The sequence below is a fragment of the Hakea prostrata genome, chromosome 4, assembly GCF_041222555.1.
Source record: "Hakea prostrata isolate BN-2017 chromosome 4, UWA_Hpros_2, whole genome shotgun sequence".
NCBI classification, from domain to species: Eukaryota; Viridiplantae; Streptophyta; class Magnoliopsida; order Proteales; family Proteaceae; genus Hakea; species Hakea prostrata.
In genome coordinates this window covers 29,294,835-29,366,923 of record NC_142603.1, presented here as the reverse complement: position 1 = coordinate 29,366,923, position 72,089 = coordinate 29,294,835, and the positions used below count along the sequence as shown (strand labels likewise).

At 39.6% G+C, this 72,089-nt stretch overlaps 1 protein-coding gene and 1 pseudogene across 1 annotated transcript; both read right to left on the bottom strand.

Annotated features, from left to right (window-relative positions):
- Positions 1-32,603: 32,603 nt before the first annotated feature.
- On the bottom strand, positions 32,604-36,365 carry LOC149018655 (pentatricopeptide repeat-containing protein At1g50270-like; annotated as a pseudogene).
- Positions 36,366-38,353: 1,988 nt separating this feature from the next.
- LOC149018654 (FGGY family of carbohydrate kinase) lies at positions 38,354-69,707 on the bottom strand. The gene is made up of 15 exons (XM_089152812.1): positions 69,518-69,707; positions 68,881-68,960; positions 68,439-68,556; positions 68,151-68,329; positions 67,503-67,585; positions 67,194-67,381; positions 53,979-54,040; positions 53,644-53,776; positions 53,443-53,556; positions 49,132-49,251; positions 48,908-49,028; positions 48,663-48,819; positions 47,946-48,018; positions 45,106-45,233; positions 38,354-38,925 (listed from the first exon to the last, which is right to left on the bottom strand). Exons 1-15 carry the CDS (start codon positions 69,588-69,590, stop codon positions 38,803-38,805), a joined length of 1,752 nt encoding a protein of 583 aa, XP_089008938.1. The 5' UTR covers positions 69,591-69,707; the 3' UTR covers positions 38,354-38,802.
- Between the last annotated feature and the right edge of the window lie 2,382 nt (positions 69,708-72,089).

Sequence of the window (72,089 nt, the reverse complement as noted above, 5' to 3'; positions counted from 1 at the left end):
CGATTAGCATTACCTCCGCCTCTTGCTGGTGTTCATAATGTGTTTCACATTTCGATGCTTCGGAAATACATAGAGAATCCGGAACACATTTTGCAACAAGCACCTGAAGGACTTAGTGCTGATTTGACCTACGATGAAGAACCGGCCGAAATCCTGGATAAGAAGGACAAGCAGCTGTGGAATCGCACCATCCCTTTGGTAAAGATTCGGTGGAAGAACCATACCCCTGAAGAAGCTTCTTGGGAGAAGGAAGAAGATATGAAGGAGAAGTTTCCTCACCTCTTTGGAAGCACAGGTACGCTTTCAATTCCGAGGACAAAATTTCTTTAAGGGGGGGAGAATGTGAAACCCAGCCCTAACCTTGACCCGGAAACTTTGTTATTTGTAGGTCCAGTGACCAGAAGTAAAGCAAGAAGTCAGCTTTGGGCCATCCCAGTGGAGGACTTGGTGTCTGGCTTTGAATCCATGAGTGTTGATGACAATGTGCTATTTATGGAAACTGAATCTTGATGAAGATCGGATTAGTTGATGGACTTGGAGTGTTCTCTATCATGGTTTGAAGGCATTTCTACCTATTAGGTAAGTCACTTGGTGTGTGTGCAAAACCCCTTTAGGTTTGGATTTGATCTGAGCCTTCAATTCCCTATGTTGAACTTGCTGAACTAATTGGTCAACTAATTGGTCGACTGGACCAGTCGACCAATCCACTTGACCAATGGGTTCTGTCTTTGGTAATTAGGTCTTGCTTGCTCTATTTAAGTCCAATCTCGAGTCTACTTCATATTTTCTGCCTCCAAACTCTTTGGAACGAACCAAAGACCTCTGCAAGTCATCTCCCTTGCGTCCTTGGTGTTTATCTTGATGGATCTTCGTCAAAACTCGTGTTCTTACACAAAAAGGTATGTTTACACTCTCTTCTTCTTCTTCATCCTTGTTTTCTTTCCTTTTTGAGTTGAGACAGTAGAGGAGATGCTGCATTCTCTGTTGCAAACATCTCTGAACTTATCTCTCATGATCTTCCTAAGGATTAAAGGCTAAAGCAATGTCCGTAATTGGTAATCAGGGAGATGAGGATCATGCTGTCCTCATTGGTCGATTGACTTGGTCTACTACCTCAGTCGACCAATGAGTCAACCAACAGAGGCAGTGGCCTTCAAAAATCAGAGATTTAGAATAAAGAACCGAATTTGGTGGTTCAAAAGGGTACAAAATAAGGGGGAGGATGAGGAGCAGGAGTCAGAGGATGGAGAGGAGGATATCGGTCCTGATAGTGATGATCAGGCCGGAGATGATACAGAGATGCACAAGGCTATGCCGGAGCATCACGAGTTTCCTTCCTCGCACTTTGAGACAGGTGGCCCTTCTCATGCAGTTCCAGAGACTACAGATCTCAGTGCACAGATGAGATCGATGACTTCCATGTTGGAGAGGATGGAGGTCAGGCAGGAGCAGATGTATGAGAGGATGGAGTCACGACAGGATAGGATCAAGCATCAGGTGACTCAGCTATCAGAGGACTTCAGAGCTTACAGAGATCAGAGGAGATCACCTAGATAGATTATACTTAGGATTTTCCTTTTATGCTTTTCAGATGTAATCGTTGTAAAACTCTAAATATTAATGAAGTTCACTTTGTTTCACTTTTATTATTGTGTATTATGCACTTTTCTTGTATTGCATTAAGTGACAATTGTTTAAGTATAATTATTGTGCATTATTTAGAAGTATTCAGTTATGCTTCATTATACAGTTTCTAGTCCAAGTGTTCTATTATTCACTTCTAAGAGTAGATGAGTCACTTCTGGATCTATGACTCAAGAATGTTCTCATTCTTGTTTTTCGTGGTTAGGATTTCCTCGAACTTTGGGCTTTGATACCATTCTGTCACATCCTCCCAGCCGGTACCCTAACTAGCATACCCGAGAGTGTGATCCATAGCCCCGAAGATCAAGTATTGAGGAAATCATCCTCCCACATATACAATAACATAATCATAAACAGGAAATAATCAAGGTTTAAAATATTATAAACAAAAGATTAAAGTCAAGAAATGAATAATCAATATAATCAGAGTGCAAAAATATGATACCAAATGTAATCACATCAAAAGAAGTAGAGTGAGGCGGAAACTCACTCCACAAAATACAGCGGAACGCAGAATGTAAGTCTAAAAGAAATAACAACTAAAACAAAGGAACTAAGAGAAATATCTAACATCAGGATTTTCTATTCTATAAATAACATCTTCAAAATAGTGGACTTCATCAATCCATTTGAGATGTTCCACCTCCACGTTGTCTTTAATCGTAGTACGCAGCTTGATCAACTGAGGGATCATCAGAGTAATCTTGATTGTTGCCAACACCTTGCGTGTAGTACGCTTCATCAGCTTGCGCTTCATCGTACTGTTCACCATAGTAATCAGTACCTGTAGAATAGTCTAACAAAAACAATGTACATAAGGAATGAGTTTCGAAGAAACTCAGTAAGGTAGTTAATCCATAACAACATAAAAACATGGAAGCAAACCATAACAAGATGCAATGCAATATGAAACAAGTAATGTATGTATGCATCTAAACTCTATGTATGCTGGTCTCTATGAAAGACATGCTTTAAGTCATAGCACCGTACTTCTTTGGGTAGGTCAATCACACAACGCCTTTTGGTAGTGGGTCCGGCATCCCTCAGGACAAACCATGGCAGGGGGTTAAGTCAACACACTCTCTCACAACCATTTGGCATAAGTACCGGCGCATGTCAGGGTAAAGCCTATCCCAATGCAAGCCATCTACTCAGTTACATCAACTCAGGTCCAGATACTTTCATTTCTCGCCCCTGGCGATCCTTTCCGGTATCCTTTCCACTAGAGTCCTAATAGTCCCTGACTACGGACTCATCAACCCTATAGGTCATCCACATATGGTAAACGGGAAGCTCTCACGTCCTCTCATGGGTTGGTTACCGGTCTTGAGTGCCCGTGAGCCCAAGTCTAACCATATGCAACCCTACCGATAAATTGCCTCTTTCGAGTATCCACAATGTGATCCATGTCCTCTCACGGATTGGTTACCGGTCTTGAGCGCCCACGAATCCCCATTGCTACCACGGGTCGTTCAGTCTCAATACCCTTCCGAATCGGGTCTGATATAACAGGGGTACAACCTAACCAAACACTGCTAGACAGCCCTAGGTATGACAACCAATGATTCGGGAAAGTGTCGATGGGCAACCCTGAAAACATCCCATACTATTTCCGATAATGTCCAAGGACAGAAGTGTCAAAAGGACACCTCCCAATCCCAAACCAAACTTAATCAAACACATTCTCAGATCAGTCATGACGTACACAACCAATAGTTCATCATATAAAAGAGAATGTAAAAGCAAAATCAGATTAAGCAGTAATAAGTAATTCGTATAACGTGAATAATGAAAAAGATGATATAAACAAGTGCTACTGTTCTCACAGTAGGAGATCAGAATTAAAGTACAACAACAGTAGGTAATCTCATAGTTTCACAAAGTAGAAACCAGAGAACAAGTAATCTATGTAGTTAAGGAAATAACTATCCTTACCTTCTAATTTGTAAAGGAACTTAGAGAATCAAGTAAGACCTTGACTAAACCTGAGAAAAGAGTCTTAAACAAGTGTATACTATGAGTTCGGAAAGATACATAGAAGGAAAGATCACAATTCAATCAAAACAGACCAAGAATGGGGTTGGTGTATCCATTGGTCGACTGATTGGTCTACTGCCCCAGTCGACCAATGAGTCGACCAACAGAGACAGTAGTAGCCTTCAAAAATCAGAATTTTTTTAGAATATGAATCCGAATTTGGTGGTTCAAAAGGGTACAAAATAAGGGGGAAACTTTAATGGAAACATCTAAGTCTATAGAGGACAACAAACCATTAATCAAATCAAGTTTCCAGGTCACAACTCAGGAACCAGAAAGTTAACCTAATTAGGTTAAACATAGATTATGAAGGAAAAATATAATATGATCAAGGGTAAGGAATTAAAATTAATAGGTTACAATTCTAGTAAAGAAAATAAAGTGAGAGTCTTCTAACATGATCAAAATAGGGGTTCTTGATTTTACCCAAGAAATTAGGGTTTCACCCTTTTTGGTTCCCATGAAAAGGTTGAGAGTTCCGGATGAAGGGAGGTAAATTGTTAATCAAAAATAACAAGGAGAATCATTCAATGATAAAGTTTAGGTTCATATAAATTTTACCCAAGAGGTTTCCCTCTCATGGGGAATTACTAAAGGTTCTCCAGATGACCACACAAGGTTAGGGTTTCAAGGGTTAGGGTTTCCAGGATTCAATTGGCAAGGGTTGAGATCATGATGATGATCATGGATCTCAAGGAACATGATGAGATCATGGAATAGATGGTTGCAAGAATGCAGCATCATCTTCCTGATCTCAATCAAGAATAGATTTAAGAAAAGAAAATCAGAGATAGAGAGGAAAGAGATCATACACATACCTTTTGTCACATCCCACCCCAAATCCACCCAGGGGGTACCCTATCTGGGTTACTCGGGAGTGATCCACAGCCCAATAGATCCAGTTTAGGAACGATCATATCCACTTATCACAATAATATAATCAAAAGCAAGAACAATTTATAGTATTCAAGTAATCTAATAATAAAAGTTAAGAAATGATCACAGAAGGATCACAAAGAACATCAGAGTGCGGAATAACAAGTACCAAATCAAAAGACAACTGTGCGGAAGGTAGATCGAAATAAGGTAAAGGTTACAACCAAATCTCCAAAGAAGGAAAATAAAAAGGTAAGCAACTAAGTTACAGTTTCTTCTAACTTATACAATGTCTCCTCAATAACATAATCATAAGAAACTAAGCCAGGCCGGATCTACTCCTGACAAATATGAGTCTTGAACTGATAGCCTTCACCGATGTAGTCACCGTAGCCAAAGTGGTATGAGTCACCAACTTAGTCCTCAAAGTGTTGACCGTCATAGTCAACAGTAGGAGTACCTGCAGAAAAGTCTAACAAAATATGTTGCAAAAAGGAGTGAGTTCAAAAGAACTTAGCAATGAAAGTTATTCCATAATACATAAGCCATATGATTTCAATCATGAAATGATGCAGATGATATGAGACATAAGATGTAAATATGATTCCAACTCTAAGTATGCTGGTCTCTATGGTAGACATGCTTTAAGTCAAAGCACCATACTTCTTTAGGTAGTCTCAGTCACTCATCACCGGGGGAAATTGGATCCTGCATCCCTCTCGGACAAATCCATGGTTGGGGGTTTCGGTCACCACTCTCTCTCGTCACCCTTTGGTCTAAGTATTGGCGCATGTCCAGGTAAAGCCTAGCCCAATGCAAGTCATCTACTTAGTCATATCATGTCAGTTCCAGATAAGTCCATTCCTCCCCTCTCGGGATCCTTTCCGGTATCCTTCACACTAGAGTCACGGATATTACTCACCGGACTCATCAACCCTATTGGTCATCCACAATAGTAGACGGGAAGCTCTCACGTCCCCTCACGGATCATTTCTCCTGTCTTGAGTGCCCGTGAGCCCAAGTCTAGCCATTTGCAACCCTACCAATAAATGGCCCCTTTCGAGTAACCACAATGCAATTCATGTCCTCTCACGGAGTGGTTGCCGGTCTTGAGCGCCCACAAATCCACACTACTATCACGGGTCGTTCGGTCTCAATGCCCTTCCGATTCGGGTCTGATATGATAGGGACATCCTAGCCATACATCTAGACAAGTCCTATGTATGTCATCCAATGATCCAGAAAAGCGTCGATGGGCATCTTCGGAGAACATCCCATACTATTCCCTCCGATGTCCAAGGACAGAAGTACCAATAGGGCACTCCCCAATCCCAAATCATACCTAAGCAATCACATGCTTATTTCCATCCATTACATATCAACAATACATTATCATATTGAAAACATGTCATAACATCTCATAATACAGTGTATAAATAAATGACAAGAATAAGTAAACATGATAAACCAAGTAATTAAGCATGGTGCTACTGTCATAAGGTAACTATAGTAGTCATATGATATCTAAAATCAACTAATAAGTTAAGTCTACTAAGTTACCAACAACAGTGTAAAAGTCATACAGTCTATGTTATATGGCAATAACCGTCCTTACCTCAAATTGTGAAAAAGATGATCTGAAGTCACAAGAGAATGGCCCAATTATAGTCTTAAAGCCCTAAACAAACATACATGAAGGATTAGAGAAGAAATCAAAACAATCGGAGATCAAACGGATCAAAACTAGGAAAAAGTTTCTGACAGCAACCTTGTTGGTCGATACATTGGGTCGATATTATCGACCAACAAGCATCGACCAATAGACTCTCGGACACCAAGCTGGCTTTTTGGGTTTTGGTTCAAAATTGGTCTTTCGGGTCTCGGATCGATACGAAACTTGGAGGGGATGCTAGGAACAGTAGCAAGAGGCTATGTAGCAAGAATTAACATGATCCAATGGTCAAATTGAAAACCCCCAAATTGAGGTCCTAGGTTTAAACTTGCAAGAATCATGTTCTTCAATGAAAACCATTACAATTGCAAGAGAACTTATGAATTGAATTAGGGAAATGATGGGCAGTAAATTAGAGTACATACTAACATATAATCAGCCCTATTTAAAGAAATCAGATTAGGCAAAGGATTCATGTTTTTATGAAGAAAATCATAGTAAGAAGGCAAGAACATTATGCATAATAATCATAGCATGAATATGATATGAAAGGGTTATTCAAAACAAAAGAGGCTGTAGAAGGGGTGGTTGCAACGTTGCAGCACCTTCTTCCTAACCTCAGCAGCAAAAGTAGGAGTAATTTAGAGTAGGTTAGAGAAGGGAGAATAGATTACCAATGACTGGAAGAGGAGCCGGGCCTGGTGGGAGTTTTCGCTCGGAGTTTCCCCTTGCATCAACACCAAGCTCTCCCCACCAGTTTCTTCCTTATCAGGATGAGGCACATAACATGATTCTGAAAGCATCTTTAAGGTTCTGTCACTTAGAACATTCAGGTCAAGTGAAACTGCAAAGGTTGGTTGCTGTTCTTGGGGGGGCTGAGTCATTAATAAGCAGCCTCAAAAGAGAAACATGAAGAAGGTGAACAATAGGATTCCTTTAAGCCTTAGACCCACCAATGAACTGGAGCCGCAACTCCTCCTTGGAGGTCTAATGATTTCAAAGAGAGGAATAAATAGAAATGTTGGACAGCAAGTTCAGGGTTGTGGCAAAGGCAGCTTGACCAGCAACAATAGCTCGACTCAGTTGGGCATTTTCACGAACATGATCAAGGAGTTGCTGAATCTTAAGGTGCTGCAAAGATTCACCAGCATCAAGTTTCTAGGTTGAGAAAGATCTGATGATGATAGAGCTTGTAAGGATTTTTCCAGCGTGGAGAAACAAAAAGCCATACCATAGAAACTTGATGGTGGTCCAGTGCTCGAACTGCATTCACAACTGTTCAACCAGCAAGTGCTTGGTCGTTGGTTTGGAGAAGTCCTTGGGCTGTGGCTGCTGAAGAATCAACTGTGGTGACCGAGCTTCATAGTCATCAGAGGGCCATAAATCTTTGCTAAATCAGTGAGTAACTTGCTGGGTTTGTGTTCTGATTCAAGATAGGGGTTGGAGAAGAAGACAAGGTAGAAGGCAAGAGTAGAGAAGGCCGTAAGAAGTAGAGAAAGCTGAGACAGAGAAGAAGGTTATAAGAAATAGGTTTTCTGATATCTCTCAGCTTAACATGTGTAGTAAGGTTGCAGCACCTTCTTCACGAACCTCAGAGATGAGAACAAGATGAGGTAGAAGTAGATTAGAGAGAGAGTGAGAGATTACATACCTTGGAGAAGAGATTAGAGAAGAGAGACAATGATTCTTGAAGAAGATCAACACCCAAGCCAAGGAGGAGGCTTAGAGGAGCTTTCCCACGTTCTCAGATGTTGAAATGAGTGAAATAATGATTTATGTAAAACCCAACCCTAACCTTGACCCGGGAACCTTGTTATTTGTAGGTCCAGTGACCCGAAGTAAAGTATGAAGTCAGCTTTGGGCCATCCCAGTGGAGGACTTGGTGTCTGGCTTTGAATCCATGAGAGTTGATGATGAAGTTCTATTTATGGAAACTGAATCTTGATGAAGATCGGATTAGTTGATGGACTTGGAGTGCTCTCTATCTTGGTTTGAAGGCATTTCTACCTATTAGGTAAGTCACTTGACATGTGTGCAAAACCCCTTTAGGATTGGATTTGATCTGGGTCTTCAATTCCCTGTTTTGGAATTGTTGTCAACATTGGTCGACTGATTGGTCGACTGGACCAGTCGACCAATCCACTCGACCAATGAGTGTTGTCTTTGGCAATTAGGTTTTTCTTGCTCTACTTAAGTCCAATCTCGAGTCTACTTTGTATTTGCTGCCTCCAAACTCCTTGGAACGAACCAAAGACCTCTGCAAGTCATCTCCCTTGCATTCTTGGTGATTTTCTTGACGGATCTTTGTCGAAACTCTTCCTTTTGCATCAAAAGGTATGTCTATACTCTCTTCTTCACCTCCATCTCTTATTTTCTTTCCTTTTTGAGTTGAGACAGTAGAGGAGATGCTGCATTCTCTGTTGCAAACATCTCTGGACTTGTCTCTCATGATCATCCTAAGGATTAATGGCTAGAAAAATGATCTTAACCATGATCATTGCAAGCTTTTGAAGGAATCATGATCAAACCATGATCTAGTCTTTGTTTAACTTCTGATTTGAATTCTGATCTCCTTGGATCTTCTATATTGATCATGTTAGTAGTCAATTGCTGTGTTTTCTTTTCATGATCCATGATCTATCAATCTCTAGTTGTTCTCTTCTACTATACTATGTGTTCTTCATGAATCATGATAGTTACATATATGGTAGGTTTTGTTTCCTTATTTAGATTTATGCTTTTAAGCCTATTTCCTTGAAGATCTAAGTATGCTTTTCATGATATCTTTACCTGAAGCAATGATCCATCCTCCTATTGTTCTTGTCTTTGATTTCTATCTTGAATTCTTCAAGATCCATGGTTGATCTAATTATGGTAACTTTTTGTTTCCTAATTTGGATCTTGATGGCTTGATTTGATTAGTGTTTTGAGACCCCCTATATGTTAGAATACTACTAATGTAGTTTACCCCTTGATTAGTACCCTTTTGAACCACCAAATTCGGATTTTATATCTTAAAACTCTGTTTTTTTTAGGCTACTGTCTGCATTGGTCGACTGATTGGTCGACTGGACCAATCGACCAATCCACTCGACCAATGAGTACAGCAACTCCAGAATTGGTCTGTTTTGGATGTTTTGGTATCTTTCCTGTTAGGGATCTTTCCTAATATGTTGTATGCACTTGTTTAGGACCTTCTTCTCAAGTTTGCCAAGATCTTACTTGATTTCTTAGGATTCCTTTGCGAGTTATAAAAGGTAAGGATGGTTACTTCTTTAACAACATAGATAGCATGAATCTAGTTTCTATATTTGAATATCATTGATTTGTTTCCTTAATTAGATTCTTACAATGATATATTACTGTTGCATAATCTTGATAACAGTAGCATTACTTATTCATATTGAATTGACTCATGTATGATTTACTTACCAATTATATACAAAGTGATTGTAATTATTGATTTCTTTCCATATATGAAGTTACCATATATGTGATGATATGAATTGATGCATGTGTATGCTTAAGTATGGTTTGGAAAGGAGAGGTGTCCTTTTGACACTTCTGTCCTTGGACTACTACGGGAATATTATGGGATGTTTCCGGAGATGCCCTCTGGACACCTTCCTAAACTGTTGGATGACATATCTAGGATTGTCTAGTAGTGTTTGGCTAAGATGTCCTGTTATGTCAGACCCTAATCGGAGGGGTATTGAGACCGAACGACCCGTGGTAGCAATGGGGATTCATGGGCGCTCAAGACCGGTAACCAACCCGTGAGAGGACAAGAATCAAATTGTGGGGGCCATTTATTGGTAGGGTTGCATATGGTTAGACTTGGGCTCATGGGCGCTTAAGACCGGTAACCAACCCGTGAGAGGACATGAGAGCTTCCCGTTTACCATATGTGGACGATCAATAGGGTTGATGAGTCCGTAGTCAGGGACTATGAGGACTCTAGTGTGAAGGATACCGGAAAGGATCGTTAGGGACGAGGAATGGACGTATCTGGATCTGACTTGATGTAACTAAGTAGAAGACTTGCATTTGGCTAGGCTTTACCCTGACATGCGCCGGTACTTAGACCAATGGTGATGTGAGAGAGTGGTGACTTAACCCCCAGCCATGGAATGTCCCGAGGGATGCCGGACCCATTACCAACTGATGATGAGTGATTGAGACCTTCCTAAAGAAGTACGGTGCTATGACTTAAAGCATGTCTGCCAATAGAGACCAGCATACATAGAGTTAGATTCATTCATTCATTGCTTGTCTCATATCATATTGCATTTATGATTGTTCTGAAATCCTGCCATTTATGTTATTATGGTTTTAACTGCCTTACTGAGTTTCTTTGAAACTCATTCCTTTATTGTACAATGTGTGTTAGACTATTCTGCAGGTACTGAATATTATGACGGTCCCTATGAAGAAGCGCAAGGCGAAGAGGCATATCTCCAGGAAGGTGATTGCGGTTACAACAATTACACTGAAGATCCCGCGAGTGGTTATGCCCCGTACGATGCTTAGTCCGGCCATTGAGTGGAAGCGTCCTTGTGCTGTTTATGAGATTTATACTTATAAGGATGTTGTCTATAAAGTGGAGAACAATTTAGTTACCCATTGTACTTGCTACTGGGATTAGATTTTGTCTAGTTTATTCTCTTTTAGAGCTACTTTTCCGCTGGTTGTGGAGTGGGATTTTGCCTCACTTTACATATCTGTTTTGACACTCTGATTATATCTAGTACTCTGATTTATATATGATTCATTCTTTCCTTATTGGATCTATGGTTTATCTTCCGCACTTTTATTATGATTGTTCATGATTATGTTATTGTTTATGTGGGAGGTTGATTACTCGATACCTGATCTTCGGGCTGTGGATCACACTCTCGGGTATGCCAGATAGGGTACCGGCTGGGAGGATGTGACATATTGGTATCATAGCCCAAGTTTCGAGGAAATCCTAACCACAAAAGACAATAACTGAACATTCCTGAGTCATTGATCTGAAATGACTCTTCTACTCTTAGAAGTGAATAATAGAACACTTGGATTAGAAACTTAACCTATGAAGCATAACAGAACATTTCTGAATAACATACCATAATTATACTTAAACAAATGTCACTAATGCAAAGAAAAGAAAGGTGCATAATATACAATAATTAAGTGAAACAAAATGAACTTCATTAATTTCAAAAGTTTTTACAACGATTACATCTGAAATGCATAAATGGAAATCCTAGGGTACAGTCTATCTAGGTGATCTTCTCTGATCTCTGTATGCTCTGAACTCCTCCGCTAGCTGAGTCACCCGATGTTCTATCCTATCCCGTCGTGACTCCATCCTCTCATACATCTACTCCTGTCCGACCTCCATCCTCTCTAGCATGGAAGTCATCGATCTCATCTCGTGCCCCAAGATCCGAAGTCTCCGGAACCGCATGTGAAGGGCCACCCGCCTCGAAGTGTGATGAAGGAAACTCGTGATGCACCGGCTCAGCCTCGTGCATATCTGCATCATCTCCGGCCTGATCATCACTATCAGGACCGATATCCTCTCCTCCATCCTCCGACCCCCGATCCTCATCCTCCGACTCCTCATCATCCTCACCCTCCGGACCGGGAGATCTCTCGATCGCTGCAGTCTCATCCGACGAATGGTCCGAGTCCCAATGGAGTATCCCCGTGAACCAGTGTCCACTGGTGTATCCTCGAAGCTCACCCCGAAATGCCTGAAGATCAAGGTCAGTAGCCTCCCATAGCAAAGGTTCCGCATGCTAGGCCGCAGAACTAAGTCCAGCATGACCTGCTGAATGATGTAGGAGAGATCGATCTCGAAGCCCATGTAGATGCGGTAGATGACTAAGGCCTCCATCACTGTGACCCGATGGTGATGTCCGGCTTTCGGCATAATGTTTCGGCCGACTATGCGACCGATAATCCGTGCAGAATCCGTCATCCGTCCGCTAGTCCACGGAGTGAAGCATCGACGGCTATCCCATAGTGTAGAGCATATCTCGCGAAAGCTCGTACGTCATCAGATGGCTGTCCAGATCTGCTCTCTGCGGTATCCACACACACCGCTTGTGGATAGTAAGGAACCTGCAAGATCTCAGCCGGTGCTCGAGTGGAGAAGCGAATCCGAGTCCGGAAGACCCTGCTCCCCGAGGACAAGTCTAAGTGGATGTCCTTGGCCTCGAGCCTCCTCTCGTGTAGGTAAGGTTGTTGAAGAACAACCTCACTAGTTCCGGTATACCGGCAGATCCTCGGTGAAGAGATGAGTCCACTGCAATGTGTCGAATCTCTGCCGAATCCTAAAGACTCTGAGCTGGCGTAAATGAAGTAGACGTCCCATCTCGATATTGTAGTAACTAAAGTAGGCCTCGTACAGGAACTCGGCCTGAGGTGTGTCGAACATGTCTGGTCTCCTAACCTCCTGTCTAGGCTCTGAAGGAACCTGACCTCTGCTCCTAAGTGCCCCTACAATGCGACCACGACCTCTACCTCGTCCTCGCCCTCTCCTCTGCATAGTGGGTATCTGTGAAAGAGACAAGAGACAATTCCAGTTAGTGCTACCTTAAGATTTGAGCCAAAAGGGTATTTTCGTAATTTTTCGGAAAATTTCAAATTTGGGGGAAATTTGATTTGAACATACTAGCATGTCCGCAATACTTGGAATTTCATGTCTATGAGGTTTTTTTGATGAAAATCGATCGAAAACTTGGATTAAAGCGAAAAATTCAGCAAGAAGGAAATTTGGGGATTTTGCAATTTAGGTCAAAATGGGATTTTTGAAAAGTTGAAATTGGTTAAATCAAATTGTATGGACCTATCTACAGTATCATCTTGAGCATGTAGCATTTGATCTCGTGCGAAAATTTCAAGCGGTTTGAGAGAAAATGAAATTTTTCTAAAGATAACGATTTCGGTATGAAAACGTTGCGAGATGAACACCAATATGTTAGAACTTGTTGTCTATGCATGGCATTGTGTTTAAAACCTAGGGAATATGTTTCTAAGCATTCCTAAGCATGATTTCTAGCATTGGATACAAGCAAAGCATGGTTTTGTTTGAAATGCAAGCATGAGAAGATGAAAATGGAAGAAAGAATGAGAGATTTACCTTGTTTGTGATGATTGTGTGTTGTTGTGTTGTTGTTGAAGCACCAAAACACCTCAAGAACACTTGTGAGAACCTTTGGAGACTTTCCCTAGAGCTCTCTCACCTTTGGAAGAAAATAAAATGAAGTTGGAATGTGGAAATGAGGCTTATAATGCGAATTTTTGCATTTTGTCTGCATTGGTCGACTCATTGGTCGATCGGGTCATCGACCAATCACTCGACCAATGGTCACAGAGACCTCTTTTGCTGTTGAATTTTTGGAAAATGTGATTTATGCCTTATGGATTATTGTTTGATGACTATATGGATATATTTGAGCATGATTTAAGATTTCCAATCATTTGGTCAAGTGGATTTTTGATTATTTTAAGTAAAGAGTGGAAGCAAGTTGTTGATGATGTTCTTGGATATCTTGCTTCTGATTTGGAAACCAAGGTGATACACTAGGTGGGAAAAGTTAAAGAAGAGAAGGGAGTTTCACCTTGGGGAGCTCCGGTCTTGTTTGTCAAGAAGAAAGACGGTAGTATGCGCTTGTGCATCGACTACCGTGAGTTGAATAAGCTGACTATCAAGAATAGATACCCGCTGCCCAGAATTGATGATCTCTTCGATCAGTTGAAGGGTGCAGTTGTGTTCTCAAAGATTGACTTAAGGTCCGGATATCACCAATTGAAAGTGAAGTCTAGTGATATCTTCAAGACAGCTTTCCGAACGCGGTATGGTCACTACGAGTTTAGAGTCATGCCCTTCGGATTGACCAATGCTCCTGCGGTGTTCATGGACCTCATGAATCGAGTATTTCACGATGTGCTTGATAAGTTTGTGATTGTTTTCATTGATGACATCTTGATCTATTCGAAGAGCGAAGAAGAGCATGCGAGTCATCTAAGTTTCACTTTGCAAAGGTTGCGAGAAAAGAAGTTGTTCGCTAAGTTTAGCAAGTGTGATTTCCCGGCTTAAGAGAGTGGTATTCCTTGGTCATGTGGTTTCAGCCGAAGGTATTCGTGTCGATCCGGAAAAAGTTCAAGCTGTGGCTGATTGGGAAAGACCGAAGTCGGTAACGGAAATAAGAAGTTTTCTTGGATTGGCGGGTTACTACAGAAGGTTTATTGAGAATTTTTCTCGGTTGGCTGCTCCTATGACTAAGTTGACCAGGAAAGAAGAAAAGTTTGTCTGGTCTGACGCCTGTGAGAAGAATTTCCAAGAGTTGAAAGATAGATTGACAAGTGCCCCGGTTTTAACTATACCTGATAGTTCCGGTGGTATGACAGTTTATACCGATGTGTCAAAGATTGGATTGGGTTGCGTACTGATGCAACATGGCAAGGTCGTAGCCTATGCTTCTCGGCAGTTGAAAGATTATGAGCGGAATTACCCCACTCACGATCTAGAACTTGCCGCTGTTGTCTTTGCTTTGAAGATTTGGAGACATTACCTCTACGGTGAGAAGATTGCCATTTTCACGGATCATAAGAGTTTGAAATACTTCTTTACCCAAAAGGAGTTGAACATGAGACAAAGGAGATGGTTGGAACTAGTCTCCGATTATGATTGTCATATTCAGTATCACCCTCGGAAAGCAAACGTTGTTGCTGATGCTCTTAGTAGGAAGAACCAGAAGAAGACTTTGGATTTGAATGCTTTGAGTTTACCATTGTGGTCTTCTATTGAGACTGGACCAATCGACCAATCCACTCGACCAATGAGTACAGCAACTCCAGAATTGGTCTGTTTTGGATGTTTTGGTATCTTTCCTGTTAGGGATCTTTCCTAATATGTTGTATGCACTTGTTTAGGACCTTCTTCTCAAGTTTGCCAAGATCTTACTTGATTTCTTAGGATTCCTTTGCAAGTTATAAAAGGTAAGGATGGTTACTTCTTTAACAACATAGATAGCATGAATCTAGTTTCTATATTTGAATATCATTGATTTGTTTCCTTAATTAGATTCTTAAAATGATATATTACTGTTGCATAATCTTGATAACAGTAGCATTACTTATTCATATTGAATTGACTCATGTATGATTTACTTACCAATTATATACAAAGTGATTGTAATTATTCATTTCTTTCCATATATGAAGTTACCATATATGTAATGATATGAATTGATGCATGTGTATGCTTAAGTATGGTTTGGAAAGGAGAGGTGTCCTTTTGACACTTCTGTCCTTGGACTACTACGGGAATATTATGGGATGTTTCCGGAGATGCCCTCTGGACACCTTCCTAAACTGTTGGATGACATATCTAGGATTGTCTAGTAGTGTTTGGCTAAGATGTCCTGTTATGTCAGACCCTAATCGGAGGGGTATTGAGATCGAATGACCCGTGGTAGCAATGGGGATTCATGGGCGCTCAAGACCGGTAACCAACCCGTGAGAGGACAGGAATCACATTGTGGGGGCCATTTATTCGTAGGGTTGCATATGGTTAGACTTGGGCTCATGGGCGCTTAAGACCGGTAACCAACCCGTGAGAGGACGTGAGAGCTTCCCGTTTACCATATGTGGACGATCAATAGGGTTGATGAGTCCGTAGTCAGGGACTATGAGGACTCTAGTGTGAAGGATACCGGAAAGGATCGTCGGGGACGAGGAATGGACATATCCTGGATCGACTTGATGTAACTAAGTAGAAGACTTGCATTTGGCTAGGCTTTACCCTGACATGCGCCGGTACTTAGACCAATGGTGATGTGAGAGAGTGGTGACTTAACCCCCAGCCATGGAATGTCCCGAGGGATGCCGGACCCATTACCAACTGATGATGAGTGATTGAGACCTTCCTAAAGAAGTACGGTGCTATGACTTAAAGCATGTCTGCCAATAGAGACCAGCATACATAGAGTTAGATTCATTCATTCATTGCTTGTCTCATATCATATTGCATTTATGATTGTTCTGAAATCCTGCCATTTATGTTATTATGGTTTTAACTGCCTTACTGAGTTTCTTTGAAACTCATTCCTTTATTGTACAATGTGTGTTAGACTATTCTGCAGGTACTGAATATTATGACGGTCCCTATGAAGAAGCGCAAGGCGAAGAGGCATATCTCCAGGAAGGTGATTGCGGTTACAACAATTACACTGAAGATCCCGCGAGTGGTTATGCTCCGTACGATGCTTAGTCCGGCCATTGAGTGGAAGCGTCCTTGTGCTGTTTATGAGATTTATACTTATAAGGATGTTGTCTATAAAGTGGAGAACAATTTAGTTACCCATTGTACTTGCTACTGGGATTAGATTTTGTCTAGTTTATTCTCTTTTAGAGCTACTTTTCCGCTGGTTGTGGAGTGGGATTTTGCCTCACTTTACATATCTGTTTTGACACTCTGATTATATCTAGTACTCTGATTTATATATGATTCATTCTTTCCTTATTGGATCTATGGTTTATCTTCCGCACTTTTATTATGATTGTTCATGATTATGTTATTGTTTATGTGGGAGGTTGATTACTCGATACCTGATCTTCGGGCTGTGGATCACACTCTCGGGTATGCCAGATAGGGTACCGGCTGGGAGGATGTGACAATTTAGGTTCGAGGTTTCACTTAAAAAGGAGAAAGGAATATCCGAAAAGCACCTTTTTCACGATTCTGGGCTTGTTGGTCGTTACCTTTGGTTGATAGTATCGACCAATAGTATCGACCAACAACAGTTTCAACAAAATTCTCAGGAATAGTTCAGCAACTTCGAACAGGGATTCAGAAGGCTATACAAGGTCAAATTGAGTGAGTTTTTCTCCTACAAGTCAATAAAGAAGTCTAGTTTCCAGAAATACCTTTGGATCAAGCATGGAAGTTCATTAGCTCTACCAACTAAGCTCACCTTCTTTGACGCGCAAGCAGGATTTTCCAGACATAGTTCAGCAACTTCGGACAGGAATTTGGAGGGCTATATGGGGTCAAATTGGGTGAGGTTTTCTCCTACAAGTCCATCAAGAAGTCTAGTTTTGGGAAATACTTTTGGATTGTGGACAGGTGTTCATTAGGTCTACCAACTAATTCACCCCTCTTCGGTGCGCAGATTCAAAACTAACACTGACAATGCTCTCAAGTGAGGGGCATCATCGTCAATGTCCATGGGCTTGGGCTCCGACACCAAATCATCAACCAAAAGGGTACACAAGGACTTTTCCCACCACTTCGGGTCATTGGATCAACAGACAATACAAATTCCGGGCCGGGTCAGGGTAAGGATAAGGCCGGATATGGCCTCCTAAGGCTTTCAAGGATAACAACATTGAAATCAAGGTCCAACTTCAAGGTCTAACATTAAACAAGTCTTTCTTTATCCCAAAACAAATAGGGTATCCCGGGCTAGGTTTGGGCTGGGTGTCACACCTTTGATGCAGGAGGATGAAGATTGCTTGAGTTCTTGCGAGATATCAACCAAGGATGCAAGGGAAGCGATTAGAATAGGGTTCTAACTCGTTCCAGAGGCTTAGGAGGCAGATGAGGCGGAGTATTCCCGAGATTAGACTTAAATAGAGTAGCCACGATTTAAATTTCAAAAACAGAATCAATTGGTCGATTGATTGGTCGACTGGTCCAGTCGACCAATGAGTCAACCAATCAGAACAACAACTTCAAAACAGGGAATTGAAGGCTCAGATCAAGTCCAAACATCAAGGGGTTTTGCACACACCTAAAGTGACATACCTAGTAGGTAGAAATGCCTTCGAACCAATACAGAGAACACTCCAAGTCCATCAACTAATCCAATCTTCATCAGGGTGCAGTTTCCATAGTAGGGACACTGACATCCACACTCAAGGATTCCACTCCAGCCATCAAGTCTTCAATTGAAATGGCCCAAAGCTGACTTCTTGCCTTACTTCGGGTTGCTGGACCTACAAACAACAGGGTTTCTGGGTCAGGGATAGGGCTGGGTTTCACACTAGTAAAGAGCTTTACAAGAGCAAATCATATTGCAGATTTAACTGAGGTATTTTCAGTACTGCGAAAGTATCAAATGAAGCTGAATCCAGAAAAGTGTGCCTTTGGAGTTTCTTCAGGCAAATTTTTGGGCTTCATGGTGTCACAGAGGGGTATTGAAGCTAATCCTGCCAAAATACAAGCTCTGATTGACATGGAGGCTCCCAAAACTGTTCGTGATGTGCAGTGTTTGACAGGGAGAATTGCCGCTTTGAATCGTTTCATCTCAAAGTCTGGGGAGAAGTGTTTACCATTCTTCAAGGCACTCAAAGATTTGAGGGTCAACAAGGAAGCAAAGTGGACTGAAGAGTGCCAGAAAGCTTTCGAGGAGTTAAAAGAGGCATTGGGACAACCACCACTTTTGTCCCGACCAGAGAAGGGGGAAATCTTACAGCTATATCTAGCAGCGTCCCTTTTAGCGGTCAGTGCAGTACTTGTTCGTGAGAAAGATAAGAAACAGTGGCCAATTTACTATGTGAGTCACGTATTACTTGATGCGGAGACACGATATTCACAGATTGAGAACCAGGCTTTGGAACTCATGATAGCCGCCAGGAAGCTAAAGGCCATATTTACAGGCTCATCCAATAGAGGTATTTACGACTTTCCCTCTTAGTAAAGTTCTTAATAAACCTAATTAGTCTTGAAGGATGGTGGCCTGGTCAATTGAACTCAGTGAGTTCCAAGTGAGCTTTAAGCCTAGAACGGCAATCAAAGCTTAGGCGTTAGCTGATTTTGTAGTAGAAACTATTGCATCGGTGGAGACCACTATTGAAGATCCCATTATACCAACCATTTGGGAAGTACATGTGGATGGCTCGAGTAATAAGGATGGAGCAGGAGCTGGAATTCTATTGAAAAGTCCAGCAGGATTTATCATTCGATATGCTTTGAGATTTGCATTCGAAGCTAGTAATAACGAAGCAGAATATGAAGCCCAGATAGCTGGACTTCGGTTGTCAAAAGCATTGTCCATTGCAGATGTTACTATTTACAGTGACTCTCAACTTATAGTAAACCAAGTCCAGGGGGAGTATGGTATTAAAGAACCTCACTTGCAGAAATATCAAGAGATTGTGCAGGCATTTCAAAAGCAATTTCGGAATTTGAAGATATCTCAGATTCTGAGGACTGAAAATACAGTGGCAGATGAGCTATCCTGATTAGCCAATGCCAAAGAAAAAAATCTAGACCCTTCGGTCTACATTGAAGAGATAACATTTCCAAGTTATCATGAGAAAGAAATTTCCTATATTGAAGCAGAGCGTTGCTGGATGGATCCGATAGTCGAATATCTGAGAGATGACAAACTACCCGAGGATCCGAAAGAGGCAAGATTGATCAAGATACGATCAGCAAGATTTGTCATTCAGAATGGAAGACTATACAAAAGATCTTATTCTAGACCCCTTTTGAGATGTTTAGGTCCCGAAGGAGGAAAATCAGCTTTTGCTGAAGTTCATGAAGGAATTTGTGGAGCTCATATGGGTGGACGAGCCCAGGCACACAAAATTCTAAGACTTGGTTTATATTGGCCTAAGATCCAGGAGGCTGCTATGGAGTATGTTCGTCGATGTAGCAATTGTCAAATTCATGCTACGGTATCGAAGCGCCCAGTGGAAACCATGACTTCAATTCTAGATCCCATCCCCTTTGCGATGTGGGGAATTGATATCATGGGCAAGTTCACAAAGGCATCAGGCGGACGGGATATCTGATAGTAGCAATTGATTACTTCACAAAATGGGTTGAAGCCAGTGCCCTGGCAACAATCACTGAGAAAAAAGTGGAGAAATTTGTGCTTGAGTCAATCATATATCGCTTTGGGATTCCAAAGATTATCGTCACTGACCATGGCACTCAATTCGACTATCCACAATTTGAGCAATTTTGTGGTACATACATGATCGAGCATCGTATGTCCTCAGTGGCATACCCCCAAAGCAATGGACAGGTAGAAGTTACTAACTGAACGCTGCTTGAAGGGATAAAGAGAAGACTTGAAGCTAACAAGGCCTTATGGGTCGAAGAACTTCATAATGTACTATGGGCTTATCGAACTACGGTTCGAACACCCACAGGAGAAACTCCATTCAGGTTAGCGTACGGGTCCGAAGCGTTGGCACCTGTGGAGATAATGGCGGGGACATTACGGGACCGAGAGTTCGAGGAAAAAGTGAACGAGCAAGGACTGCTTGATAGTCTTGATTTGTTGGACGAAGTTCGGGCAAAGGCAATAGCACGAACTCAACATTATCAAAGAAGGATAGCGTCACATTACAATACCCGAGTAAAAAATCGTCGGTACTTAGTAGGAGATTTGGTGTTGAGAAACACCTTAGCTTCAGACCCACGCCACCAAAGAAAATTGGACCCTTCCTGGGAAGGACCTTATATGGTTGTAAAACCAGTCGGCTCAGGAGCTTACAGGCTGAAGAACATCAACACCCAGAAAGAGTTGGATCGTTCGTGGAATGCCAGGCATCTCAAAATTTTTTATCCTTGATGATGATTTCAATTTTGTTCGTGATGTAACCATTTTCAACTCAATCAATGCAATTATTGGCTTTCAACAAATTATCTTTTGATTGGGGGGCATCATACACCACATTCAAGAACAAGATCCAACTATAAGGCATCGGATGAAAATCCGTGTGGGTCCTTCAACACTTATGGAATTTTTTCGGAATTTCTTAAGTCAAGGCATCGGATGAAAATCCGAGTGAGTTCCTTCCGCAAGGCGTCGGTTTGAAACCCGAGTAAGTTCCTTCAAGACTTATTGAATTTTCGAAATATCCTTAAGTAAAGGCATCGGTTTAAAACCCGAGTGAGTTCCTTCTACAAGGCATCGGTTTAAAACCCGAGTGAGTTCCTTCTTAGACTTATTATATTTCTCCGGAAATCCTTAAGTAAAGGCATCGGTTTAAAACCCGAGTGAGTTCCTTCAAAGACTTATTGAATTTCTCCGGAAATCTTTAAGTAAAGGCATTGTTCTAAACAACTAAGACCTAGTGCAACAGCGATTCAAGTGACTAGCAAAGTTCTGGATTAATTTAATTTCTTATTTCTTCAAAAGACCGAAAGAGGCCAATCTTTACATCAAACATGAGATTACAAGAGTTTGATACAATCTTCGGTCAGAAAAGAAAGTCATCATCGGTGATAATTAAGAAGTCATACAAGATCAGCACAACTTTGCTAGAACAAACACATGAGTCAAGTAGCGGTATGGGTTCAAGAAAAAGAAGAGGAGAAATGAGGATTACAAAAAGCATTTCAGTATGTATAAAATCCTCTGCAATTTCATACTCTTTGTCCAGCTTGTCCAGAAGAAGTATGGTCCTCGACCAAACTTGCATTCAAGGTGAGCTCTTCATAATTGAATCCTTCCAGGGGAGAATAAACAAGAGAATCTTCTAGGTAATGCATAATATCCAGATCAAAAGGCGGAGGATCAGTCTTATTTTTTGTCCAGTCAGGAGAAGGAAGACCCAGGTTGGTAAACACTTCAGGATGGCAAACAACACTGTAGGGAGTCGTATCAAAATGAGGATCTTTCCTTAATATCGATTCCCATACTTCGTTCTCACCATCCCGGTACACCTGCAAGTTATAAGCATTCAGCATATCAACAAAAGGCTTACTGTGTAAATACTTGAAGATGCAGGCTCTGCGAACGTCAGTTGGAAGGAATTCGGGCAAAGGAATGACAGCTTGCCTTTGAGGTAACACTTCAGATCCTTTGGCTCCTGACTTTCCAACTCCTCGCTCCAGTTGCCGGATCTTCTCCCTGGCATCATCCAAGTCTGACCGAAGACGCTCGATCACCGAATTCTTTTCTCCTGCAACCTCCCAAGCTAATTTCCTAAGGCGAGCAATCTCAGCGTCTTTAGCTTCAGAGATTTCCTGAAGCCTAGAAACTTCATTGCTCAGCCTACTGAGTCTAGAGGTTGCTTCCACTTGGTTGTGGAAGTTACCAGTAAGACTCCTGCAAACAACTTCCGAGTTAAACAGGAGCAGAAGAGTAACCTTCAGAATCAAAAGATAATGAAGAAAAGACTTACATCACCATTGACTTCAAAAAGACCTCGTCTGGAAGTTTGGAAAGAACTGTGCTCTCAAAAGTCATTCGAGCAGCAGTACACCATTCCAACGCTTTGTCAAACTCGTTTGACACTAATTCAGGTGAAGGATGAGAAGGATGAGCTACATCAAGAGAAGGATGAGCTGCATCACTTGCCAACCGACGACTGTAAAATCCGGCCTTATCCTAACCCTGACCCGGCCCGGATTTTATACTGTTGCAGGTCCGAAGATCTGAAGTGGTGGTAGAAGAGACCTATGGGCCCTCTTAGTTGATGATTTGATGCTAGAAGCGGAGCCTATGGACATTGACGATGATGCCCCTTACTTGAGCACATTGTCGGTGTTGAGTGAGAATCTGCGCATTGACAAAGATTGAATTAGTTGAAGACCTTCCTGGAATCCCATGATCAATCCGAAGGTATTTTCTGAAACTAGACTTGTTGATTGACTTGTAGGAGAAAACCCCACTCGATTTGACCCTGTATAGCCTTCCAAATCCACTCCTGAAGTTGCTGTCATAGCTTGGTCGAGTGCCCAGTCGATCGACGATCGACTGACGATCGACCAAGAGTCATGAAATCCGAATATTCATGAAATCTCTTCCCATTTTGCCCCTACCTTCTTGGAACTCTTGAATGAGGACCTAACCTAATCATTGGCACTCCAGAGCTCGAGGTTGGACACTCTTGGGCTATTCTTTGAAGTTTGGGAAGATCTTGACTCTAATCATTAGTGTATGTGTTAATCATCAATCCAAGGTATGATTCTTTCTATCCTCTTCTAATCTATTCATTTCCCTATCATTGATAAGCTTGAGACCATGTCTGAAGTGCTGCAATCTTGCAAACACTCAACCATGAGTTTCCCCTCTCCAATTCCTTAAACATCTTCACTCATGATATGCTATGATTCAATTAAGATTAATTTCACTTCATCACTTTGATTCTATTCAATCTAGCCTAATTGATTCAAATCTGATATGTAATTACATGATAAGCTTAGACTATATTGAAATTAAGACTCTAACTCAATTCTTATCCTTTATTTGATTGATTCCTACCATCCTTTACAATTTCTATAAATTCCATTTTGATTCTTGAGGATTACCATATAGAACCTAATATTTCGAATTGAGCATTTTCGATTGAACCGTTGGATCTTCATGAAAATTGGTGTGCAATATCCTCTTACTGTTATAAACATTCCCTCCAAATTTCATGTCAATCGGAACAGTGGAAGGGCAGCTTCTGATCACATTTCCCTTGCTGCCCAGAAGTTAACAAGTCTTGGTCAGTCGACCAAGCCAGTCAACCAAGAGTTGTTAAAGCCTTGTTTTCAGCCGAATTGATTCGTTTGAACCCCGATTTGAATGTTTTCTTCTCTGATGTTGCTTGTATGTTATCTAGGGTGTCAACACTGACTTTGGAACCATTCTTGGTGATCCTTGAATTTAATTACAACTTGATTAAGGTAAGCACAGTCATTAACTTAAGTATGTTAATTACATCAACATGCTTACATTATGGGAAGTTAATGATTATGTTAATACGAGTATTTCCTTTACCATACATGACTGTTAAATGTTTCTTATCAGTAATACAATGTCATATATTATTTAGAACATCATGTTCAATTATGCTTTATGAATTTAAATATGATCAATCATGTTATGATATACATTGTTTATATGATGAATTATTGATTCGAGTATGATATGATGAGATTGAGCTTGTGATTGATTACGTATGACTTGGGATTGGGAGGTGTCCTTTTGACACTTCTGTCCTTGGGCATCGGAGGGAATAGTTTGGGATGTTCTCCGATGGTGCCTATCGACACTTTCCCGGGTCATTGGGTGACATATATAGGGTTGTCTAGGTGTATGGTTAGGATATTTTCCTTGTCATATCAGACCCGAATCGGAAGGGTATTGAGACCGAACGACCCGTGGTAGAATATGAGCGAGAGTACTCAAGACCGGTATCCACTCCGTGAGAGGGCTTGAACTATATTGCGGATACCCGAAAGGGGCCATTTATTGGTAGGGTTGCATATGGATAGACCTGGGCTCACGGTCGCTCAAGACCGGTAACCAATCCGTGAGAAGACGTGAGAGCTTCCCATTTACTATATGTGGACGACCAATAGGGTTGGTGAGTCCGGTGAGTAATATTCGTGACTCTAGTGTGAAGGATACCTGGAAAGGATCGCCGGGGGCGAGGAATGGACGTATCTGGATCTGACATGATATGACTGAGTAGATGACTTGCATTGGGCTAGGCTTTACAGTGACATGCGCCTGTACTTATACCAAACGGTGATGTGAGAGAGCGGTGACTGATTCCCCAACCATGGTTTATGAGATGACCTTACCGAACTTCCCCGGGCAGACCCAAGATATCTTATGATTGAGGGGGAGTGATTGACGACCCAAAGGAGTATGGTGCTACGGCTTAAAGCATGTCTACCTTAGAGACCAGCATACTTAATATAGAATCACATTTCATTTTGCCTCATATCATATTTCATTGTATGTGAATTATATCGAGTGGACTGTGTATTATGAAATGACTTGCCTTGCTGAGTTCTTTTGAACTCATTCCTTTTTGTGCAATTTGATAGATTTTCCTGCAGTGAGGATCTTGATGGCGCGTCCTACGACCAGAGCTATGATCCCGCATACTACCCTGCGGGTGATGGCTACTATGAGAGTCAGGATTGCGGTGCCGAGGAGGATTATAGTTCGTTCTAGGGTTAGCCCCACTCTTGTGAGGGAGCGGCCAGGTTGGGTTCACTTCATCCATACCTACGAGGAAGTCTTCATTAGGATAGAAGAAACCTATGTGTAGGCCCCATTTCCCTGGATGACTGTAATCATTGGGATCTTCTCTCTCCAGTTTTTATAGATTTATTTATGATACTTTCTGTAACTAAACTTGATTTACTACCGCTTCCGCTATTTGTGAAGGAGTGACTTCTAATCACTCCTTCTCTTTGAGATGTTATCACTTTGAAGTTGATATTGAAATGTTTCCGCACTCTGATTATCTATCTTGTCTTATTCTTTTGATCCATCTATTGTTTCTGTATACATTGATTATTTTGTTGATGATTATGTTATCGTGTATGTGGGAGGCATGGCCGCTCGATCTGGATCTTCGGGCTATGGATCACATCCCGGGTATGCCAGATAGGATACCGGCTGGGTGGATGTGACAACGACGCTTCCTAGTGGCAAAATCCTCCGGCTCCAAAGGAGAGGCAGAGGATGCCAAACAAGCTCTAGAGTTGGAAATAGAAGCAGCACCTGCTGGGACCGCACCTTCATCAGACGCCAACATAGTTGCCTCAGATGTCCGAAGGGTCTCCGTCAGGGATGCATGAACGGTCTCTACAGTAGGGGCATCAACAACGGAGTGATCAAGATCTTCTTGGGAAGAACGAGTGATCACTTCAAGCAGAAGAGGCGTAGGGGTGACATCCGTAGAAACTGTGGGAATCTGATTTGAAGATTCACCAACAGCAGTCGCCTTATGTTTAGAGGATTCACTAGATGAAACCACCTCGCTGGCCCCAACCATCGCCGACACTGGAACGATTTTCTTACAAGATTTTGCCCTAATAAAGTTCGGATCGATTCTGGGAGCCACTACGTACACAGAAACAGCATTATCAATACAAAAGCACAACAACACAAGAAACGAAGGAAAACCCTAGTTCTCTATCAGTTATGAACTACTTCGAATACCCATTAAATAAACCCCAAGTATTCTACTATAAAGTTTACTCGGGGGGAAGGAGAGGAGATTGGTGATAGCAAAAAGCTCACTTGTTCAGAGGCTGATAGAGTTATTGTTGGAGTACGAGGAATACGGAAGCAGAGCAGGAGGACGGAATGTCGCTTTTGCAAATCTAACTTGTAGATAGCAGAATAGATGGAGAGTACCCTTGAAGGCTTTAAATAGCCTCAGGTATTAAGACGACGGTTGAGAGCCAAAGGCAACCAATGTCCCAGATCGAAAAAACGCTTCGAAATCCTCAACAAGTGAGATCAACGGTCAAAAGGAGGCCATGTGGAAATAGGCACCTGATACGAGAATACCTCCAACTGTCGCACTACCATTTAGATAATGGATGTATTACCAATTCATTGAAAACAGTGAATGGTATACCAAGGCAAGAAAATGTTTTGACTTCGCAGGTAGCAGAAGGGAAACGTGTGGACTTTGCAATAAATGAAGGAGAAAGGAAGAATAAAGGCTAAGGCATCTTTCCAAAACATCTCTTCATGATATCTTTACAAGATTATCATTCGTCGAGGAATGTGAAGTTAAGTGATAAGTTTTATCATTTATATTTTGATATTCAAGACAAGCTTTCGATAGGAGACGAGGAAATATTATGGCAAACATGGAAGAAGTATCCATTCATTAATAAGGAGGATCAATCTTTACAAAAAAAAAAGGGGGGGGGATAACTCCCTAAGCTTCTTCCTCATTGTTGCCCGAGAAGTCTTGCACAGGAAAGCCTTTCTCAGGATCCTGAGAAGAGCCTTCCTCAAGATTGTCGTTGTCAGAGTCCTCTTCAGCAGCCTGTGACTCGGCCTGTGACTTTTCCTCTTGGAGTGGCGGTTCATCAACAAGATATTCCTCATATTTTGGGTTAGCTGGAAAAGGATCATCCTCTTCCCGAGCCCAGTCAGGGAGATCCATGTTTAACTTCCCGAAGACCTCTCTGTGACACACCTCATGAAAGGGAGTTGTATCGAAGGAAGGGATGGATTCAAGAATTTTTTTCCCAGACGTCATTTTGCCCCAAACGGTAAGCTTGGATGTTGAAGGCACCCAGCAGTTTGGAGAAAGGTACACTGTTCAGGTACTTCCGAACACAATCCTTTCGAAGCTCCGGCTTGATATGCTCGGGCTTGCTAGGAATCGCCAACTTCAAGTATTCTTCGTTCTCTGCGCACTTAAACTCAAGTCTGTCACCAAACAATGTGGCAGCTGCTTTTTGCTTCTTAGCCTCGCGCTCGGCAGCAACAACGCGAGTCGTTGAGGAGTCGAGGGCCTTCTTTAAGGAGTTCATCTCCTCTTCATGTTTTCTCTGCAGCTGCCGACAGCCGGTCTATCTCAGAGTTGGCCTTAGCCAAATTCTCTTCACAGGTCTGCAGCAAGGAGCGGTTGTGGCCAACCCGGCTCAATGCTTCCATGTGCTGATAAAAACTCAACACGGCATTCCTAGGGAAGAGGAGATTATCGGAAGAAGTCATAAGAAATTATGAAAAAATGAACAAGCAGGAAGACCGGTACCTTGTGGACTGACTAACAAGGGCATCATTGTCCAGGGCTTCAAATTCCCTACGATCAGAAGGTATAAGACTGAGGGAGCTCCATTCTACAGCTTTCTCAGGTCTTGTGTCACCCTATCAGTCAGCTTTAAGGTCCACTGAGGGGTGAAGACCTCCTCACAAACTTCGGAATTTTTGGATTTTTTATGGGAGGAAGCATCAACTATATCGTGCTTCCTTTTGGTTCGAGCGGAGGAGGAGACATTTGACCTCTCCACCATCGGTTTTTTCCCTTTACCCGAAGCGTCAACCACGGGCCTGATGTTCCTAATACCCTTGTAAGAAGGGTCGGGAGAGGGAACAGAAGCTTCTTGATTAGCAGTTAAGGCTCTGGGCGACCGTTGCTCAGCTGTCATAACGGCCCTAGCGGCCTTCACCCGCAGGTTCTCAGGGTTCATTCTTGGAGGCACTACAAAGAAGAACAAGAATCAGAATTATGAAAAGACATATCACTTTAGTAAATTTGAAGGATGATGGTTAGAAGCTCACAATGAGCCAAGCCCCAGTACTGAAGGATGGAGTTATACTCCACCTCAAGTCCATGTATCTCCTGATACCATGGAATTGATTTGATCTTCCTGACGGCCGCCTCGTCTTCTTTGGATAAGGGAAGGCCCCGGTTACTTTTAGAATAGGAAGTATACTGTTTCCAGACGGTCGGGAAGTTGAGATATGACTGAGGCGCTCGACAGAAAAAGTATCGTTTGCGTCATCTTTTGTGGTTGGAAGGGCAAGTTCCTTTGGCAAGAATGCTGCCCCTCCAATCAAGTTCAACCTTATTGCGTTTGGAGAGAAAAACCCAACCGGGAGGATGGGAGATAGAAAGAAGATGAAAGTGCACAAAAAGAGAAAGAGATGGCGTAACGCCAAGTTCAAAACACAAACCCAAGAAGCCGACGATGAGACGCCAGCTATTGGGAAGGAGCATTCCAGGGCAAATGTCCCAGTGATTTAGAATGGCTAAAAACAAAAGATTGAAAAAAGGAAAGCGAACCCCGCTTTCCAGTGCATCTATGTACAGGGAAAACTCTCCCGGAGGGTCGAATCAACCCTCTCATCAAAATGGGGAGCCCTAATATGATAAGAAGAAGGAAAATCAAAACCCTGGATTGTCGAAAGGAGGGTTTCCTCCTTGTAAGTGGAGGGGACAGAGCCAGGTCCGCCATTAGACCTGGAAGTTTGTTTCAGCTGCCTAGAAGACTCGGCAGTCACCCTAGGAGTCTTGGAAGATCTAGACTCAGGAAGGCGGAGGAAGTTTCGGCTTTTCTCCCTAAACTTTTTTGGGAAACTTTAGCAAATTCGCGCCAGAGGACAGTTAGGGTTTTGTTATCACTATTCGACTGCTTGGAAGGAAGGGAAGCAAAAGCTTCGTTACCACTACTATTACTGACACTGGGTACCAGGGAAGAAGAAACCCTATTATCCTCCATCACTAGTCTCAGTAAGGTACAAAAAAAAAGACTGGAGACAGGAAGTTTAAAGTTTGCAAAAGGATCAGTAAACTTATTGATTCAGTGAAGCAAAGGCTTGAGAGCGAGAAGGCGCGAAGCAAACGACGAAGGTTCAAATTCCAAACAAGAAGAATGAAACCTACAAAGACAACGAACCGCTTTTAAGCACCCGCACGAGTGTTCGGAGATCTGAATGATCGAGATTGATTCAACATCAACGGTCGAGATTAGAAGACGTTTTGAAAGTTTGAACTCACGAATCTAAAACAGGCGTTCGTTAACCGTCGCTTGGGTTACATGAGCCACGATAGATCGACTGCAAAGAGACACGTGGCATTGCCCTCACAACGCTCGAGGAAAAGTGACCACCGCATTAAATGTGATATGACATTTAGTGGGATACGCAGAGACTATTGCCTGACGAAGAACCCAGTTAAAAACCAAGCCCTAGGGATCGACCAAACGCTTGGTCTGGGGGGCTCGTGATACGGAGGAAATATGATCGAACCTGGTTCATACTCGGTTTGATCCCGGACCCCAGTCGAGACAAAGGGAATTGACTCGCTTCCGAGGGAGCCGGGTCCAAAAGATAGCTTGCTGAGGAAGAAAACTAAATTAGCTACAGGCACGCCCTAATCCGACTTATGGATTAGGTTATTTACCCTAATGACGACATGCATAACTTGACGGCTGTCACTTATCATCATTGAAGGGATAATCATCGAATAACCTGGAGGTTATCTCAGGAGTCCTCTACTAGTTCAAATTAGTAGAAGTCTATCGCTCAACGGATCTAACTGTTAAGATCCAACGACTACCCGAAGAAGGCTCGAGTGCATCCAACGAAGGAGATTCGTAGGTACACTCTTTATAAACCTTACTTGCCTACGAGGTGAGGAGGACTCAGATCCACATATACACTGGTAGACGTAAACTATCAGAGGCTTACGATCTAGATCACTTTCCCATTTCTTCATTCCTTAGCTCTGTGCTTCTAGCAGAGCCGTTTGTGATTAAGTTCATCAACTGACTTAGCCTTCGGAGGTGGACTCCCAACCCCAGCGATTGGGCCACATCTGACGCTTTCGTTTTGCAGGTCACCACAAGGAGATCTAAGGGCTAAGCAGATTTTGGACACATCACTACTAGAGAAATGCTAAACATTTGTGCATTCACAAAAATCACTATGAATCCACAGATTTCATTCTACATACTTGATTAACCAAACAATTAATTTTATAAATTATGACTCCATAGATTTGAAATCTCTAGATATTCAAAATCTCCAGACTCATGTAACCAAACAGGCCCTAAGGGTTTCTAGAGTTGGGAAAGGGGTAGGGTTAGGTTCAGCTAGGGTTAAGAGTGCCAAGTCAGAAACCTTGCTGCAATTTAAAGTTCAGAATTGAACTTTAAATCTAGATTTTAAAACTTAGGGTTTCTTAAGAATCTAGGGTTCGGATTAGGGGTCAAGGAAATTTAGGGTTTTGAAGTTATTAGGGTTTAGAGGACAAGGGAGGGGAAGGGCTAGGAAGGTAGACCTGTAAATGGATAAAACCAAAATATTGATATAGATTATAAAAATTAAAAATTAAAAAAAAAAAAAAAAAAAAAAAAAAAAAAAAGGTAAAAACAACATAGGTTATATGATAGAATTAATGATCAAATAACCAACTCCCCATAGAACTAATGATCATCCAAAAAAACCAACTATATACAAAATTAATCAAAACTTTGTTGTATTAAAGCCATTTAATGTTGGAACTTTGTTTCTATTGGAAAAATATGTACTTTTAACCATAGAACAAAATTCCCTCGAAACTTACGAAATTTCCACATAAAATTTTCATTTTGGGAACCTCGAAACGAAAAACTAGGGGACCGAAAAAATCATAAGTTTCGATCGAAACTGTCGAAATTTGGTCGAAACTTGTCGAAACCTGGTTCAACCCAACTAGACCAGCTACCCATAAGAAAAAAAAATTCCCAAATTTCTTGGGAAACATGAGAAATTTTGTGAAAACTTGAGAAATTTCGTGGAAACCCGGGAAATTTTGTGGAAACCTGGGACTTTTTCTTGCAAGTTTCGTACCTTTCCCATATTCATTTTTTTTTTTTCCTTTCATGTTTCCCCAAATACCTTCAACACTTCCCTATCCAAATTGCATATTCCCTCAGACTAATTATCTTAGGCATGTCGATGACCAGACTTATAAAGTTACAATTGTCAATTACCTTGACAACTATAGGCATAAAATGCCATGGGGTGTCTATATTAGTTGGTTGGAGGAGAGAATGTTACAGGCATAGTAGATAGTACTCGGCTCATAGGGTGGATCCACCGAGACACTCTTCTTGGCACTGAGTTGTACTTTCCTTTTATTGTTAGTTACTTTGCATTTGATGTTTTAAAATTAGATATTATATATTGAATGATATGTACTTAAGTAGATAAGTTTATAGTGTACTTCTCGAACAACTCTACATTGATGTTATGTACATTAAATGACATATTTACATTGATTTTTTTAGCAAAATACAACCAATGTGTTCTTTATACTCTAATTAACTTAAATGCAGAGTCTCACCCTAAAATACTACCTAAAACTTGTCGAAACTTGCATAAAGTAGTCCTAAACTTCCTCAAAATTTCTCAGTTTCCCACCTAGGTTTCCCATTTTCACTTAGTCGAAACTTGAGTTTCCTTCGAATTTTTTTCTATGCTTTTAGCTAGACCAGAAAAATGTGATAATTACCCCTTTTTTATGGAATATTATTACTATGACAAAGAACTGTTGTAGTTAATCATTTTTCTTGTAGCGGTACCCCCAAGTGAAGATAAATTCAATAAGTGAATCCAACATAACCGAACAAGTTAAAATGAATTCTGAAAACCATATATGAGCCAAAGGAAGCCAAATAAAGTAAACCAATGGGAACTGGATAATGCTGAACCATTTTGGTCCAGTTTCAGTTTTGAGATTACGAAACAATTGGGTTTTACATTGTTAATGTTGTTTTGTTTACTGAGCCACAATCAAACCCCAAAACCAGAATGGAGCCGATTGACACATTTAGGCTCTTTTTTGTATCAATTTTCATTCTTTATTATGACTATTTAAAAGAAATAAGTACAAGAATTCATTATTGGTCCAGAATGAAAAATGGTTTGATGATACTTGTTGAAAATAAATTATTGAATGAAAAATAAATTTGGTATGTCAAAATGAAAAATTGTTAGAAAATAATAAAAAAAAATCATATTAATCTAAATATTAATTAACTAATTACCAAAAAATGCATCAAACAAAATATTAGCTTAACAATACTCATATAAACTATAAATTTTGCAAGAAAACAATCATACTTACTACAATATCAATGTTTTTTTTTTTTTTTTTGGGGTAGAAAACTAGATTAAGTGGAAGGAGACACAAGCTCTAGCTTAGGAACATTCTCCTTCAGCCAGACAGTGGAATTATGCTAAACCAATGCTGTCTCAAGCGCTAAGGCTTCCTGAACCAAGGAATGAACCACAGAGTTGGCTTCTCTTGGAGTAAAAGAAAAAACACAAGACAAGGTAGCCCTCGCCAGATGTCTGATATCAAAGAATACATTTTGTAGCTAAATTGGGACCGAAAGGGCTGGATTTAAAAGGACCCGTACCACTGAGAGACAGTCAGTCTCAAGGATTACATGAAGCCAACCTTCCTCAGCTACTAACCATAGTCCTTGTCTTATCCCCATCGCTTCACCAATAGCAGCCTCTCTGAACACTAGAGGAATTGACTTCGCCAGTAATGGGTCCCCATTCCAGTTTCTTGCAACAACTCCTCATCCACTTGCTGTCCTGTTAGACCGTAGTGCTGCATTAGTGTTGATCTTGATCACGCCCCTTGGAGGTGGTTCCCACAAAAGAGATCCATGATGGTGAACTCATGGATGAGAATGAGGCGTGAATTCAGACCTTCCTTGCGTCTCCCTACAGCAGTTTGAGCAGCAATGTACTCCATGGCTGCTTGAGTAGCCAACTGAATCACATCATCTAGCTTCCAACTATATGCTGTAAATAGATTGACATTTCTTGCTCTCCAGAGATACCACAGTAGAAAACCTATCTGGGCTTCTAAATCCTTATATCCTCTTTGATCTTCTAGCTGCAGCTGCCCCCAATCTTTAATCTTTTGATCAATAGAATGTGCTTGCTGCTCATTGAAGTAGAGACCCAGGTTTGAGCCTAACCAAACAGCTCTAGCAAATGTGTAATGAAATAATATATGTTCAATGGTTTCAAGTTCCCCACACCTAGAACAATTAGCTTCAATCTTCATACCCCTACGAGAACAATTGGCACCTGTAGCCAGTGCTTGATTGCAAGCTTTCTAGATTAAGGCTACCTTTGGTAATCCATTAAGTGTCCATAACTTCTTCCACACCGATTTATCGATCAACTCCCATGAATGTTGTCTAGAGGAGGAAGCTTTCATAGCATTCTTTGTGGTCTTGTCATTAACTAACATATGATACGCTGACTTAACTGAGAAGATACCTGTTTTTTCTGGAAACCAATATAGCTGATCTTCCACCGGAAACATTGGCAGTTGAATTCTTTGAATTGCTAAACTTATGTTAGTTTGGAACAAGCTATTTAGTAACTCTGTGTTCCAGCTACCTTCCTCACTAATGAGCTGTGCTACTTGAGTTATTTCCTCTGAAATCTGAACCGTAGCTAGGATTCGTTCATCTTCTAGCTCGGGGATCCATCTGTCCTGCCAAAGATTTATAGCATCACCTCTTCCTACCTTCCATGCCAAACCTTTTTGAATCACCTCACGGCCAAGCAAAATACTGCGCCACCCCCAAGAAGGAGAAGCTCCAACCTGTACTTCTAAAAAACCACACTTTGGATGATAAATATGCTTCATTACCTGAGCCCAATGAGAAGTTGGTTCCGTTAGTAATTTCCAAGCTAGCTTGGCTAGCATAGCTTTGTTATGCAAAGTGCCATCTCAAAACCCCAATCCCCCTTGTTCTTTAGATGTACAAAGCCTTTCCCATGAGATCCAATGAGCTTTATTGCCTCCTTCTTTTGTACCCCAATAGAAATTTGTTGCCATTGTAGAATTGTTACGATGAAAAGACTCAGGTAGCTTGAAGTGGCTAGCTGCATAGTTTGAAATAGAAAGAGCTGAACTTTTTAGCAAGATTTCCTTACCAGCTGAGTCCAGCCTTGTAACCATTTCTCTACTCTATCATTGATCTCATGAAATATCTGGACCTTTGATGTGCCAACTATGGAAGGTAGACCGAGGTACTTTGTAGGCCCATCACCATATTGAATCTTGAACATATGAGATACCATCGCTTGAACTTGGGATGAGTGTTACTGCTAAAACAGAGGCTTGATTGGAGCAATTAATCTGTTGACCACTCGCTTTGCAATATGTATTTAGAATGTTCTTTACATGATGTAAGGCCTGAAGTTGTAATTTTGAAAACTCTAGACAATCATCAGCGAAGAGCATATGTGAATGTCTCATACACTTGTTTTTTATCTGGATTCCTTGAATCAGCCCTTGCTCTTCTTGCTGCCGCATCATGGCTGAAAACCCCTGGGTACATAACACAAAGATTGATGGGGATAAAGGATCGCCTTGTCGCAACCCCCGGGAAGGTTTTATATCGCAGCGGATGGCCCTATTGATTAACAAAGAGTAGTCAACTGAAGTGATACACACCATAATCAGATGTACAAAATCAGTAGGAAAACCAATTTGTATTAATACTTGCTGAATGTAATCCCATTGTCTACTAAAATTAAAACTACACCAAATACTTATAAGGAAAATAAGTATCCATACAATCATCATCTATCCTAATAAGCTTCCATGAGTTGTTTTGCAATTTCCTTTCGATATGCTTCCCATCATTCAGTCGAACTTCACTTGACAATAACATATCAGAGAATAATTCCAGCGCTTCATGAGACTTACCATTCATGGCAAGCCCAGAAATCATAACATTCCATGAGAACACATCCCGTTTAATCAACTTATGAAAAATTTCAAGAGCCTTATAATATCTCCACTCTTTGCATACATATCAATCAATGAATTCTTCACAGTAAGGTTCATCTCGACTTGATTAATTTCACAATATGCATGTACCTGCTTGCCTTGATCAAGTGCACCCAAATGTCCACACGCAGAAGCAACACAAGCAATTGTCACTTCATCTGCCATCACATTTTCTATCAGCATATCTCTAAACAACTGAACTGCTTCCTTAAACATACCCAGCTACGTATAACCTGCAATCATAGACGTCCAACAGACCATATTTCTATCTGTCAATTTATCGAACACCTTCTGAGCATCCTGTATGCAACCACATTTGGCATACATATCAATCAGCGATGAACCCACAAAAACATCCTGAACAAATCCATTAACTATAACAAACCCATGAACTTTCCGACCGAAATCCAGGTCTCCAATCCTTGAACAAGCTGTTATGGCACTAATTGCAGTTAACTCGTTCGGCCTCTCCGAAATACCCCCAATCATTTCATCAAACAATTCCAATGCTTCCCCACAAAATTCCCCCTGTAAATACCTTGAAATCATACTGTTCCAGGACACCAAGTCTCAGACCCAATCTGGAATCAAATCAAATACCATGCGTGCATTTTCAATCACACCACAGGTTGCATAAATTGAAATATGAGAATTATGCACGAAGACATCAAACTCAAACCCCAATTTAAGACTCGACCCATGAATTTCTAGGCCCTTCTCGAGGAATCGGCTTCGGCTGCAAGCTTTTAGGATGAAAGGGGAAAGTATACTTATCAGGTAAAACATCATTTTTTTCGCATGAAATTGTAAAGAGTAATCGATTTCTAAGGCAAAGAACTACTAGCGTAAGCTCTGAACATGAAATTCCAGGTGAAAATATTGGGATTTGAGATTTGAGAAAAAAGGATGCGAGCAGAGGTGAGATCAGCAGATAAGAAAGAGAGAAGGAGCTTACTTGATACAAAAGGGTCTGCAGGAATTGAGAGTTCGAGAAATGCTTTTATAAAATAATATGTTTTTACTGTTATACCCCCATTTTAACTTTTTAAATTTTAAGTATACTCTGCATAAATGAGAAGATTGAATTCTCACCCATAATCCATAAATGGACTAATAAAAGTCTATTATAAATTTTGGAGATTTTTCTATTATTTTAAGGCTTCTTGGTTACATGAGTCTGAAAATTTCAAATATCTAGAGATTTTAAGTCTATAGATTTCAAATCTATGGAGTCATAATTTATAAAAAAAATGTTTGGTTGTGGAATGAAATTTCTAGATTCATCCTAAAAAATTATTTGATCGATGTGATTTTTGTGAATGTGTAAATGTATAGTTTATTTGAAATCTCTAGATTTCACCCCTTACCCATAAATCTACAGATTCACGTTTTTAGTGTAAAAAGGTGAATCTCTAGATTTCATGAATCTAAATAATTTACAACCAAACGGGTATAATTCTTAGATTCATGAATCCAGAGATTCAAATTTCTGGATTCATGTAACCAAACTAGCCCTAAATAAAAATTAAAATGATAATAGATGTCAAACAATTTAAAATAATGAAAAAATCTTATAATAGAGAATGATAGTTGATACAAGAAGGCATGTTCAGAGGAGGATTTGCTATCAAGATTCCTCTATGCCATGTAGTAGAGGTGGAACTGCGCGCAATCAAAGAAGGGGTAAAGGTAGCGTTGGATATGGGAGCATGGCCAATCCAAATAGAATCAGACTCGCTAAAGGCCATAAGGTTACTAGAACCAAAAGTTAACGAGCAAGGATCGATGGGAAGATTAGTTGCTGAAATTCGAAGCCTATATGCTTCTCGAGGCCATGTTAGATTTAGTCATGTGAGGCGTCAAAATAACAAGGTTGCTGATTGGTTGTCTAAGAGGCGGCTAATTGGAAGAGATGATCTGGTCTTTTTCAATGATCCCCCGTAGGAAATGACAGACATCCTTAGAGAGGATTGTCTCAAGAGTTGTGCTCTAGTTTGATTTGTTTTGTTTTTTGGGTCTTTTGACCCCGTTTTGTAACCAAAAAAAAAAAAAAGAGAATGATAATTGATACAAAAAAGAGCCTTAGTCCCACAAGGAATGGTGACATCCAGTATAATATTTTTTAGATTCAATCTAGACACTTAAATGAATGCACAATGGATAAACACTATGTGCTACAATGGATGCCCAAGCCCAAGTACGACATAGATGGTGGAAAAAATAAATGAGTAAATCTTTTTATTTAGGCTTCGTTCATTTGATGGAAGCCTGGTTGTCTCTTGGCCATATTTTGCTGTGGTAGGGCACTACTCATAAAGCTTGGGATGAGGCTTTTGTCATCTATAGTATATTACAGGATGATGGGGCATTATTTAACAATTAGGATGGTCATCTATTTGGAGGGAATCTCCCAATGAGTGCTTAATTAATGGTACTTAATCGATTTACCGTAGCCCTTGGATTAAAATAGTACACGGGGTAGTATCCTATAACTTATTGTGAAAGTCCCCTCCATGGAATGGACCTGAACTCCCCATCCTATGGAGTGAGCTCTTATTGCCATCCTTGGAGGCTTATATTTATTTAAATATACAAATACTGAGGGTTATAGAATTTGAACTAAGCTGCAATTTTGGACTGGTTGCCTCTCCTTGATAACGAATGATCTTATCGTGTGTTTCTCACTTAAGTTAGCAGACAGTTGGGCTAATCTAGACATATGTAATCCTCCTACTTTGAATGCTTTAGTGATCATTAAGAACAAGGCTGTAATGGCTTCTCAACAAGGGGCATTCTCTCTCTTCTTCCCGTTGTTTTGATTTTATCTTTTACTAATAATAATAAATAAATAAAAAATCCATTCCTGATGAAAACACATGATAATACTAATGAAGTGAACATTTAATAGTAAAGCCTATGAAGGACTAATGGCTTCTTCAGCTGTATCATGAATTATTAAGGACTGAATGCAGTTTCCATTTCCCAAAAAAAGAAGTGAAAAAAAAGAGAGAAGCTAATGTAACAGAGAGAAGCCTCATTATCCATACTCAAACTTCGACACATGAATGGAGGATGAATTGTTAGAACAATATCGTATATAATAGGTAGAGGGCTTAAATAAATAGCTACACATTTTAGTTCAAAACAAATTTCTTTTCCCAAAGGCAGTGAAGCAGTGCCTTTTATAAATAAAAAGACATACAAGACATCAGTCATGATATGCATATTGTTCAATCCAACATGAATTACTAACCAGATCAAGAAGTTAAGATATATAAAGGAGGCGAACCAAAGCAGTATCTTGCAATTGCATACCACCATTAATTGGGACTTATTACATAAAGTTGACCATGTGAGACGCCAACAAGTCACTGGATTTTTTTTTTTGGTACACACCCAAAAAAGGGAAAAAAGAAAAATGAAAAAGAAAGTTTAGTGCATAAAAAATTCAGTTCCTGAACTGCTTTTCTACATTAAAACCACAGCTGGATTTCTGAATCATTGACTAGTTAAACCTTAAGCAACAGAAGCATCTACACAAATACTTCATCCATGGTTTTACGATGAGATAGCTGCTGCTCATAAAGCTCCCGAAAAACCCGATATTTGGCATCATGATACTTCTTCACCATTGGATCCTTGGAAGGATAAATGACCTGTAGAAAGTTATGGATGTTAAATTATAATTCTTCTGCACCGAGAAACAGATTTTTCAAAAATGCTTAAGGGAAAAATGTTCCCAACCATTTCTTCAACCATGCTGCTAGAAACAGATACTCAAGTGCCAAAAAGGATGGTGAAAAGCGAAAACTGGTATGGAAGAGAGTGAAACATTGACAATATTTAGATATCTCAGAATAGACGACCTCAAAAATCCGTAACAGACTTCTTGTCTATTATGGATTTTGGGTCAAAAACTCATTTCATTCATTTTTGCGCTAGTCACATAAAACCCAAATACAAATTGTTTCATTATTTTTTTTTATCAATTTTTATTTTGACATGCCAAACTTATTTTTCATTCCACAAATTATTCTAGACAGAAGTTACCAAACCATTTTTCATTTTTGACAAAAAATGCATCCTTGTATTCATTTCTTTTACATAGGCAAATAGAGAATGAGAATTGATACCAAAAAAAGCCCCTAGAGTCGTCTAGGCCTATCACTGGCTCTTTTAGCTCTTTCAGTCTGAAACAAATCAATCGTCAGTGCTAGAACTTCTAAAGGCCTTGCCCATGTCCAATGCCATTTCAAACAACTTTCTCGCAGCTTATCGTTTACTGAAGCTACTCATAATTTAGCTCTAATTTGCTCATACCTAAATATATTAGTTCTAGTTTTTATCACTCATCAATTTCAACATCATTGTCTCAGCTACACTAATCTTATCTATATATTTCTTCTTTACTGTCCAACATTCAGATCCATACATCATTGTTGGTCGTAAGTCCTATAAAATTTTCCATATAATTTTGAATGACTTACTTTGATCACACAACACTCCAAATGCACCTCTCCACTTCATCCATTCTTCTTTGTGCAACATCATCATATATCCTCCTTTATTTAAGGTTGACCACACGTACCTAAAGTTTTCAGCTTGTGGTATCTCCCTATCATCAAGTTTGACCACCTAAATAGTAGTTATGTTGTCTTATATGCTCTAGATTTTTTTGTTCTACTTATTTTGAACCTTCTAATTCCACATTTGATCTCTGTTCCAACTTGACATTTTTACCTGCTTTTTTTGCATCCATCCCACAAAAACAAATCAACAAAAAGCATGCACCAAGGGATCTTGTCTTGCTAGTCTATACTCTATAGCAAGGAAGAAATTTCGATCGATATGAACATTTCGACCTTGGAAAAGGTCGAAATTTCGAGGTTTCGGTCGAAATTTCGATCGAAATTGGATACTTTTTTCCTGATTCTTGAAAACTCAATTTCGAGCCTCAAATGCACTCAAATTGATTTGGATTTTTGCATATTAGCTATTTCAAGCATAATAAACACTAAAACTACTAGTTTTTTTTTTTTTTTTTTTTTACTAAAAAACTACTGAAAATGTAACATCCAACATTCCAAATATATAGTACATGAATCAGAGAAGAAACGGGAATGTTATTACTTACAAGTCTATTCAATTCAAGCCTCAAGGTCTCCCTCTTCCATCTGCACCCCATACAAATGACAATATAACTCCCATGATGTTTGCCCCCGCCCCATATAGTTTTGGACATAGTCAACACCATCACAGCAATATGGTGTCTCAACTCTCACATACATTCATTTGAAGCTTATACATGTACTATACATATACATTTTTAGCAATATACATAATTTAGTAAATAATTTTAATAACAGAAAAATAAAAAAATAGTAGGAAGAATCAAAAAATAATTTTGACACTACAAATTCATAGATCAACACTCTAAAGTAAACATATATAAATTTGGAAGCAATCTAACATGATTTAAGGCACAAATGAAACAAAAATAAAAAAAATGAGGAAGTTAGTTACTCACCTTGCAAGATTTGAGAAAATGCACAAATGGAGGAGCAAATCAAGTGTTTGATGGAAATGGAATACTAGAAATTAGGTGTAGAAGGGGATGAAAACAAGAGAAATCAGCAAAAAATTCAAACACAACTCGAAATGGCTTTAACGATATGGCTCGGTAGGTCAAAATTCCGTCGGTATGTTGAAACTGGGTCGAAACAAGATATTTTATAACTTACGCAGGTATCATTTCGGCCCGATATGGTATCGGGCCAAAATATCGACTCGTATCGACCGATATCGACTCGTATCGACCGAAATATCGATCGATACGAAACGATACAGGATACATTTCATGCCTATACCTGTATTTCGTTTCGATTTGGAATTTTGCAGGCATTTCGGTCGAAATTTCGACCATTTCGATCGAATTTTTTTCCATGCTCTATAGTCAATTCATCTAACAACAATAACTCAGCTTTTCTTTTTTTTGGGTAATAAACTACAACTCAGCTTAATCCCAACAAAATGGGGTCAACCTTGAGTCAATTCATCTTTGCTTAGGGAAACACATATGGGACTAAAGCTGAATTTCACACTGTGTTGGTTTGTGAACCAAGTTAATATTCAGTTTTTTCTTTTATATTCATTATTTCATTAATGGTTCTAACATACCCTAATTTTTATAACTTGGAATCAAAATGTTTCTCCTCTATTCATCTAACATTTTTCTTTCCATGACTGGAATAAAGTGCAGTTTGGTGATGTCCACATGGCAGCTAACGAGGCATAAAGGGAGTTGCAACACATTCTGTCCAAAATTAGCACTTCTCTTCCTGATGACAGCTTGTTCAATAGTGAAGGCAGAACAACTTTGCAAGTGGAGGAAAAATTCATGAAGGAAAAGTCCAGGCTGCAGTGGCTTCGGTTTGGTGATGGCAACAATGGCTTCTTTCATAAAGCAGTAAACAGTAGTGGTGTGACCCAATTTTAGGGTTAGGTTTTCTTGAATTGGTTCCCTAAAATTAAGGCTTGCCCAGAATCTTCCAACAAAAAAGTCAAGAAAAATTATGGGAGGCTTGTGGTTCTCTAAGAAATTATGGGAAAGCCCTAGAGACAAGTTAGGATTATTGCCAAGTCACCTAAAGGATGGTTTGAGATACCCAAAATAATTATGGGATGAAACAAATATGGGATGGATAATATTGTTGAATAAGGATGAACCAAATGTAGAGGTTTTGGGTAAGGTATGGTCTAACAAAATTATATGGGACGGAGGGGAATGAGGTTTGAGGTTTAACAAAAGGAATCTCGTTGAATTTGAAAAGAAAACAAGAACTTTTCTCTCTTTCTTGATCTTCCTCTTCTTTTCTTTTCTTTCTTCTTTTTTCTTTCTTTCCTTTTCTGTTTTTCTCTTTCCCGTTGTCGCAAGGAAGAGGAGAGAGGGGCTGCGAGGGTTAAGAGGTCTGTAGGGCAGGGGAGGGGCCTAAGGGGATCAAAGGGGGGGAGGGGAGGGGAGGGGATAGGGGTGTCATGGAGGCCTGGGTGTGCCACTGCCCAGGTGTGGGGTGGGGGTGCCTGCACAAAACAGGGGAAGGGCAGGAGAGGACTTGAAAGGGTAGGGGAAGGTGAGGGAGGGGCTGGGGGTTGCTGGAATTGAAGGGAGGGGTGGAGATGGCCTGCAATGGGGAAGGGAAGAGGGTAAAGGGGTTTGGGCTTGCTGTACTGAATTGGAATTTGTTGAACAGTTGATGGAAATTCAAAAGAAGAGTGCAAGACAGAGTTGCTGATATTTGAAGAAGAAAACTTGACTCAAAATTCATCGTGGCCCCCCTCAAACAGGGGCCACAGTCCTCAAACTCAATATTCTTGTTAAAATAATCAGACTTAACTTTTAAAAAGAAAGAATAGTAGGCTATTTATAGCCTACTAAAGACTCCAAGCCAAAGTGAGACTCCTTTATAGATTAGGATCCATTACTTATAATCATAACCATCCAAAATAATAACTAAAGACTCTTTATTGACACATACTGAATTCTATTCAACTAAATACTCTATTTGACACACTGAATTCTATTCAATTAAAGACTCTAAGTGAATTAAAAACTAAAGACTAACATGCTGAAATTCAAACCTAATTAAGTAAAGACACATGCTGAAATTAGAGGATAAATGAAAAAAATGCCCCCTAAGGTTTGGCCAGCCTGGGGAGGCTTACCCCTAGGTGTGGGTTTTGGGCCCAACTTAGGGTTTCGGCCGGGGGGGGGTCCCTTTTTGGGATATGCAGAAGATGATGGTAGCTGCCTACCAAATATTCCACTACAGGGAGGCTTTCAAAGATACAATAATCATGGTTGGACGAGGCCATTTTGAAGAAGATAGAGAAGGTCGTGTTTGGAAAGAAAGGTCCCAAAGGTCTAGGACCTGAAAGATATGTGGCTAAGTTCTATAGTTATTTTTGGGCATTGGTAGGGAAGAATTGATTAATGCCATCCTTTGTTCCTTTGAACAATCGGTTTTGCTTAGTTCCATCAATGCTACCTTTTTCACTTCAGTTCCTAAATGTGTGGAGCTGGGCTGGGCCTTTGCAGGGTATAGACCTATAGCTTTACACAATCTCAGTTTGCTTTTATAAAAGGAAGATCAATTGTGGACAACATTCTTGTTTCTCATGACATTTTTTTTTTTGCGTGCCCGAGGGGGGGGGGTTTGAGGTGTGGGGGACTGAACAGAAGGCGCATCCACATCAGCTTGTTGAAGACAGATCTGCATAAAGCCTATGATTCTCTGACTAGGAGGTTTTTGTTGGATGTTATGGAGAGAATGGGGTTCCCTGATACATTCTTGGGGTTGGTGAAAGCATTGTATAATGACTCCTATGTTCTCCATTCTAATCAGTAGAAGTCTAGCAGACTATTTTCCCGGTGTACGGGGCATAAGACAAGAGGATCCCCCATCATCCTACCTGTTCACTTTGGCTATGGAGGCTTTTTCAGGTATAATGAGGAAGTTGAATATCGAAGGTCAAATCAAATTACTAACTAGATGCAAGGCAGCCACTTATCTCACTTGATGTTTGCAAATAAGGACCTGATAGTGGTAGCATGGGGGCTCTAACTGAGTCTGTTGCCCACTCTGGGTTACATCTCAATAAGGCTAAGTCCTCTATTATCTTAGGGGGCCTTACCCAGAATAGCAAGCTGCAACTTTTGGAATTAAAAGGTTCTTTTTAAACACAAGCTGCCTATTAGGTATATTTGTGTAACTCTGTTTTCAGGTGAAGTATCAACTATCAAGTGGAGATTGCACACCATCATTGATAGTGAGAGGAGATTAGAAGGATGAGAGTCGAGGCTGCTCTCTTATGCAGGAAGGTTGCAGCTACCATGATCAGTCTTGCAGGGATGCTACATCTACTGGATTTTGGCCTGCCAGGGAACATGGTAACAAAGCTGGAGTCCATCTGTTCAAACTTCCCATGGTCTGGCCCTTCACTAGGAAAGGAAGATGCATTTGGCTTGGAAGGCTGTATGTAAACCAAAGCACGAGAAGGGCTATGAATTCACCACATCAAGGAAATGAATATGGCAGGGATCCTTAGGCAGATCTGGTGGATTGCTCCAAAAAGAGACAGCAAGTAGATCCATTGGGTGTATAGCACGCATGTTAAGCAGGACTCCTTTTGGACAGTGAAACCGACTCAGAATTGCTCTTGGTTTGGAAGAAGGTGCTGAAATATAGAGATAAGCCAGAACCCTTGGTCCATCGCATGGTTGTCAAGGCGACAAGGCAACCAGAGCAGTTGGGGCAAATTTTTTCAATAACTACTTTTAAACTGATAAGTTTCTATTATAAGCTAAACAAACATTCAAGAATCATAATTATGAAAGATTATCCAAAGAAAAACACCTTTCAGCATCTTTGTCAAGGCACCAGGTGAACCAAGGTGTTGTAGAAGGCTAAAATACAAGGTGAAACAACTTAGGTGAGCAGGGCATCCAAGATGCCCAGGTCAACCAAAGAGCCTAAAGGGCAATTCAACAACTATTGTTTCAGCTACATGTTATGATCTCTAGGTACATTATCAAAATGTTTTCCCACAAGAATAAGTTCAACTAGTAAGTCCCACCACACAACTAATAGCAAAGGAAGAAGTACTAAAAATTAATACAGTAGTAGAACTTTGATGCCAGATAATTTAACGGATCAAGCAGGTTATACAGGAAATACATATGTCAACTGGTTAACTTGTTAGAAAAACAAAGAGATCACAAATAATGATGCAAGGGATAAAAACTTGGTTTGGTGTCTGTTGTACATAGATAAATATACCTGGCCAGGAGCACTCAATGCCTTCATTGCATCATGGAGACTTGAATACTTCTTTGCAGCAACCGCTCCAAGAATAGAGGCTCCCAAGAGAACAGACTCACTTTCTCTAGGAAGAATTAATGGACAACCTGTTGCATTTTTTCATTCAAAGGCCTAAGTCAAGTCAAGTCAATCAGAGTCATCAATGAATTCAATAACCTTCTAACATTGATGTCCTCATGTAACTCATGTTAGCATTCACACCTTTGTGACATGGATAAAAGTTACCATATCATTATTTGTCTTTTTGGATAACACTGATAGGTAAAAATAACGAATGGGGGGGTTCATACTGCACTGTCATTTGGCTGAATTTGAGAGGTAACAAATATGCAAAGAACTGTCAAAAAACCAACATATTCTCCAGCCATTGTGAATTGCATGGAGTTCCAACATAGTTCAAAACCTCATTTTGGTAGGCCATTCCGGTCAGACCACAATGAGTTAAATACTTCAATTTTGTTGGAAGTGTATCTTTCCAGTGAGTCCTTCCCTTGTATTTTTCTTTATGTGGGTTGGGGGGAGGGACTGACCAAAATGACTAACTTCTCAATGGAACAATCCATTTCTGTGACCAAAAAGATCAAGACTCCATCTGAAATTTCAGCAAAGGCTGATTCTGGTTTCACCTCTTGCTCCGTCTTGGACATGTCAAAGTTTGCAATTTGTCAGAAAAGGCAGACTATTACAATATCAACATTGTCAACAAAACTTTCAGATGGTGACAAAAACCATCAACCAAATGTAAGGACCAAAAGTATTGAAAATTTCGGTCTCTTTTTTTTTTTTTTTTTTTTTTTGGGGGGGGGGGGGGGGGGGTTACCTATGCAGAAGCTTTTTTCAATTCATATTCAGTGGGCATGCTTCTATTGAATAAGGAAATATGGTTCTCTGAAAATGTGAATACAGAAACTTCGTTTGGGAGCATGGCTTCTCTGCCAGACACAGGATGAGGTGAAATGATCATTGTACTCCAATAAAAGGTTAAAATCCAGCCCCTGTTAACCTTCCAATTGCACTCCTATTGGCCTCCATGCTAGCTCAGGGCCACATTTAGAACTTGACATCACCTTTTAGCTATCCCTTATGGGTTGTAAAAGGCTTTCTCAAAATTAATTGAAAATGACATATCATGATGTCACAATGTGTCATTGTCAAGCACTTTTTTCAAGCATACATATGAGAAGACAACATTTTTACCCATATTAGAAAAAACTGTATGTTATATTGAAAGGGAAAAAAAAGTAAGACTATAAATGGTAGATAAATATGCAAAGATTCCATTCTACATCGGCATTTTAAAAAATTTAGAAAAAAAGGGATATTAGATGATGATAAAAAGCTTTCTGTATTTCATCTCTAAATAAATAGAAAATAAAAAAGAAAAAGAATCTTGATTGACCACTTGCTGTTTAATTAACAAATTTACAACCTCATAGCGAATCTCTTCACCCTAAAATCTTGATAACAACAAAATTAAGTGGGTATTAGTATTTAACTAATAAAAAACGAATTTTAAAAGATAAAATGAATTTGGAAAACTGTGTTAAAGTTGTGGGAAGGACCGTAAAGGGTACCAAAACTATATATTTAACATCGAATTAGCGTAACATGATAAAGAAAATGTTAGGCCTTCATGTTAATATGATGACCAACTACAACATAAAACAATATAAAAACATTTTAATGTGAAAGAGAAAAACTACACGAATGGCTATTAGAATAATATATTTCTCTTCAGCATAGCCCTACATTATTAGGTAATGGTGTCATTTCATATTGGATAATCCAAAGTATTCAAGACATGACATTCACATAAATAAATTTATGCACAAATGTCATGAAGTTTCTTTCTCTTCTTTTTTTCCCCCTAAATTAATCTTCAATTCATAGTAAAACATAGGAACAACCTGTTGAAGAGAGGTTGGTCCAGTTAATATAGGAAGAGAAGACACCCCTCCTGTAAGCTACAAGTAGAGCTTCCCTCATGTAAGATGCCTTGGTAGAATGACTAAAATTGATTTGAATTGGAGTCATAAGAGCCATGACCCATGAGTAGGCCTACAATGACACTAGGAGAAGTGGTGAGGAAAGACACATAGTTTAGGCTTGAGATTAATTAGCTTTGAACATATGAGACTGGAGAAAAGGATTCATGTAGCCTGACCACTGAAAGGCTGAGAAAAATAATTTTGTCCTTTGTGCCATGTGGAATAATGATTTGGCAGCTCTAACAATTAATAGATGCCAGACAAAGCAAAATTTAGAGATCCCATGCAACAAATTATGGAGCCAAATTTAATCATATATCACTCCATGCATTAGCACTCTGCCCTACAGTTTTGTGTTTGCGTTATACCATTTTTCAAAAGATTCATGTTCTTTGTGGATTTAGAAAGCTTTATTTTGCCATACATCAACTCCATTTGGATGAAATTTGACATATTAGTAGAGTTCCTACTTCCTAGCCCTGTACATGAAATGGGACTCACTTGATCTGCTATGTGGCATATGAGAGGGCCACACAGGAAGGCCTTTCTATGTGGGCCTACAGGAACTGATTTTTGGTTACCCATCTTGACATCAATGGAGCAGGTGGGTTCACCCACACTGCAAGACCAAGATGAATCACTGGACCCTTTAACAAAGGTTTAAGGTTAAAAATAGAGCTTTTTTTTTTTTTTTTTTTTTTTTTTTGGGGGGGGGGGGGGTGTGTGGAATAGATACAACATTGACCAATCTATCAATGGCGGATGAATGCTAACATAGATAAATGGATGAAGAGAGAGAAAGAGAGGGACCAATGATATCTGCATGTTCTTGAATGTATAAGGGGTTTTTGGCAAGTCCACCGCATGCTAGAAGAGTGTCAATCTACATGCACAAAATAAATTGTTAAAACAAAGCACGTAAGAAGGTTAACACTAAAGATCTTTATCCACCAAGGAAATAGCCAAGCAACCTAACCAAGTAACCAATATGCTTTATCATTAGAAAACAAAAGTCACAATAATAATTCAGTATCAAACAAAGGAACTGTCTAGCTACATATAAGATATATTAGATGTGCTCTACTACCATAAATATAGTAAAACAACCAAAATAAATATATATGTTTCAAAGTGCTCACAAAAAATTCAAAATGCGATTACTATCACCATCAGAAAATGTGGGTTCTATACTTCTATACAGTGTCTCCATAAGAAAGACATACTGTTCATCATCATATATTACAAATATACATCAATGTAGAATAATATAACAATCAATGTAAATTATTTTCAAAGTGAAAAACTCACAGACTGGTCAATCAAACTCAGGTTTGGAATGCTAGAGGATATGAAACTACACCAAATTGAATAGAGGGAATAGGATTTGTCCCCCCCCCCCCCCCCCAAAAAAAAAAAAAAAAAAAAACTGTTATTAGAAACGAGAACAAATTTTGAAAAGGCACAGCCCAAGAAACTCTATATATGTACCCAAAACAAGTCTACAAAGTTACACTTGCAGATTCTTACTTTGTGCCCATGTGAATTGCAATGCTCCACAATATGGCGTGTTCCATATGCAATACCCTGGACTGTAGCAAGATATAGAAGACTTAGCTGTCTTTCACTTTTATCGAGTGTTAAACCATAGAGCATCCCTTTTGATTTTGGGTCTGCAATGGGTGATCTGATCAATTGAAAGGATAACTATGAATACATAGAAAATTTAAGAATGGAAGACCTCAAAAATTCTGTTATCTCAATGAACTACATACCTGTTCCCATGGAAGTCAGGAAGGACATGTATATCTTTAGTCAAGGCAGCAAGGAAAGGAGCTTTCAAGTCATTCATCATTGATTCCAACATCCTGTTTAACAGCTCAAATATGGAAATCCCTGTAACAGATGAATATGATGCTCTATAGTTTACAAGGAAACAATGTGGACTGAGAATGCTGAATGATGCCTATTAAAAGAAATGACAAATAAAAAAGCATACTTTGAGAAGCAGCACGGTTTGCAAGAGGAGGAGAAGCAACATGGTTCTCAATTACATAATCCAGTAAAGCACCAGTTGCACTTTGACCACCTTCAGTGAGCCAGTATTCAGGTACCATTGCTGAACAAAAAATGAACTAAACATGATATATAAAAATATATATATATAATCCCAAGTTGACAACAGTTGATATGACAAAGAACAAATAAGTCTAGAGAAAAAGGTTGCCATTGATATTGCATATCATCAGTAGGATCACACCAGATTCCTGAGACAGACAGGATCAAGTAAGATTAACCAAGCTCAAGCCTGATCCAAGTAAATGCATTTGGAGATTGGACCAGCAGGAGTCATTGGCATATTCAAAGGTCTTGATCTAATTATATAACAGATAACCTAAATAAGACATCTTTTATGACAGAAACTTTAGTCATGCGATCACATATATTACTGACGAAGTTGGCTTGACACTGGAGGGTAATGAATCAAGCATATTTGTCCTCTCATTGCTCAAGCATACTAAAAAATGTCTCCTTAAATCTCTTAACTACCACCTGTTATTCTCATACCCTGTGCAATCTACCACAGTTTTGTGGTACACCTGCCTCTCAGCACAGGCAAACAAACCTAAAAAATACCACAAGGCCTACCAGATAGGCAGGTACAGGCATCCAATTTGAAACAGAGCACTGCAATGCACAAATAATAGTTCCCATATCACCAGAACAACACATGGTTCAATTACAAGCCTACCCACAGATCAATGCCAAGCCCAGGGCTTCAATTTGGTGAATATTTGGTTCAATGATTCAGAAGCATCCACAACCAATTTCTACAGCACCCGCTGCAATAACCAAATAAATGATGGAAAATAGAAACTGAGTTAAAACCAATAACCCAAAAGCATGAGTTGCTCCAGACTATTTCAAACATCTGGTCCAACTAGCACAAAACTGAGTCAAGAGGACTTGAATCTGAGATAACAGTGGATAACAATCCCAAAGATAAAAAGAACGTTTACAACCCTTGCTTTTTAATTTAACTTAAACTCCAAACAGCCAATAAAAACTTCAATCAGCCTACTTCATGTGAAGTTAAAGCAATTAGGATGAAATCCCCAATTTGAGATACTTCTTTTTGTGCACTAATCTACTTCATAACTATCTAGCCTCACTAGAGGTGAGGGCCAGACAAACAACAATCTTGATCAGAACCAGCTCCAAGGCCAAAATACGTTAGGTTAGGTAAGTTTAGCTGCAGTATATGGGATGACACCTTTGGGATTCTCTCAAAGGGGTCCCTGTATTGAAGGCTTAATTAGGTTAGTGATGGGATATGGGATGCAATTCAATGGTACCAATGCGAGGGCTTAGGGTTGATATTATAGGTAACAGGGAATTTCTTGAGATGGGGTGAAATGGGGTAGATCCTTAGGGTCAAGGTTTTAGAGCTTAGAAGTTACATAATCTGATGAAACTTGGGCAAAGGGGATGATAGTAGAGGGGCTTGTGGTGGAATGAAAGGTTGGACTGGGGGAATGTTTCAGCAGAAGATCGGACCTGTGATGCGCAGGGGAAAAAAAAGAAAAGAAACACTAGGCAAAACAATAACAGGAAAGGAGAGGAAGGAGGATATTGGATCCAAAGCTCTAAGCTTTAATTCATCTCTATTCCATAAAAGAAAATGATTGTTACATGTCTATTAATGATAAATTGAGAGACTTATAAACCAAATAACCCCTAATCCTTAAATAAAGCCTATAAGGCATTCCAAAATAAAAATAACATGATAAAACTCAATGAAAAAAAAAATGTATGAACTCAATGAATAAACATTAAATAATTAAATACATTATTAAATCCAAACTTTAATTGGAGCAGTTCATCTCGATCTGGGTTCATAAACAGATTTGGGTCATCCCAAGGTTGTGCTGCATCAAATGGTCTTCAAGTCACAGTTCACAAAACCAACCAAAATTTTGCCAAAAACTTGGTTTCTTGAGAAACCAAGACGAGATACACTGGTTAAAAAAAAATGAAAAATGAAAAAGAAAAAAGAAAAAGAGTTAACCAATTCAGTTGAGTTCTCGACTGACATGGTCAAAACCTTTATTAGTGACAAAAAATCACTTCTTATGACCAAAACTTGCAGATCTCGGAGGCTTTAGATTCTCATGTCTGGGTTTCGACATTGCCTCCATGTCTCAACAAAATGCTTGGTTTCATGAGAAGAAAACATGATTCCTTCTACTTCAAAGTGCCTATGTGCAAACTTCTTTGGTTTAGGATTTAGTCGTTTAATTCGGGTTCTTGACATTATTGTATTAAAAGTACATTATGAATCCTTGTATTTGTCATTATATGTTTCTTAGCTAGTAACCTATTATTCTAAGTTCCAGCAAAGAATGGCAGACTTGGGTCAAGAATCATACCAATGATTATTTTTTACAGAAAATAGCTCATTCAATGTATTTAGGAGACCTTCAAAAAGCCTTTATACCACAAATCAGGGAGGAACCATGACTAAGGTGCTGAAACCAAATGTCGAGATGGGGGGAAAATTCCCTGGTGTTGAACAGGTTTCTAGAGATCTTGGTTAGATCTCAATTTCTGGCTGGTCAAAACCATCCTTGAAACTGAGATTCTAAACCATGTTATAATGGATCAGGGTTCAAGAACTCGTGAGATCTCACTTGTTCAGCCAAGCAAGACGAGACATGTAGTAAGAGAAAAAAATACCAAGACCCCGCATCTCAATCATATCTCATATATCTCAATATCTCAATAATATTTTGGTTACCTTGGTCATATCTTCGACATATCTTGGTCAAATCTCAGCAAGATCGATAATATCTCCGATACCTTGACAGGATCTCAGTAATATATTGGGTAGCTCGGCGAGAACTCATTTTATCTCAAAAATTATTTATAATTTTATGCTTTTTGACTGAAATCTGACTTCACTTTGAACAAAGAAAACTACTCCAACTCGGTCGGATCTCACCCCCAACTAGGTTTTTTGAGGGAGCTAGTTAGGCACTGAGATGTAATAGATTTGGAAGGGTGGACTGAAAAAATATGAAGTTTCTTCTTGATCAAGAAATTAGTGCATTTTTCAAGAAATGGTGAAACCTAAGGTTTGAAAAGTCAGATGGGAATGGGATTTGGACCAAACTGCACTGGGGTTGTGGGGCAGTAGAGTACGAAGTTTGGAATGGGTAGTTTAGGAGATCTATGGTTTCTTGATACATTTTTAGGAGATCTATAGTTTAGACCTGCATCACCTAATGCAACTCAACTTGAATATGCTTGAAAGGCCTCCAATTTTTTATATTTCTGGTTCATGAAAGGGAGGATTACAGTGGAGGGAGAGGTTTCTATATTTTTACTTTTTCTTTGTGGGGGGCTCAAAAACTGATTAAATGGGGATACAGAATGCAACTTGAACAAGAGCCCTACCTTATACTGATTTATGCTGCAATATGAAATGGTCCTATTTCACTTGTCCAATGTCTACAATCTTGATTCCAGTGGCAATGGAAAGAAGACCAATGGAAATACAACTTTTCAAAGACCAATGGAAATACAACTTTTCTGTTGAATGGTAATCCAAATTTCATATGGCATTGCCATATATGTCAAATAACACATAAACTGGGAAGTTTGCACCACTGGTAATGTTTGAGTTATGTCCCCCTCATTCGAATTTCAATTAAACTGATTCTAAAGCCAACAGAAAGAGGACTTAAATTTGAACTTCCCAACAAAGTTGGCCTCTAAGATGGCTCAAAAAATTACAAGATGATGCTGTTGAAAATTTTCCTGCTCTCTAATTACCGGGACACATGCTCTCCAAACATGTTACCACATCAGTCATATACATAAAGACAGAATTACATTGCCAACATAATACCACTCATTGGATCTTGCCAACGGTGGTGACTCTTCAATCATGCTTGTTATCATTGTTCTAACACCATATAAACATTCAGAGGGAAAGGTATCTTTCCCTTCTTTCCCCATTGCCTAAAAATTGAATTTTGGCAAACTAACTACCTACAAGAGAGAGAATAAATAAATAAATAAAGATCTTCAGGGGGCAGCCATGCCCCACTTGGGGGGGGGTGTTGGGGAGGAGGGAGCACATCAGTGAGGGAGCAATGTATGAGATGACCAGAATTTCAGGACAGTTCCACTTTTGTGCCACCCTTAGGCCATTACCCATGCAGGAGATGGCTCACATGTTAAACAGGAAATATCTTTATTCTTTCCTATCAGCTGCAACAATGACTATAAAATACAAGTAATATACCTGACCAGAAAGGTCCCCAAACCCCTGGAATGAAAACTTTGCTTTGGGATACAGCCATATGACAAGTGGATGTTCCACAGACTAACACCATACGATGGCATATGGCATCATCTCCTGAAAGAGACGGGTATACAAAAATAAGGACAATACTTATTAGGAAAAGCTGAAAAGCAACAAAAATCAGAGCAAATACTGCTGAACCTTTAGACTGAGATTCTGATGCAGGGACAGTTTCGATTACCCCCGCAGGGACACTTTCGATTACCCCCACACCACCAGCATGAGCATCAATCAATGAAGTTCCTACAGGAGTTCCAACTGCCAGCCCTAGCTCCTGAAAATTCAAATGTTCCTCTAAGAAAACACAATGTTAATAAAATTTTGCAAAGTGTGACAATCTCAAGCGTAATCACCCAAAGAAGCCCACAGGAAGAGGTGCTGTTTCTTAAGAAAAACAAATATATTTGCTGTGTTAATGGACCTCAAGGGAGCGTCACTTGAAATCAATCAGAATTCTTCACTATTAAGTTTCTTGCCTTCGCAGCAGCTGGAGTAAGACCAGATCCCAAAGAATGGCCAGGGAATGCAACACTCCGCCCTGTTAGCATCAAGTATAGATGAGTCATTAGCTGATATCAATAATAAAAAATACTGAAAAATGGTTGTTCAGTAAGTAGACATAGAACCATGAACAATTGACTGTTCATGCACTCAGAATTTGCGAGCCTGTTTATATGAAGAAACAGTTCTTCAATTATGCAGAGACAGACCAGATTAAGGTAGTCAGCACTACTTAAAAATTTAAAATTACTGTAGTTAGTCATCAAAAGAAAAAGAAGATAACTATAATTTCATGTCACTAAAATGTGAGCGAAAAGCTCCAAGATGAGTCATGATGGTATAGCATCATTAAATTCCATGACTTCACAAGCTTGTCCAGATACATTTTCCTGAATACAAATGTAGGTCAAGGGTACATGATATTGAGAAAAATGGTAAATTATGTTCCATAGATTCCTGGAAGTGCTAAAAAGTAATGTTTACTCTACAACAACTATTCAAGATTGGAACTAACAGACGAATGTAGGTGAAGCGCATATTCTAGAATATTTATATAAACAAATAAGCTGACCCAGTGATAACCATACACCACCGCTTCACCAACAAGCCTGGTGTGCTAAAAGAATATGAAATTAAAGCGCAGTTGACAGACACGAGATATTCAAGTTGTAAGTGTTCAGACCAGGCTGATCCAAACTTCAACACTAGGTTTCAAAACCCATGAAGGCCCAAAGTCGGAACCCATTGTCAAAACCTTCAAACAAGATCTGGCACATCTCAGTTTCAGCATTTCAGGCCTGACCAAATTGGCTCTGGAACTGAGATTTCAACTTTTATATATCAAAAGGTGGCCCTTGGTGCAAAGGTAAAGATTGCTCCATTGTGACCAAGTGATCAGCCTCCTAGGTATAAATCTGGAAACAGCCACTCTGCCAAATCAGGAATAAGACTGCTTAAATTATGATCCTCTCCAGAGTCCGGACTGCAGTGGCAGGATCCTTGTGCACTTGTGCACCCCTTATATACAGTTGCTATTTAGTAAAATGTTCAGTGAAGCTTTAAAGCATGAGCCTTTATTTGTGTTCTGTTGAAAGAAACGATTGTAGTAGAATGGCTTATTGATCCATGATCTCAAGCCCTTTATTTATAATAAAGTGGAAAGTAGACTATTACAAGGAATAGAAGTTTACATGAATGCAAACTCTAATTTAACTCCTATACAAACTCTTATTAGACTCCTAATAGAATCCAACACTCCCCCTCAAGTTGAGGCATGGATATCACACATGTCCAACTTGACCAAAAAAAGTATAAAACATCTGTCCAGGTAAACATCTGCAATTTGATCTTCAAACTTATAGATTACGTCTGCCTTATAGACTTCCATTTGATTTGTCCTCATCTTTACTGCAACTTTATGTCTTCAAGGAAGAACACCCAAGTAAAAAAGTAGAATCTTCAAATGTTGAGAAGACTAAATTTCTGCACAAATCTGAGGAAAAATATATTTTTGGGGTAACAATAGCTAGGGTAAAACAGCCAAAGTGAAAGTTTTGATTTGTAGCAATGTTAGATCTTTAAAGGGAAAGTTTGCCAAGGGACAATCTCCAAAGGTAGGGGAAAATTTGTCAAGATAAGTGACAATCTCCAAAGGTAATAGAGATCAAGTTCTGCAAAGGTCAAACGACAAGTCTTTTGCAAGGTAAGATCTCCGAAGGGAAGATGTCAAGTTAAGGGGCAAAACTCCAGGGTTAACAGAGATTAAGTTCTGCACAGTCAAAAAGATAGCTCTATAGCAATGTTAGATCTCCAAAGTGGAAGATTGCGAAGGTAAGGGACAAACTTTCAAAGGTAACAAAGATCAAATTATAAGGAAGTCTACATGAAAGGCTTTGAATTGTAGACATCTTCAATCTCCCCCTCACGTGTAGCGTTACACGTGGGAAGATAATAACAAAGGAAGTTCCAATGGGGAAACTTGAAAAAGGAAGAAATTGTAATGGTAAGATAAAAGTATCAGGAAAACAAATCTAGAGAAAATGACAAAATTTGAAAGGGGGTTGACCGAGCCTACGCTGCCACTAATGAAGGTCTGATATTACCGAATGGACCGGATTAGAAGATGAAGTCAAAGCAGAAGTAGATCCTCCAATCGGCTCGAGCAAATAAAGTCCATTTACCACAACCAATCTCCTTCCCCAGATCCTGAAGTAGCTAGGTAGGAGTTGATAGGGGTAGTAGAGGAAGCAGTGGTCGAGGCTGTACCGGCAGTAGAAGACTACATAATACGTCGCAGAGTAGCGAACTCTTCCTGCGAAAAACCAACGTCTACAGAGGGTGTGGTGGAAACTGTCTCAGAAAGATTAGCCTTTTGTTTTCCCTGTCTTTGTGCTCGTTTTTGCTCAAAATCAGTAGGCTTCCCATGCACTTTCCAACAATTTTCCTTGGTATGATATGGTTTGTGACAGTGCTCACACTTAACAATCTCCTTAGCCGGATCAGATTTAGTGCGAACAGACTGTAAAGCTGATTTCTCCATAATAGGAGTATGAAGCATGACTAATCGACGACTTTCCTCACACTGAACAAGAGCATAAGACTGTTCTAGTGTAGGAAAGGGAGAACGACTTAAGACTTGCACTCTGATCTGATCGTACTCCACGTTCAAACCTGCCAAGAAGTCATATACTCGAATCTTATCAATGTACTTCTTATATGTCGCCACATCATCTGGATTAGTGGGGTGATAATCCCCATAATGATCCAACTCTTGCCAAAGAGATCGCAACTCAGCATAATAGTGGGCCACAGTTAGTTCCTTTTGGGTAGTCTCATGAAGCTTCTTTCGTAGCTCATAAACTTGTGCATCATTCCCCAACTGTCCATATGTTTCAGTAGTACCCTTCCAGATTTGGGCTAGTTCAGTCTGATTCGTTTTCTCTTCTTCTTCTTGAAGTCCCAAAAGCTGGAGAGACGAAGCAAGTAGCAGCAGCGATGAAGCAAGTAGCAACAGTGATGGTGTTTCTTCTCTTTCTTCTCTTTCTTCTCTTCTTCTTTCCTTTTCTTCCTGGTCTTCCCTAATCGAACCCACTGTAGTGCAATGGGTACTGAAGAACAGAGAAAAAAAAAGGAGATGGGTTGCGAGGGTTTACGATGGGTGCAGTGGAACTGAAGAACCGAAAAAAAACAGAACTGTGGGTTGCGAGGGTTTGCGATGGGTGCAGATGCAGCGATGATGGTATGCCAGAAAAAAACGATGGGTGAAAAAAAATTCAGGGAATTTCAATGGCTTCTCCTGCGATGGTTGCAGAAAATTCTGCAACTGCGATGGGTTTTACGATAAGCGAAGAAAGAGAAAATCTGCGATGGGTTTTGCAGAAGGAAAAAATTCTTCAATCGAACTTAGGCTCTGATGCCATGTTGAAAGAAACGATTGTAGTAGAATGGCTTATTGATCCATAATCTCAAGCCCTTTATTTATAATAAAGTGGAAAGTAGACTATTACAAGGAATAGAAGTTTACATGAATGCAAACTCTAATTTAACTCCTATACAAACTCTTATTAGACTCCTAATAGAATCCAACATGTTCTTTTATTAGTTATTCTTTGGACTACTTTTAGAAGGTCAAACTTAGTCCCTATGTCTGATTTCAGTACCAGTTTAGAGGTTATTTAAGATAGCTTTCCAATAAGACAAAGAAAGTGTAAATTGGACGTGCTTTCAGAAAGTTTAGACAATTTACTGAGCACTTAGGTCAAAAGGTAATTTTAGGAGCAATTGTCTAGTTATTAATAGTCATGATTAGGGTAGCATTCCTAAGTTGCAAAGGAGTCCTCCAAAGTTGTCCTACTTCTTGCAAGGATTTCATATCTACCCTTAAAATTCAAATTGGATTCTCTAGAGTGAGATATAAAGGTTTCTTGAGTGAGTTAAAGTTTTAGTAAATTAGGAGTTTAGTTTGAATTGTCTTGCAAGTTAGAGGCTATCAATGAAATCAACAAGTTGAATTGATTAAAAAAATGGACTTGAGTGTTGAGGCAAGTAATGGAGTTGTGGGTTCCCTAAAGGGGCCTGAGGCAGCTTCAAGAAGATTAAATTCTGCAGAAATTTCTGATTTCCAGCATCCCTAATTCACCCCCAACTAAGTACCAGCTCCCCCTCCCCCATCTGAAGACATCTTCCCCCCATCCCCCCCCCCCCCCACCCCAAACAAAAAAAAAAACCACCCATGCAACAGCAACCCTAGGACTCCCCATCCCTATTACGTTAACCCTTCCCTTCCCCTAGAAGAATTCTTATCCCAGCCCTTCCCCTTCAGTCCTTCACTTTTCTTCCACTTTTCTCCCTCATTAGCTTCCGACAACTTCTGGAATTCCAGGAAACTAAAAACTAGAACTGCGACAAGCATTCTAGAACCAATAGAACCCTATTTCCTTGACCTAAACCCCTCCCCTCTTGGAATTACAACCTAATCACAGTTCTCCACTTCCGATCTTAGACTCTAGCTCCTCTTTACATCTAAAACGCAAGATTTTCTGCAACTTGGAAGGAAACCCTAACCTTAGAAGTTTCAAAACCTTAGTTATCTTGAAACCCTAGAATCCCCACACACTTAACTTAAAAATTCAGATCTGTAATCAGTAAAATAGCAAGGTTTCAAGCCTGAAAATACAAAGCCATGGACTCTAAGCCTGGCTGAACCCAACCCTAACCCTTGCGTAACCCTAGCACCTAGAAGCTAGTCCAAATACCTTCAACTGTAGGGTGTTATAGCCCTTGAAGACTGCTGATTCTCAGGAAGAGGATTCTGGAGTGGACCTAGATCTAAGGCCTTACCTCAATCAATCAAACCCTAGATCTGGGTTCACAACAGTTTGATATCAGAGTTATGGATGAATCAGCAGCAGCCAAGCAATTTAAGAACATATAGAAGACCCCGAATGAGATGCTAGCACAACTACAAGGGTTGACAACTCAAGTACAGGATTTATCCAACAGAGTAGCTTACATAGAGCAACCATGCAGAGAAGACAATACATACTCTCCCACCATCCCCAACAGGTCAATTCACAAACCTACATTCCTCATTGAGGAGAAACCATTGGTATTCACAGACAAATAGACGACACTACAGAAAAGCCCTATCCTCCAAGAGCTCGCAGCGATGATAGAGACAGGAATGGCCACACCAAAGAATCTCGATATGATAACCCCATTTTTGGCAGGTATGCAACTGAAGAAAGGCCATTCGCAAGCCTAATCAGACTCTCACCACCCTAGAACAACACATAAGTTCATACTTTAATTGAGGGCAGGATCAGAGGAGAGGTACAAAGCACCACAAGGTAAACCTTAAGTTAAAAGAATTTAATGGATCGAACCCACCCACACACCCCCCACCCAAAAAATTAATGTTTTTCATGACACGGGAGCTGCCTAGACGATCACTTTGATTGGTATGACCTGTCAAAGGATAGAAAGATGAGACTAGCCAAACCCAAACTTGAAGGGGCTGCCAGGGACTGGTGGAACACTATGGAGAGAGAATTGTACTATGAGGGTAGAGAGTTTACTACTTGGAACCAGATGAGAAGGGAACAAACTGAGAGATACCTACCTGAACACTACAAAACCAGACTACAGGGCAATTCCATACTCTGAAACAGGGTACATGTCAGTTGCCAATTACATTCAGCAATTTGACCCTTTTGCCTCAAGGACAAGGACTCTGGAAAGCAAGCTACAGACCAAGACTTGATTCAGGCTTGGACTAACATATGACATACAGGTGGGCTTGTGGTGTGACAGATATGCAAGATCTCAGATATCTATTCAACAAAGCCTTGTGTACAAAACCCTAATAGCTCAAAAGAAGCACACGAGTCAGAAATTTAGGAGGGACCCCCACCAAACCCTACATCCATCGACTATAGCCCCTCCCAAACGACTGAATCCACCCAAAGCAGACTACAAAGCCCCAGTCTTCAGCAACAACCCAAGTGAATGTTTCTGTTGTCATAAAAATGGGCACTATGCTAGGGACTGTCCTAAAAGAAGGGGAGTTGCAATCTTCGACACCAACCATCAAGTTCCAGAAGAGGAGGTGGTTTTCCCTCCATTAGAAGCAGAACTAGAAGAGGAGTTCCAGGAGGAGAATCTAGACCATGATCAACAATTGAATGTAATGTCTAAATTCCTAGTTACTGAGTCAAAAGGAGAAGATTGGAGACAAATAGCATCTTCCACACCAGACTTAAGAGCAGGAGGATTGCTAGCACAGACTATGTGGACAATGGGAGAAGTGAAGGGAGAAGTGTCAATGTAGTTTCAGAGAGTTTCGTCAAAAGAGCAAAACTCAAAGCAAAGAAGCACCTCCAAATGTACAAGGCTTCCGTCCTCAATAGTGCTAGACTAAAGGAAACATGCAAGTGCTTGGTACCGGTGACTCACTCCTATTTTGATAAAATTGGTGCAACCTAGCCCTATAAAGCTTTCTGACATCATCCTTGGAAGACCTTGGTTGTTAGAATGTCACCATCACATGCAAAGAAAACAAGTGTGTTTTTGTGCATAAAGGATAGAAGATCATGCTTTTACCTTCGAACCTACCAAAAGAAGCCAAGAAGAAACAAGCCCTTTTGATCAATCATAAGGGCTCAAACCCTAGCCAACCAGCTCTCATGATTCCATCTAAGAAAGCTACAGGGAAGTCCAACAAAGGTTTACCAACTAAAAATCTAGGAGCGCATGAAGTTCAGAAGAAGACTCCCCCATTCATTGAAGATGCATCTTTGCAAGATGTGGAGAATTGATGTAAACCAGGTTTAGCACCGAAATAGGGCCTAGGGTTGTTTCCACAACCCCTAAGGCCCTAGTCCCAGCAAGGGAATGTTGATAAGTTTACACTTTTTCAGTTGAGTCCAATTAGGGTTTAGTTAGGTCTAGTGCGTTTGTGGAACCCTAGATCTACTTTTAATATTGAATTTAAGTTCACATGTTTGAAGTTATTAAACAGTCCTAATTAGGGTAGGATTCCTAAGTTGTGGAGGAGTCCTTTAGATTTATCCTACTTCTTGCAAGTATTCATATCACTCTTAGAATTCAAATCGAATTCGTCTAGAGTGAGATATGAAGGTTCTTTACGTGAGTTAAAGTCTTGGCTAATTAGACGTTTAGTTTGTATTGTCTTGCAAGTTAGAGTGATGCAACCCATGAGTCTGGGTTAACCTCCAGGACATCTCTTTAATTAGAACCAGCAACTAATTGGGCTATCAAAGGGTTAGGTTTTATTGGTTTGGGTATTGTTTTGAGATGACTAGAAATTTATGGTTATCCTATGGGATAGTTTGGAGTGGAATCTTGGGTAAGTTTAGGTCAACAAAATCCTAGATGGGCTAAATAATTGTGAATCTTTGGTTATGGGAGGTTGAGTAAGGGATGGGATGAACTAGACTTGGTAGGAAAAGGAATGTGATGAGCTAGGCTTAATATTGGGAGGGTTGAGATACCCAAACTAACCCAAGGATGGTAAGGAAAGCCTGCAATTGGGTCTTGGGATGGTTAAGGTTAAAGAAAGTGGGTTCTAGGGTCTTGAGGCTAAGAGAGAGGGGGAAAGGATTGTTGGTTGAATCTTGATAAATTCTTGAAGGGATCGTGGAATTCTTTCAAGAATTTGGTTATTTCTTTCTTTTCTCCCCCCCCCCTTCTTTCTTCTTCTTTTTTTTCCCTCTCTCTCTCTCTCTCTCTCTCTCTCTCTCTCTCTCTCTGTATGTCAGATCTACCACAATAATCAAGGAGGGAAAAAGAAGAGAGAAAGGGAGGGGGGAAGATCTGCCGCAAGGTAGAGGGAAAGAGGAGGGTGGCGCTGCTGCCGCAGGGGCTAGGAGGGCAGGGGGAGGGTGTCTAGGTCTGCTGCAGGTAGGAGAAGGAGGCTGTAGGGGCTTGCGATTGGAGGGGATGCGGCTGGGGTTTACTTACTAGTTTGGGAGGCTGCTGTATTCTTGAGTTGAAGGAGGAGATCACCAAGAACAATGCTGTAATTTCTTAAAAACACTCAGCCCAGGTCTCCTGGTACCTTCCAGGACTCCAAGCCTTCAATTCATTAATCTTCAGCCGAATTTTATAAGGTGTGGGAGGCTATATATAGCCTTACAGCTTACATTAAAGAACTCAAACTCGGACTAAATCTTGAAAACCTAATTGGACTTGATCACAAAATGAATATTCCAAACAATTGTAAAATTCTAACTACTTGCCAACTAACTAGGACCACAAAAAATAACAAAATAAAATACTAATTATCTAGAAGGAATTTGCAAGTGGGTTCCACCTAGGACTCCTAATTAACTTAACCTTCCTTATCAACTTAACCATGACATGAGTAATTAAAGAAAATAAAATAACTCTAGACTCCTTAAGAGGTAAGGAATCTAACTGGACCTAGGACACCACAAGGGGGAAATACCCCCTAGAGCATTCAGCCAGGCCTAGTTGCCGCAAGCCTAGGGAGCTGTTTTGGGGCCTTATTAGGCCTGCTGACCCTGGTTACATCATAGAGTCCATGTTTGATTTCCTTCAATAGGCGATAAATAAGTCTCCTAGCAATTTAATCAGCAAGTTGAATTGATTAATAAAATTGATTAAGTGTTGAAGGCAAGCAATGGAGTCATGGGTACCCTAGAGGGGCCTGCAGGAGCTTCAAGAAGATTAAATTCTGCAGAAAATTTCTAATTTCCAGCATCCATAATTTATCCCCAAGTAAGTTCCAGCTTCCCCTCTCACATGCCAGCCCCTTTCCCTCTTGTCTTCTCTCTTCCCCAAGTTTCCCCTACCCCTTCCAAACCCCATTCTGCAATTACACCCACCTCCCCCATCCCAAGACCTCTTTCCTCCCCTCCCCAACACTGGCAGCAACCCTAGGACTCCCCCCTCCCCATTACATAAACCCTTCCCTTTCCCTAGCCCTAGCCCTAGACTTCTAAGTTCTAATCCCAGCCATTCCCCCTTCATTTTTCTTCTTCTTTTCCCCCTCATTAGCTTGCTGCAACTTCTGGAATTCCAGGAAACTAAAAACCAGAATTGCAGCAAGTATTCTAGAACCAATGGAACCCTATTCCCTTCAACTAAACCCCTCCCCTCTTGAAATTGGAACCTAATCAAAGTCCCCCCTACCTACGATCCTAAATTCCAGCCCCTCCCTACATCTAAAACCCTAGAGTTTCTGCAACTTGGTAGGGAACCCTAACCTATAAGTTTTAAAACCCTAAGTACCTTAAAACCCTAGAATCCCCAAACCATAACTTGAAAATATAGATCTGTAATCAGTGAAACAGCAAGGTTTCAAGCTTAAAAGTACAAAACCCTAGACTCTAAGCCTACGAACCTAACCCTAACCCTTGCATGCACCTATCACCTATAAAACCAGCCCAACTACCTTCAACTGTCGGGTATTACAGCCCTTGAAGACTGCTGATTCTCAGTAAGAGTATCCTAGAGTGACCTAGATCTAGGGCCTACCTCAATTAATCAAACCCTAGATCTTGGTTCACCTCAGATTGCCATTTGAATCTTATCACTAATGGCAGCTCCAAGTGGTTGTGAACATAACCAGAGTATGTTCGGATTGATACACACCAAACCCCGCAATCGTCCCAATTATCACAAATTGGAGAAGTTAGCATACGTATGTTAGAACATGGAGTTAAGATGAATATTTGGCTTTGGAGAGAACATGGGATCAAGTAGATGTCAAACTATTCTACCTTGACCACTTCCTTGATGAGGAAGACAATTAGAGAATGGATAGCTGGTAACCCAATCATCGGTGATGAATCAACAAACTAAGGATCACCAACCCATTAACCCTGATATAATAATCAAAAGCATCATTAAACAGCTTGATGAATACAAAACAAAAGCTCCATCACATTCACAATATCCTAATTTGACAGTAGAGGAAGGGTTTGATTAAGATGACAAGGTCAGGTCGTAAATATGGAAAAATTCCGCAAAGTTAATATGACAGTGATGATTCTAATGAAGGTGACGGAGATGGTAGTGATGGTGGTGGTGGGGGTGGCAGCAATGGTGGGGGTAGTCATGGTGATGGTGGTGGCAGCAATGATGGGGGTAGTCATGGTGATGGTGGTGGAGGACCTAATGGTGGCAGTGGTGTATATGGTGGTGCTGCACCTGGTGGTGATATGTAGTTCAGATAAGAGGTAGGGTTTATGCATGCAACCAGGCTTATGATCAATTGATCTTGCTAGTAGAACATACAAGCCAAAGGATAAGCGCTCCCAACCTAACTATGAGGATACTATGAGTCGCATGGAGTCACTTAGTATGAGTTCAGATGGTCTTGCTGCTCCCTTAAGCCGTGGTCCATACCCATCCCCTGACTCTTCTGGTTATGGACATTCTACTAGTAGTTCTTCTTACTGATGCTGCCTCACTCAAGTATGGCAATCTTTATGATACTGCTTTACTTGAGTACGGCAATCATCCAAGATCTCTTAAGGCTAGACTAATTTCCAGGCCCAAATCTAGATTCAGAGTATAATGTATGGGATGGTCTGAAAGGGTTCCTTAATTGGATTTACATCAATAGCCTCTAAATTCCCTAGTTGGATCGATTAGAATGGAGAGTACCCAGAATCATGGTTATCAAAGCATCCGCCTAGGCGCACCTAGGCGGCAAAGCAGTTTTTGAACCGCTTAAATTGCGACCGCTTAACTAACGAGCTGATTTCTTGCCAGTTTTTTGCTTAGGCATTAACGCTTCGCCGCCTTTTGCTCTATATTGCCGCCTAGATGCTAAATCAGCCGCTTTTTTACATTTTTTTAATTTGTGCATATTATTATTTTTTAATCATAATTTATTCTACAATGCCGTATATAAATTTAAATATGTGAGCCATTTCAGAATCAAAGCCCAATTTGCAAATGAACTCCGAGGCCCAAAATGTCCATCGGCAACAGAATGTGAAGCATGAGCCATATTCAACATTGATAATCAATGAATCATTAAATAAACAATGACTTGGAAATCGGAATAATGAGATCTATTAATTTATCATGTCAAGCCTTTGTTTGGTTAAAAAAAGGGGAAAATGGATACATCAATTCTGATTCCAATTTGAATATTATTCATGTATATTTAACAAAAAAGTCATGTTAAAAATAATTCATGAACCATATTCAACATTGATAATCAATTAATCACTAAATAAACAATGACTTGGAAATCGGAATAATCAGCCATATTCATAATTGTGATTCTTGAATGTTTTTTTATTTTTATTTTTATGAATGTGATTGTTGAATGTATGTTTAGTACTTTAGTTTATTATAAAAAGTATTTGTATTAAAAAATAATTTAAAAGTAGTTAAATTAAAAATATTAACTAAACCGCTTTGGTCACTTTATTGCCGCCTAAACGCCAAGACGGAGCCCCAATCGCTTTGATCGCTTTGCCACTTTAATAACCATGCCCAGAATGATGGGTATTAGTTTTGGAGAGGTTCACAGTGATGGATGTATGGAGGGATAGGGCAGCTGTTTGAGATATGGGATGGAAAATTCTTGGAATAAGGTGAAAATTTGATCAAGGCTAACTGATTGACTAGAATCTATTCACCAAGTTTCATGGATTTGGATGGTGGAATGTGGAAAGATTAGGTTTCTTAGTTTTGGAGGGAAATTGGGTGATGAAAACGAGAATGACAAGATCAAAAGATTGGCTGGTCTGTTTGGGCTAATGTTTGGATTGAAGGTAAGGTGATGAAGTAATGGCTTGAAGTTGGGTGAAACTAATAGAAGGTTAGGGAGATATGGCAGTCCTAGGTTTTGGATGGAAGAGAAGGGATGAACCAGGGATGGGGCTCCAAAACAGAAAATAAAAAAGGAGGAAGATGGGGATTGATGAGGGCTTCCAATAATAGTTGAATGGAGCCTTATGGATGCTACTATTCACCTGAGGAAGGAAGACAAAAGCTGTCTAAATAGCCACAGTCAAGAGTCTAAGCTTGATTACATTTAGAACCTTCTTAAGCCTTGGGTCTTCAAAGCCAATTGACAGAATCAGCACTTAACACATAAGAGATGCTTGAAGGAACCTTTTATTCAATACTCAAAAAGTCAAAATCTGATCTCTCCCCATCAAGTGGAGGGTCTATTTACAAAATATGAGCTGGAATTCCTAATCTGATTTGAATTCGGGAGCCTTATTCTAATTAACTTCTAGTACTACTAGGTCTTTATGGTTAGACCTGTACAAGGAATGACTTAAACTAATAAATAACCTCATGTTTTTAGAAAAGAAAGTCTGGCCTGCCTAATATGCTCCCTCAAGTGGACAGAGTTCCAATTCTGCCTCTGGTTCTATCAACGACAGTAAAGAAATGAAACAAAACTATAAATAAGCTCCTGGGGAGCAACTCTAGGGGATTCTCTTGGCCCTCCACTTCTCTTGGACTTGGAGGGCTTGAACTGCATCACACTTATATGGAGAGGCGCAACTGTAAGTTAGTAATGTACCGGAATTGGCCAATCCAGAGTATTACACGAGATTCAATTATGAGGGAGAATCACACTTCCATCAGTTTTATAATTCGGGTCAGTATTGTACATATGTTCAACAAGTGTGCAACATCATATTGGTACCTCCCATTCAAGAAGATTCAACATATGGCTTTGAACATCACCAACAGTGGTCACAGCATTAGAAGCAATAGTGCATATAAGAAATCCCATCTTTGATTACTTATTTCAATTTCATACTTCTAGTTTAACGCAAATAGTTAAATATATAGCATTATTCGTTAACTGTTTATGCACGTTGGAATAACTATTTATTGCTTATATCAATCTTTTTTGTTCAAATTAGACTATTTCCATATATATTGTTACCAATTCCATCCAATTCTGCACCCGTCGATGCATATTGGCAATTAGATGCAATACGAACTGAAATATCTCCTAAAATCATCTGACTAATACATTAATGATAAGAAATACTTTAAACCTTGACTACACTATCTAGATGATTTTCAGCTCTGCTGAATATTATTTCACATTTTAGTCAGAGACAGTTGAAAAATGGGCATCCTAAATCCCTTTTTCTCTAATATTCAGAGATAAACAAAAGATAAATAGGTAATCACATAAGGGCTACAATGTACCATACCAATCTTAGCATGATGCCCTTCCACAAGGTCACCCAAGCCAATCTCCTCCCAAAAGTCATCATCCCACCCACAAGCTTCCATATCTCTCGAGAAGTCTTTCTCATTCATTTGTTGCATGTGAGCATGACCAAGATATGTCCATTTGCAAACAGTGGTGCAAAGGCTCCGAGTATCATCTCCAGTTGCTCTATAAAAGTAAAGTGCAAATAAACAATAAATTCATTACTGAAATAACCAATCTGGAAGACAGCGATCATCAATATCAATACAACCACCCACCAAATCATCAGCCTAGTTGACATATATACCTGTATGATAACCAATCGCTCAAATCCATCCACCTAAATGCCATTGACCAGGACTCTTTCAAATTTTCTTTGACCCATAAAAGCTGCAGTAAGTAGTTTATCATCCATACATTAAAATACAATCATATCCATCAGATTTCGAGATGAAAGATGCAGAAGTGCTGGATACAGATACATGGCATCATGAGTTGAATCAAACAATCAAACGAGATGACAACTAGTTTACATTATTCAATTTTGACCACGAACACCCTTTGTGATGAGTAAAAGAAACTGTAAAAAATTTAAATATGACAAAAGAAAAGGAATCAACTTGTATTCAGAATTATTTTGTGTCCTCCTTTTTTATATTTCAGAGCATACTGCTCATAAACAAAGGATAATATTTTAACATTCAGTGTGAAAATCAAATTACAAAGTTGAATCCAAGTACTCAGATGCTTTCATTTGCTAATTGGTCATTATGGTAAACCATATGACATCATCAAGAGAATGACTGACCTAAATTGATCTTGACTAAGTAGTCAGATAGAAAACAAAAGACTTAATGCCATGGTCGAGCCCCATTCATGCGAAGTACATATAAATGAATAAACAACATAGCAACGTAGTGCTTTCAAAATGCTACAATCTTCTGCTGAAGCACACCTTTGGAGGCTGCATCTCAGGGGAAAGGGCCCCACCACAATACTGCAGTACAGGTGAGTTAGATGAATTGATTCGTTCAGCTTGCCTTACAGCTCTATGGTCCATCCACACTATTATATTTCGTCTTGCATCACCACTCCAAGAAACCGTAACAGGAGAACCATCAGCATCCACAGCAACTGCAAACAGAAACAGAACTACTCAGTTTAGGCCACATATTTCAGGCCACAAAAACACAGTAGCGATGTACTTGTCAATAAGGATAAGATATCAATTTGGGTTTCAGACCTAGAGAACAAGTAGCCGTAAATCCCAAACTAGTTACATCTTCACCAGCAACATTTGCATGGACGCAAGCTGATTTCACAGCGGCACAAATTGCATGCCAGATATCGGTCGAGGATTGCTGATGTACAAAAGAAATTTTTAGTTGTAGGTTCATAGCTAAATTCTAAATATATAAATTATGGCCCTTTATTGACAATATAAAATATATATACATACAAAATTCAGATATATATTTGTTTCTGTGAATCCAATCATATATTGTAACGCTATAAATATGGTACATTTTGGAAAACCAAAGAGTTCATTATTTCAGTGGCAACGGTCTTCTCTTTCAGAATGTTCCAAATACTTGATACAGTCAACTAGATCCAATAGACCAATAAAATTTCCCTTCACTTCCGTAAGCAAATACTAGGCACATGATAGTAAAACTTTTTGTCACCTCAATACAGTCACCATCCTTCCAAATTTGTATAGGGCTACTAGCTGAACCAAGAAGCTTTCCACTTTCATCAAAAAGACCTGGAGTAAACACATGCATGAACTTTGAGCAAATTTATGCCCATCAGTAAAGAAAAAAACAGGTGCTATGGAATTCTCGATGTTCATAGGGAACCCTGCGTTGGTCAATTGGATGAACCAAACTACTCTGAATTCCACATAAACATGGAAAAACGCATCAATTCAACAGAAAATTCTTCAATAAATTCGATGGTGAATGATAAAAAACAAATAAAATTTTTCCATACTGACATTTCCAATGAGCATCTCCGAGTTCCACATTAAAAATGGAAAAAGAAGCACCCTATTCATGGAGACAATTACAATAATTTGAACGAATACCCCATTACTGCCTTGTACAGATTCGCAGACGCAGAACCATTAAAATCCAAAAATATTAAGTTAAATTAAAGAAAAATGAAAACAGAACGGAAATTTTCAATGGAAATCAACGTCAAAATAAAATACTTACAAGAAGAAAAAAATATAGAGAACACAAGCCAGCCAAACCAGATTCGTCTCCAATCAAGAATCAGTTAACACTCAAATCAAATTTTAAACGTAAGTGAAACACAGACCTGCTCGAGCGCTGCCAGTGCCAACGTCAACGCCGAGAAAGATAGAAGGAGAAGGTGGGGCTGTGTCCGCCATCTCGATGGAGATGGAAGCAGCGGAACTGTGAGCAGAGTAAGAGAGGACAATTGCAAACTGGAACGGTCAAGGAGGCGGGGAACTGTATCACCGGAGATGACTCTCTAACCAGTTGGCACCGTTTTAATCCTTTTCTTTCAAATGGTTTCAGAAATTTTATTATTATTATTTTATTTTTTGAAGAATCTGAATCGGATCAGAATTGGTGGATCTGATTCGCGATTATCTCCGATTCCAATTCAAACATTTCTTTACCGATTTTACTTCCTTTTCAGCAGAATCAGACTTGCCTTATGAAAAATAAGTGGGATCCACCATACAGATCGTTACCTTCCAATCAACTCCATTCCAGAACATGCAAGATGCTGGGCTAAGGGCCTTTTTTGTATCAATTCTCATATTCTATTATGAGAATTTTTTTATTATTTTAAATTATTTGGCATCTATTATCATTTTTATTTTTATTTAAAATAATAGAAAAACTTCCAAAATCCACAATATACTTTTTATCTTCGAAACCATCATGCATGTTTTTGTCCGATAAAACCCCCTAAGGTTATTTAGGTCTACCAAAAAAATTGCCCATTTAGCTCCTTTGGTCTATGTCAAATCACTCTCTGTATTGGAATATATGTAAAAAGTTCTATCAGAAGTGGTGTAACTTCAAATGACTTTCTTCTAATTTATCATAAGAAACCATCCCTCTATATTAAATTATTTTTCATTTTTCTAGTTCTTCTTGGCTTAAATCCATAGAAAACTAGGATGTCTTAAATTAGGATGTCTTAAATCCATGGCTTAAATTTCTTCTTGACAAATTAGGATGTCCAATCCACCCTCAGGTGATACCATAAACAACTACTCACTCATAAAAGACCCTTTTTGTTTAGGTTCTCTTTACTCTTTAGTATATTTGAAATACAAACATAAATAGAAGTGTTTGGTATGAGTTGTGGTTTATTTAATTTCTTAACCGATGTAACCAAGTCTACACTTTTCCCTTTTTCTTTAATGTGAAGAAGACAAAAAAATTTGATGAAGCTAAAAACTTCATTTCTGGAAGAATAATTACAACCTAAGTACTATATTACATACATACTGCATTCTGGGTTGTAGTGTTTTACATAGGCATGAAAGCATACATAAAGATCAATGTATGGAAAGGTACTAATAATTACATTTCCCATATCATAAGTTAACCAAAAAAACAAACATGTGTAGAAGATAAGAAGGCCTAGGATTCTGAGATGGAATTGGGAGCTTCTCCTCCAATTTCACCGAGTTAATCTAGAGCTGCTGAATTGTACAATGTTCAGATTTTGCTTGGTGAATACCTACTACAATTCCTCCAGAGTCGCTACTTCCTTGGAATCAAAAGTGCAGGTGTCTACCCATCTATTTACAACTTTGTTGTTGTGGATCAAAAGAGAATAAATTGGTTGACTGTCCATAAAGCAATAAGTCTATGTTCTTTGAGAAGAGTACAGTTTCAAACGGAAGGAATTCGACCTTTGAATTTCAAGGAGATCAAGGAAGAGTTAGCAATAAGATTTTGAATACAATGATTCAAGTGAATGCATTGGTGGAAAGTGCTTCATCTGAAAGTAAGATCAAGAAAGAGAAGAAGCTTGAGGAAGTCAAGGTAGTTAATGACTTCGAGGACGTCTTTCTAGAAGATTTGACAGGAATGTCTCCTGATAGAGAACTGGAGTTTTCAATTGAGTTAATTCCAAGAGCCACTCCGATATCAAAAACTCCATATAGAATGGTGATAAGTACATTTATGTGTGAAATCTTAGGGCATAAAGCATGCATTTTACACATTTAGAATGGAGTTACCTTGGGTTTTATGTTGTTTTTGCAAATTTTAGGACTTTTCAAGATTTAAGCAAATATTTGGAGTCTTGGGTATGAATCATGTAATTTTACACGTCAAGAGATCCATTCAAATTCTCAAATGCGAAAATGGGCCTGATCTGGAGTATGATGGGCTAGAGGTGTGATAATGGGCTAACTTCGAAATATTTAAGAGACAAAGAAAGCAAATTTGATCTACGGCTGAGATTATAAATTATCAATCAAATCTACAGATATATTATTAAGAGAGTCCAAATGGAGAAAAAAGTCCTTGTATACTTCAATATCTTATTTCCTATTTGGGATTTGATCAAAGAAAGAAAAAGAGGAAAAAGAATTATATTCAGAGAAGGAAAAGGGGAAAATCTCGTTTTTGAATGTCTCTGTTCAATTTCGATAAAACCCTTCATCGAATATCATCCGATGTCCGATCGAGCTGATTTTTTAAGGAGACCTTCACGATTTCTTTCCTCAAATCCAATGGTGGAATTGTGCATTTGAACTCTCTAAGCCAGTCCTATTTGTACACAAAAACCCTAATTGGTTAAGTCAAATAGGAACTCCAAGTTTGATTCAAATTCTGTCAAGATTCATATCACATGTAAACTCTATAAAATGAGAGCATACTCCATCGAGGGAGAA

Coding starts and splice junctions, on each gene's coding strand:
- LOC149018654 (XM_089152812.1), bottom strand. CDS start 69,590: ATGGCGGACACAGCCCCACCTTCTCCTTCTATCTTTCTCGGCGTTGAC. Junction 67,586..68,150: donor CTGAGATGCAGCCTCCAAAG/GTGTGCTTCAGC, acceptor TACTTACTGCAG/CTTTTATGGGTCAAAGAAAA. Junction 67,382..67,502: donor AGCGATTGGTTATCATACAG/GTATATATGTCA, acceptor TTACTTTTATAG/AGCAACTGGAGATGATACTC.